This window comes from Rattus rattus, chromosome 2 (genome assembly GCF_011064425.1).
Source record: "Rattus rattus isolate New Zealand chromosome 2, Rrattus_CSIRO_v1, whole genome shotgun sequence".
Lineage (NCBI taxonomy): Eukaryota > Metazoa > Chordata > Mammalia > Rodentia > Muridae > Rattus > Rattus rattus.
Window position 1 is genome coordinate 155,954,350 of NC_046155.1, and position 62,625 is coordinate 156,016,974.

General features: G+C 49.0%; 4 protein-coding genes across 4 annotated transcripts; 3 read left to right on the forward strand and 1 right to left on the reverse strand.

Moving 5' to 3' along the window:
- The first annotated feature begins 9,529 nt into the window (after positions 1-9,529).
- Positions 9,530-15,173, forward strand: LOC116893338 (SIGLEC family-like protein 1). The gene is made up of 5 exons (XM_032895151.1): positions 9,530-9,653; positions 10,179-10,460; positions 10,812-10,917; positions 11,674-11,824; positions 15,057-15,173. The coding sequence occupies exons 1-5, from the start codon at positions 9,530-9,532 to the stop codon at positions 15,171-15,173; spliced, it is 780 nt and encodes a 259-aa protein (XP_032751042.1).
- A 3,980-nt stretch (positions 15,174-19,153) lies between these two features.
- On the forward strand, positions 19,154-29,703 carry LOC116894365 (sialic acid-binding Ig-like lectin 10). The gene is made up of 9 exons (XM_032896069.1): positions 19,154-19,692; positions 20,465-20,556; positions 22,221-22,511; positions 23,936-24,217; positions 25,029-25,310; positions 25,450-25,552; positions 28,103-28,236; positions 29,039-29,108; positions 29,654-29,703. Exons 2-7 carry the CDS (start codon positions 20,517-20,519, stop codon positions 28,212-28,214), a joined length of 1,110 nt encoding a protein of 369 aa, XP_032751960.1. The 5' UTR covers positions 19,154-19,692; positions 20,465-20,516; the 3' UTR covers positions 28,215-28,236; positions 29,039-29,108; positions 29,654-29,703.
- A 3,759-nt stretch (positions 29,704-33,462) lies between these two features.
- On the forward strand, positions 33,463-51,074 carry Iglon5 (IgLON family member 5). The gene is made up of 8 exons (XM_032893804.1): positions 33,463-33,541; positions 43,264-43,342; positions 44,129-44,361; positions 45,280-45,399; positions 46,541-46,675; positions 46,846-46,966; positions 47,467-47,621; positions 48,999-51,074. Exons 1-8 carry the CDS (start codon positions 33,463-33,465, stop codon positions 49,085-49,087), a joined length of 1,011 nt encoding a protein of 336 aa, XP_032749695.1. The 3' UTR covers positions 49,088-51,074.
- A 1,203-nt stretch (positions 51,075-52,277) lies between these two features.
- On the reverse strand, positions 52,278-60,387 carry Vsig10l (V-set and immunoglobulin domain containing 10 like). Its single transcript, XM_032893805.1, has 10 exons — positions 60,242-60,387; positions 59,306-60,154; positions 58,382-58,675; positions 57,974-58,258; positions 56,878-57,132; positions 55,781-56,059; positions 55,245-55,541; positions 54,736-54,849; positions 54,387-54,541; positions 52,278-52,905 (listed from the first exon to the last, which is right to left on the reverse strand). Exons 1-10 carry the CDS (start codon positions 60,279-60,281, stop codon positions 52,840-52,842), a joined length of 2,634 nt encoding a protein of 877 aa, XP_032749696.1. The 5' UTR covers positions 60,282-60,387; the 3' UTR covers positions 52,278-52,839.
- Between the last annotated feature and the right edge of the window lie 2,238 nt (positions 60,388-62,625).

The window sequence follows — 62,625 nt, forward strand, 5'->3', positions numbered from 1 at the left end:
AATTCTCTGTGCTTGATTTAGTGCTAGAAAACTTAACCCTCACTTTATAATTCTCTGTCTTAACTCTGTCTTAACTTATTCTGATGCCAAAACTGTAGGTCTCTGGCAAATTAGCACCTTACTGTTAAACAGCAGGGGATTGAGTAAAGGATTAATTGCCAGGGCTCCTTACTCTCTTGCCCAGAAGCCTCACCTTTCATTGGCCAGGTAAGAGGGAGATTTGGAGTAATAAAACTTTTATTGAACCAGGAGAATAGAGTCACACTAGCAACAGGAAAAACTTTTACCCAAGCAAATATGCACAAATGCACATACATTCATGAACATAAATTCATACAACATATTCATTATCTCATACTTATTTGTTGGTCCTAGCAATCTGTCTCATCAACTTACACACACACACACACACACACACACACACACACACACACACACACACACACACCACACGCACACATATACTTACATACGGATGTAAAGAATATATATACATATGCATATACATACACATACACATACATATACATGGATGGAGAGAGTAAAAGCCTCCATGAGCAGGTTTTATTGGGTTAGTGCAAAAAGAACTCATTCATTCTAGAAGAAAAATAAGCTCCAACCTTTACTGCTCAGAGAAGGGAAAAAACTTCTACCTTTTCATTGATGAATAAGTTAAATAAAGTGTCTCATTGTAAGAAAAGCCTACTGGCTGATCTTTGCTCTCCCTGCAGCTCCTTCTTCTCTTAGTCTCATCTCTTTTCTCCTCAGCCCCTGTTGTACTCTGCTATTTCTGCTGCTTCTATATTGCTTCTACTCTGCTTCTCTTCTATTTTCTCCCTATGTCTACTTAATTCTGCTCTCTCCTTCTTCTCCCCTTGTCTACTCAGTTCCTCATCCCTGTAATGCTTCTGCTTTGCTTCTACTCCCTCTCTCTCCGTTCTTCTGCCCTCTACCATCTGCCTTGGTTTCTAATTCTCTTTCTGTATTCTGTGTTCTGATTACTTAAGGTCATCCGCCCTAGTCTTGTACTTTCCCAGGACACATGACCACATGGCATTCCAGTCATCAAAATTTCACCACAAAATTAAACGTAAATTTAAATCATTTAGACCCACTTGGATCCTGTGGAAAATCCTGTGAATTGATTCATCTGTTTGTAGCTGAGACTTAGCACCCTCAGCTTTTCCTCTCCTGCCATTTTAACAGCCCATAGCTCACCGAGTCTGGCTCCTCCGAAGTCCTGGTTGACTTCAATATGCTGCAACAAAAACCAACTCGCCTGGTGCCCAAGCTCGATGACATTGAGGAGTTTGAGCGCACTCAAAAGGACCTGTGAGAAACAGAAAGAAGATGTAGGAACCACTGGTGGAGAATCTGCTGGGCTCAGCAGTGACTCCAAAAGCTTGGAACAAACCAGATTTAGAGAATTAAGTGTGTGCAACTAAGCAGAATGGTTTCTGTCTCCCGCAGGGAGAGATGACTTCTGCATGAAATTATTGGTGTCCAACCTTTCTGGTAGGCTGGAAGTCAAATTCTGGCTTCTTCCTGGAGAATTGCAGTGCAGAAAGCTCATCCGATTTTTGTTTTTAAAAATAAATATATTTTTGGAAACTATGTGAGACGTCCTTAAAGGCAGTAGTAGCCCTGCTAATCTCCAGCTCTGGCAGGTAACCACTACAAGTGACGTCATTCTCCTTGTCTGTCAAAAGGACTCAGACCCAGAACACTTGCAGTTGATCCCCTGGACTCTGACTTAACTTGTTTGTTCACTATCTGATGACTGCTGACCATCCTGCAAGCAACAGAGATCCCGGATGAGTGTGTTCAGGCTGAAATCCAGCGTTTGGAAAGCTGAAGTAGAAATTTCAAGAGTTGGAGGCTACTCTGGGCTACAGAGCGAAACCCTGTCTCAAATGTCAAAAAAGATCAAACGAGACCAAGACAAATATTCCTGCTCTCATGGAGACTGGATTCTAATGATCAAAATATCAGAATCAAATCCATTTACAGGAAGGCTTCACACAAGGAGGGAAAGCAGTGAGAGACACTCTAGTCTTCTCTTGGGACTCGGCTAAGAATGTTTGCACAGGACCCATCCGAGAGCTGCTCTGGATACTTTTGCACCATACTTTTTTTACCATAAAATTCAGAGATGGAAGCACCAGCTGAGGAAGCCAGAACATCTGGAATCGAGCTTCAAAGAGACTCCTTAGCCTGGATTTACTCAGGCTTCGGAATAGTGAATGGTGTGAATGGGAAGGCAGAGACAGAGGGTGATGTGCAGTCCCTTCTTCCTGCTCCAAGCTTTTCCAATAAAACTTTTATTCCAGTTTTATTGGAGTCCTGCTATCTTCCTGTCTTAGAAAAACAATAAAACTCCCAAGACACAGAAAAAAAAAAGGAAAAGGAAGGCACATCATTTCCAATTGATGGGACACAATGAAATCAGTGCCAAGAGGAATGTTCATAGCACTAAGTGCCTCCATAAAGAAATTAGAAAGTTCTCATACCAAGAATTTAAAGGAACACCTGAAAGCTCTAGAAAAAAGAAGCAAGCACATTGAAGAGGAGGAGAAGGCAGAAAATAGTCAAAACCAGGGCTGAAATCAATTATAAGCAAAGAAAACAGTACAAAGAATCAGCAAAACCAAGAGCTGGTTCTTTGAGAAAATCAAAACAAATAGACGGAATCTTTGCTAAACTAACCAAAAGACAAAGAGACAGTATCCAAATTAACAAAATCAGAAATGAAAATGGAGACATAACATACACTGGGGAAATTCAAAGAATCATTAGCTCTTACTTCAAAAGCCTATACTCCACAAAATTGGAAAATCTTAATAAAATGGGTATTTTTAGACATATACCACTTACCAAAGTTAAGTCAAGATCAAGTAAACTATTTAAAAGACTCTGTAACCTGTAAAGTAATAGAAGCAGTCATTTAAAGTCTCCCAACAAGCAAAAGCCCAGGGCCAGATGGATTTAGTGCAGAATTCTCCCAGACTTTCAAAGAAGAGGTAATAGCAATACTCCTCAAACTATTCCACAAAATAGAAACAGAAGGAACACAGAAAATTCATTCTATGAGGCCTCAGTCACTATGATACCTAAACAACACAAAAACTCAACAAAGAAAGAGGATTTTGGGCCAACTTCTTGTATGATCATTGATGCAAAACTACTTAATAAAATGTTCTAAAACAGAATTCAGTAACACATAGAAACATTATCCATCGTGATCAAGTAGATTTCAACCCAGGGATGCAGGGATGGTTCAATATATGAAAATCCATCAACATAATCCACCATATAAACAAACTGAAAGAAAAATCAAATTATCATCTAATTTGATGCTGAAAAAGCACTTGACAAAATCCAACACCCTTTCATGTTAAAAGTCTTAGAGAGATGAGGGATACAAAATACATACATAACCATATTAAAAGCAAGATACACCAAGCCAATAGGTGAGACCAAGTTAAATGGAGAAAAACTTGAAGCAACTGAATTAAAATCAGGGATAAGGCAAGGCTGCCCTCTGTGTCCCTATCTATTCAATATAGTGCTTGAAGTTCTAGCAGAGTAATAAGACAACCAAAGGAGATCAAGGGAATATAAATTGGAAAGGAAGAAGTCAAAGTATCACTATTTGCAGATGATATCATAGTATACATAAGCCACCCCAAATTCTACTAGGGAACTCTTACAGCTAATAAACACCCTCAGCAAAGTGGCTGGATACATTAACTCAAAGAAATCAGTAGCCTTCCTTTATACAAACGATAAATAGACAGAGAAAGAAGTTGAGGGAACAACACGCTTTATAATAGCTATGAATAATATAAAATATCTTGGTATAATTCTAACCAAGCAAGCTAAAGATCTGTATGACAAGAACTTCAAGCCACTGAGGCGAGAAATTGAGGAAATATAAGAGGATGGGAAGACCTTCCATGCTCATGGATCAGTAGCATTAACACAGTGGGCATTATACTATAATGGCCATCTTACCAAAAGCAATTTACATATTCAATGCAATTTCCATCAAAATTCCAACACAATCCTTTACAGACCTTAAAAGAGCAAATCTCGGGGTTGGGGATTTAGCTCAGCGGTAGAGCGCTTGCCTAGCATGCGCAAGGCCCTGGGTTCGGTCCCCAGCTCTGAAGGAAAAAAAAAAGAGCAAATCTCAACTTCATATGGAAAAACAAAAAACTCATGATAGCTTAAATAGTCTTGAACAATAAAAGATCTTCAGGAAGTATCACCATCCCCGACCACAAACTGTACTACAGAGCAATAGTGATTAAAAAAAATCCTGCATGGTATTGATATAGAAAGACAAGCTGATCAACAGAACTGAATTGAAGACCCTGAGATAAGCCTACATACCCAATGGATGCTTGATTTTTGAATCAAGAAGCCAAAATCATACAATGGAAAAAAGGAAGCACCTTCAACAAATGGTGCTGTTCTAACTGGATGCCTGCATGGAGAGAATGGAAATAAATACATATCTATCACCCTGCACAAAACTCAAGCCCAAGTGGAGCAAAGACCTCAGCATAAAACCAGATACACTAAATCAAATAGAACAGAATGTGGGCGATAGCCTTGAACACATTGATACCTGAGAAAACTTCCTGAACAGAACACCCGTGGTTCAGGGATCTCATGAAACTGAAAATCTTCTGTGAGCCAAAGGGATACTGTCATCAGGACAAAATGGCAACCTACAGATTGGGAGCTTAGCACGGCTGTCTTCTGAGAGGTTCACCCAGCAGCTGATTCAGACTGATGCAGAGACCCACAGCCAAATATTGGATGGAGCTTGGGGATTCTTATGGAAAACTCGGGTGATAGATTTAGGGCCCTGAGGAGGATAGGAACTCTACAAGAAGACCAACAGTCAACTAACCTGGACCCTTGAGGCCTCTCAGAGGCTGAACTACCAACCAAAGAGCATACAAGGGCTGGACTTAGGCCCCCCAGCACATATGTAGCAGATGTGCATCTGGGTCTTTATGTGGGTCACAAACAACTGGAGTTTGGGCTATCCCTAAATCTCTTGCCTGTCTGTGGAATCCATCCCCCTAATTCAGCTATCTTGTCTGGCCTCAGTGGGAGAAGAAGTCCTGCAGAGATTTGATACGTCAGGGTTGGGGGATACCTGGGGAGTGGGGGTTTCCGGTTCCACTCTCTCAGAGGAGAAGGGGTATAGGGATGGGGGTAGGTGCTGTGGGAGGAGGGAATCGGAAAGAGGGACAGTGATCTGGATGTAAAATGAGGAAAGGAAGGAAGGAAGAGGAAATAGATAGATAGATAGATAGATAGATAGATAGATAGATAGATAGATAGATAGATAGATCATCCCGAGTAAGGTAACCCAGACCCAGAAAGACAAACATAGTAGGTACTCACTTAAGTGGATATGAGCTACAACCCACAGACCTAAAGAAGTTGAGTAACAAAGGTGGTGTACGGGAACATGTGTGACTCTCACTGAGAAGGGGAAATAGAATAGACATCATGGATGAAAGGGTACTTTGTGGGGGAGGGGATGGGTGGGAACAGGGGGATCAGGTGGGATGGGGATGGAGGAAGAGAATGCTTGAAGAGACAGCTGGAATTGGAGGGGGTGCGTTTCTAAAAATGAGCTAGAAACCTTGGACAATGGAAACTCTTAGAAATGTATGAGAGTGACCCTAGATAAAACTCTTAGCAATGGGGAACATAGAGCCTGAACTGGCCATCTGTAACCAAGCAAGAGTTCCAATGGAAGGACTGGGACACTAACCCAGCCATAAAAATTTTGACTTACACTTTGCTCTGTCTGTAGGATGTGAAGGGGTAAAGGACACCGAGGTTCACCGAGGGACAGGACAACCAATGACTGGTCCAGCTTGAGACTCATCCCATGGGAGGAAGCCCACCCCTGACACTGTTAGTGATATTCTGCTATACTTGCAGACAAGAACACAGCACAACTGCCATCAGAGAGGCTTCACCCAGCAATGGAACGGAAAGGGATGCAAAGACCCATGGTCAAACATTAGGCGGAGCTCGAGGAATCCTGCAGAAGAGGAGGGAGGGAGGATTGTAGGAGCCAGAGGGGTCAAGGATACCACAAGAAAACATGCAGAATCAACTAACCTGGGCCCATAGGGGCTCACAGAGACTGAACTGACAACCCAAGAGCATGCATGGGATAGACCTGGGCCCTCTGTGCATGTGTAACAGCTGTATAGCTTGGTCTTCACGTGGGACTCCTAACAGCAGGAGCAGGGGACTTCTCCGACTTGGTTGTCTGTGTTTGAAACCCTTTCCCACTACTGGGCTGCCTCGTCTGGTCGCAATAGGAGAAGATGATCCTTGTCTTGCTTCAAGATGATGTGCCAAGGCTGGTTAATAGCCACACAAGGCTGCTCTTTTTCTAAAGAGAAAGGGGGGGGGGGATTGAGGGGAAGGGGGAGGGGGAGGGGGAAGACTGGGAGCAGAGGAGGGAGGAGAAACTGCAATTGAGATGTAAAGTAAATAATTAACTTGAAAAACAGAATTATATTGATTCTCAGACAAATGCAAATTAAAATCTCAGTGAACCACAATCTCTCTCTCTCTCTCTCTCTCTCTCACACACACACACACACACACACACACACACACACACACACACACACCACACCAGAATGGCTAAATTTATAAAATGAGTCTTATCATGTGTGGTCGATAAGGAGCAGGTTGTAAAGTGTTCGTGCATTTGACAGCATCTTAGAAAGCTAAGCATAGACTAGACACAGCCCGTGAATCCCTGATGTCCTGCTCCTTCACCTTGCTCATGATTAAAGCTAGATTCTTTGAAGAGTATGAAGCACAGTTAGTATTTCAACCCAGAGAGACGGTTGCAAAAACAACAAAATGTGACAAGAACTACAAGGTGTGTAGTCTTAGTGAGGCAGTCAATAAATACAAATTTAAGATAATGTATTAGCTAAAAAGCACTTTTGAAAATGTGAAATGGGTCGGAAAGTATATGTCATGAGTAAAGTAGAAGAAAATCAAGCAGGGCTTACCAACAGGGAAAGGAGTAAGCAGGATTGGAGGCGAAGGTGTGATTTGATGAGAGTGGTCAAGAAAGGCCTTGCTGAGGAAACTCGTGCCAAAGGTCCAGCATCTCATAGTAGCTTCTGATTGGCTCAGAGCCACAACAAAGAGGGGCGGGACATGCTCGTTCAGCTCCAGACTGTGGTGGCTGTGCATCGTTAACCTTGCTGATTGGCTGTACCGTGGGAGCGCAGTTATTCGTTGGCTGCTGAGTAAAGATGCTTATACTTCACCAGGTCACTGTCAGGCAGACAGATAGACAGACACACACGCGCATGTGCCCCCCACCCCGCCCTCGGTGCAGAGCCTGTTATGGGTCCTCTTGTGGCTAGAGTCTGGCAGACAGATGGGCTGCCTGGGCCTGTGGGAGGGTCTAGGAATTCTTGTGCATGGACATTGTTTGTCCCTGATGAGTTTCTTGGGACATGGAGTTTCTCCCTTAGTCAAACAGTCCTCAGCTAGTGGCATCCTTGGACCTCTCACGAGGCAGCCACAGAGCGGTTAGGCCGCTCAGTAACCTCAGCACCGAGGTACCGCGAGCTTCTTGGTTCATCCAAAGCCAATTCTGGATCGGCAGAGAGTGACTGCACACCGGTCGGTTCGCCGAGTGCCTCTTTCTATGCTAGCCAGCCTGTCAGTCTTCAGTACTTGGCCAGCTGTTTATCTTGCTCCCCTCAGTTACCCGGCCAACCTGTCATCCCTCTGTCACTTATTTGTCCTGTCTCTGTCACAGTCTTCTTCATCCTGTCACCCCTCAGTCACCTTCAGTGTGTCACCAAGTTAACCTGAAAAGAAGCTAGTGGATCACCATTCTACTAACAGAACAAGCCAGAAGCCTGTGAGTTAATGATCAATTTAGTGCCCATGTGAGCTAGATGTGTAAATCAGTAATCCAATAATCCATATCTGTCACAACTGCCAGGTTAATGCATTAATTAGGCTCCCACCAGTCTCTTGGTAAATTAATTCTAATTACACGCTAATTATCTTAGCTCTTGGAAGGTGGAGGCAGGAGAATGAGGATTTCAAGATCATCCTCGGCTATATAGAAAGACCAGCCTGGGCTACATCAGACTCCATGTAAAACCAAACAAAGAGAAAAAAAAATCTAACAGTTGGAGAGCACTTGGCTAGCAAGAGGGTTAAGGAGAGAGGCAGATAGAAGTGTGCCAAGGGAAAACAATTTCGTGGAGCCCTGAGAACAATGAAGTAAAATGAGGAGAAGTGATGAGCAAAGGAAAGCCAGGAAGGGATCCATGAGGAGCCATCCCAGCTGTACTCCTTCAAGTCTGGCAGAGAAGAGCAGGAAGAAGTCAGAATTATAAAGCTAGATCGATCCCTACTTCTCCAGCAACAAATCCCACCCACGTGATGTGAATCTGAAAACAAAAGTGGAGATGAGGTGATATTTGACCAGGGTGATGTGGTGATTTGCCAGCAAAGCTTGGGCCAGGATGCAAATTGGGTTTATTCCAATATCCAGAGAGGTTTTTTTTTTTTTTAAATGGTTCAATTCCTTTACTCTGTCTTCAAGTCTTTTTTAAAAAAAGATTTATTTATTATATATAAACGCACCAGAAGAGGGCATCAGATCCCATGACAGATGGTTGTGAGCCACCATGTGGTTGCTGGGAATTGAACTCAGGACCTCCGGAAGAGCAGTCAGTGCTCTCAACCACTGAGCCATCTCTCCAGCCCCCTCCAGGGAGGTTTTTTAAGTTGGAAAAAAAAAAGAAAGAGAAAAGTCGACAGAACAAAAATGAGACTCATGTTCAGTGTGAACGTAAGGAATGTTTGTAACCTGGAAACCTGGATAGCGTCCTCGTGCCATGAGGGTAGGAGCAATCACTCTTTGTAGGTTTTCCTGTAATCCTGGTACTCAGGAGCCAGACACTAGCCTGGTCTCTACAGCCAGTTATAGCGATCTTCCCGTTTCTGTCTTCCAAGTGATATGATTACAGGTGTGAGCTATGAACTTCTGATTGATGTATTCAGACTCATTTCTGGACAGTGCAAGGAACACCAAAAAGTCTAAATTCTACCCGCCCCTCTGAATCCTGTCCCCTACCCCCCACATTTCAACTCAAGTACACTATTCTTTCTCAACAACAGAGGCCTCTTCCATGGTCACCTGGCCCACAGTCATTCCCAACCTGGCCATTTCTTAAATAGCCCCAGTGGAAGAAGTCCAAAGAAACACACGTCTTGACCCCATCTCTGCGTGGTGAACCACCTTTCCATGCATCCCTACTAGCTTTTGAGAGCTTGAAACACCCCAACATGCAGTATCGGGGCTGCACAGAGGGTCTTAGTGGATGTTCCCTATCCCTAGATACACCTGAGCATCTTGTCCCATGTACTTGCTTCTCCGGGTCATCCAATGCTTGGGATGACCAAGAGGGTCTCAAGTACCTGCTTGGCAAGGATGTTTCTGCTCACCCACTTCCTCATCTTCTCCCAGTTGTCATCACCTCATTCCCCACAGGGAATAGCACTGTGTGCCTGGGAATTCTTGCTGTTGCATATGGACCTGCCACATCCACACCTCGGTGAGTCGGACAAACAGCACTTCTAGAGCTGTCTGGGGTAGCTGCAGATGGGACTGTGAAGAAAGAGGAGAGAAGAGTGTATGGGGCAGAGTAATTCTGGATTAGACATCATCTCTGTGCCTAGAATCCCCCAGGGAGGTGCTGAGAGCATAGTTCAGCAGGAGAGCCCCTTCCTAGATTCTCCTAGTGAGGGACTGGGGCCGTGGCTCAGTGGCAGAGCCTCTGCCTAGAATCCCTCAGTGAGGGGCTGGGAGTGTGGCTCAGTGGAAGAGCCTCTGCCTAGAATCTCCCAGTGAGGGGCTGGGAGTGTGACTCAGTGGTAGAGCCTCTGCCTAGAATCTCCCAGTGAGGGGCTGGGAGTGTGGCTCAGTGGTAGAGCATTATTCAGCATGTAGGAGGCTTTGAGTTTCACCCCCAGTGTGGGCAACATAAAAAAGAAGGTTGAGTCCTGAAGGAAGATGAAAAAGGAAAGTCAGGTCTCATTCCTGACCCCTGACCCCTGACCCCAACCCTCCCTCTCCACAGAACCTGCCAGACTGCTTAACTCCTTCTGCTCTGTGGAGAAGACATTGCAGTGCAGCTGTTCCTTCCATGGGATCCCCACACCCTCTGTGCAGTGGTGGGTGGATGGTACTCCTGTGGATGTGAACAGTGGACATGGTCACCTCCAGGTGACCTCTACCACACTTGGTCCCTGGGACAACAGCACCCTCAGCCTGGCCAAGGACCCAGAAATAGGCACAGTTCTTCTCTGTGAGGGAAAGAACCAACATGGAATCGATGGTTTGAGCATCCTATTGATGTCGAGTGAGTGTGGGGACCTGGAGACTGGGAGAGGGCAGTGAACAGGGAAGGACTGGCACTGAGGCAGGGAGAGGGGGCACAGCTTGGAATCCTATTCTGAGGTCTTAACGGCTTCCTGGGGGAGTGCAAGATGGCTCAACAGGGAAAGGTGCTTGCTGCCAAGGCTGACAGCCTAAGTTCAATCCCCAGGTACCACACGGTGGGAGGAGAGAACAGACTACTGTACCTCTGACCTCCACATGCACACTGTGGTGCATGTGATGCCTCTCCACCACCACATACAAATAAATATAATTTAGAGATATGTTTTTACTTATATAAAGAAAGCCTTACCAAAATGCCTTCTATTTTCAGGAAGGAGCCCTTTGGCTCCCCAGATTTTTCTTGAAGCTCTGTTACGAGGCGTTGTCTACGCGGCCTTGGCAGTCACACTACTTTTTCTCTGCCTCCTCCCCTTCATGTGAGTATGCCTTAGCTCGTTTCATGTTACTGCAACAAAACAGCTGAGATGAGCTCATTTATGAAGCACAAAGGTTTACTTATGTCAGGGCTCCAGAGGCCGAGGAAGTGCAAGAGCACAGTGCTGGCATCTAGATCCAGCAAGGGTTTCTTGCTATATCAGCAGGTGAGCTGCAGAGCAAGCACCCTGTCTCATAAAGTTACTAACGCCATCATAAGCAACCCCTCTAATCCTATCTGGCAGCAAGAAGGGTGGTAATTGGAACTGGCTGGCTGTCTATCAGGAGGAGAGGAGGAGAGGCGCGCAGTGGTACAGCATGAAGAGGAGGTGCGTTCAAAGGCAAATGCAGGCTGAGAATATTGCTCAGGTGGTAGAGTGCTTGCCTGGCATACACGGAGCCACGGGTTCGATCCCAGCACTGTATAACCTGAGTGTGACATTGTGTGCCCATATTCCCAGCATCAGGAGGTAGAGACAGGAAGACGAGAAGTGTAAGGGCATTCTTAATGTAGTGAGTTCAAGACTGGCTTGGAAGGATACATGTCTCAATAATCAATCAATCAATCAGTCAATCAAATGACAAGCAAGTGCAGACATGGCTCCGTAGTTAAGAGATGAACTTGCAGAGAAGTTGGGTGGCTTTTCCTCGATAAAACAAGCTGGCGGTACTGTCGAGACTCCAGACTTGGATGCTGATCAAAACCAGAGCCCACATGGGGAGGCAGAGAGGAACTGAGCAGAAACACATTTCCTCAGAATGAAACTTCTCAGGATGAAGCAGGCAAAGAAGTGTGCGCAGATGAGGGCACAGCAGGACTCTACGGCTGGAACAGACCAGGGATCCCATGTGAAGCCCCAAAAGCCTAGGAAATCCAGAAGTGAGCCACCCTCTGAGGATCAGCTCTTGGTGAGTGCCCCTTCCCCCCAAAAAGGAATCCGGTCAAGCGGAACAGTGTTAGTGGGAGAAGACTTGCATGCTGCTTTGGAGAGATGCTGCCCAGCCTGAGCCTGTATAAGGCATGATGAGCTTGCAGGTTATTTTACAGATACTGAAGTTGAGGCTCCAAGAGCCTCATGGGATAAATTAAGATACATAGTTTAAAGGGTAATTAGAATTATCAAAGCACAGTCTCTATACACCACACATACACACATGCAGCATATACACATAAACATAGACTCACTACACATACCACACACATACACTCTATAAACATATCATACATATACACACATAGACATACAGACACATCATAACTACCATATAAGTGTGTGTATGCACAATATACATGCATGCCACATACACCACACATACACATCCATATATACCTACATACTGACCATATGCATACAACACACATATGCAGACACATACATACATACATGCATACATATACACACACATATACATACTCCATACATATAGATACACACATACATATGCACACAACACACATACATATAATACACACACATACACCAGTCACAGACACACTCTATATACATACATACATACATACATACATACATACATACATACATACATACCATATGTATACACACACACACACACACACACACACACTGAATCCCCACAGGGAAGTGAATTAATTCCACCCACACACATTAATTCCAGCAGTTAGTAGCATCAGAGTGGAAACCGCAGGTTTGGCCTCTGGTGTTCAGCAGCCAGCAGCCACCTACAGATTCAGGCCCAAGTCAGTGCCAAGTGCTTGGAGACTAGTTAGTCCTTAAGTCTCAGCTCTGTGACCAAATACCTGACAGGAACAACTTAAAGGATTTATTTTGGCTCATGATTCAAGGGATACAGTCTGTGGTGATCAGTGTTAGCTGTCAGCTGGACAGAATGTAGAAATACTCAGGAGACAGATCTCTGGACATACCTGTGGAGCCTGTCTTGATTTCACTGATTGAGGTAGGAAGGCCTGTCCACCGTGGGTGGCATCATCCCCTGTCTGGGATCCTGAACCGTATAAGTAGAGAAACAGAGCTGAACACTAGCTGGCCTGCATAAGTTCATTTCTGTGTTTTCTGACTGTGGTGGGGATGTGATGAGCTGCTTCAAGTTCCTGCTGCCTTGAGTTCCCCACTATAAAGGACTATACCTTGAGCTATGAGCCAAAACAAACCTTTCTGGTTGGAGACACGGCTTGGTGGTTAAGAGCTCTTCCTGTTCTTTCCAGAGGACCTGAGTTCTGTTCCAAGGTTACACATCAGACAGCTCACAACTGACTGTAACTTAGTTCTAGAGGATCCCATGCCCTCTCTGGCCTCTGTAGGCATGTGCACATATGCTCACATAGTCACACAAACACACATAAATAAAAACACGTTAACTGCCCCCCTCCAGAAGCAGAGAGCTCAGGCAGGAAGCAAGCCCAGCCTCTAACTCCCAAAGGTCCACCCTCACTGATCCATCTGTTACAGACATTCATCCATCCCCAAGTGTTCTACAACTTCCCAAAGCAGTACCTCCAGCTGGAGACAAATGTTCAACACACGAGAGCCTGTGTCTAATTTCTCAACCAAACCAAATGCCAGGTTGCTCCTTCCTTCGCCCTGAACCCTACAACCCCAGGATGTCTTGGATGGAATAGTGCTTACCTCTTTCTTATTTGGCATCTCTGAGTCTGCAAGGCCATAGGCACCCTCCTGTTATTAGTTACCTTCTGTTGTTCTGATAAGACATCAAAACCAAGGAAGAGTTTGTTGGGCTTGTGGTTCCAGAGGGTGTAGGAGTCCATCGTGCTGGTGGTAGCAGGCAAGAGAAGGGAGCTCACATGTTCAAATTAAGTAAGAAGCCAGGTGTAGAGAGTAAGTGGGCCAGGCGAGACTATAAACACTCAAAGCCCATCCCCAGTGACATGCTTCCTCTAGGAAGGCTGGGCTCCACCTTACGCAGGCTCTGTGGCCTCCCTAAACAATGCCACTAACTGGGGGAATAAGTGATTGGATACAGGAGTCCATGAAGGAAATTTCTCATTCCAACCACCTCACCAGATCCTTCCCAACGCCCTGTGCACAGAGCTAGTGTCTCTTTGCGGATAAACCATATGTTGTGCTTTGAACATGAAACACACACACACACACACACACACACACACACACACACACACGACTTGTGTAATTCGAACACTTGTTTCTCAGCTGGTTGTGCTGTTGTGGGAGACTATGGAACCTTTAGGAGGTGGAGTCTGGCTGAAGGAAATGAGGGTGTGTGGTGGTGTGACTTAAGCTTCTATATCCTGGTCCCGGTTTCTGGGTTTCTGTCTGTTCTCTGCTTCCTGACTGGAGACTCAGTGTGACTAGCTGCCTCATACACTTCTTTCCATTACCACCCCACCTCAGTGGGCTGTGAACCAGAATAAACCTCCCCTCCCTATGCTCCAGGTATTTATTTGGTCAGCAATAAGAAAGGGGACCAATGCATAGGCATATCTCTCCTCTCTCTCTCTCTCTCTCTCTCTCTCTCTCTCTCTCTCTCTCTCTCTCTCTCTGTGTGTGTGTGTGTGTCTGTCTGTCTGTCTGTCTGTCTCTCTCTCTCTCTTTTCTAAAACACATTAAAAATCACCCATTCTAAATTAAGCACATTTTAAAAAAACACAATAAGCACCAAGTCACTCACATAGACTGATACAGTGACCATACAGAAAGTACTCTTTATGTCAAAGAGACCCAGTATCTCAGAATGCCTGGCATCTCTCTTATCCCACCGGTATTTCCTGCAGCGTCTCCTAATCTGCAGGCTGTGCTGCGTGAGGTCCCAGGAATGGATCAGACTCAGCCTTTGCCCTCAGAGACCAAGTCACCAAGCTGGTAGGGAAAGGTGCCCTCAGAGACAGAGAACCAAGCCAGAGGGTGAGGTGATCCAGAGCACAGTGAAAAACTTGCCCAAGGATATCATATACAATGTCTCAGGAATCTGAGGGACGTTCTGGGAGTCCCTAGTTGCACCAGGGAGCAGTCAGAGGGGAAAGAGAGGGTGAGTGGGCTCCAGCCAAGGTATTGTGAGGAAAGTTAAGCCAACATTTGATCCATGTTTAACTTCAGGTGTGGCTCCTTCCCCTGGAAATCAGTTACATCATCTCTCTCTGCCCTGCTCCTTTCTCACCTTTTAGGAAAAGGAAGATAACCTAAAGCTGAGGAAGACCATGGAGACTGCATCCTATACAAAGTTCCCATTACCCTGGGAATTACAAAATCCCATGGAGACCCCAGAAGCCCCAGGTCCATAATAAACTTGAAGTCTTGAGAATCTGAGCTCAGTAAGCCCTCTCAGCCTCGATTCATCCCGTACACGCCAAGGCATGGAGACTACTCTTGGCCTTGGTCTCAGGACTTTTGACAGTCACCTAGTTGATTTGTTACTTGGGTGAGCCAAAGGATACGGGTCTCACTGTGGGGCAGAGTTAGAGGGGAGTTTATGAGTATATGCTGCATGTGTGAATTACATGGTATTGTGAAACAAGGGATTTCATCCCTTTCTTCATGACCAGTTCCACAATCTGATCCGAAGACACAAAGACTAAGACAGAGGATACACACACATACACACAGAAAACACACACACACACACACACACACACAATTATTTTTTTATTCCAATTCTGACGTTAGTGCTTAGCAGGTGGCCCCTTTGCACAAGATTTCCCACCCCATCTCTCTGCCTTAAATTTCTGTAGGCTCACACAAAGTATACTCGAGTGGAGACTAGGCTGTGAAAAGTGGTATCCAGAGACACAGGTGGAAAAAAATATGCCATGATGAATTTGAATTCAAAGTTAAAACATTGGAAGGTTATGTCATGGGACCACATTCTGACCCTCAGAATTTCGATTCCTCGGAAGCAGGAATGTGCCTGTCAGTCACAGGAACCTCCTTGTTCCATCAGTACTGGGAATGGCGCCTAAAATATAAAATGCACGCAGAACTGTCCGTGAAGTACTTGAATAAATGAATGGATTCCTCATGAACTGTTGCAATGTTTGAAGCAAACCAGTGGGATAGGCAGATGTACTATAGAGAGAGATTGTTCTCTGCGTGAGAGATATGGTGTGTGTGGTATCTTTGGAAGGGGCAGAGGTAAGACAGAGGCAGAGAGCCTACTTAGGTGAAAACTGTAATGTCTCTTGGCGCTTTTATGGCTCTCCTGGGGAGATGTAAAGTGTTGTGTTTTATAAAAAGAAAGAGAAACCAGAGATATGTCTGGTGGAGGTTCGGTAAGGTGTAGGGGAAGGGGGTGCCTCTGTGGGCCCTTGTTGAGGTATCCCTTCCCCCTGAGGGACCAGCCACAGGATGGTATAGAATAGAATAGAGTTTATTCAGGACATGGGGAGGGGAGTTGAGGGAGAGAAAGGGAGAGAGAGAGAGAGAGAGAGAGAGAGAGGAGTAGAGGAGTAGAGGCTGGCCATGAGCACATGGAGGGGGGGTGGGAATGGGGAGAGAGAAAGTAAGGAGCAGGAGCAAGAGGAGAAGAGGTGGGCAAGAGGAGAGGAGGGGGCAAGCAGCCTCTTTTACAGTGAGTCGGGCACACCTGGCTGTTGCCAGGTAACTGTGGGGCAGAGCCTAGACTAAATGCCAACACACAAAGAAATTTGTATTCATTCCAAAGGAAACCAAAGAAAAAGATTCCGATGTGTCCAACCTGTCCAAATAAATGTTAGATTCGCTGACGGGAACATGGGCGCCGTGTGCGCAGTGAGTGGTACTATGGAAAGTTATGTTGTAGTTTGTCTGTTGCTGTGATAGAACACTGGCTGGAAGCAGCTTGGAGGAGGAAGGCTCTATTAGGCTCAACATCCAAGTGACAGTCCATCACTGCGTCAAGGCAGGAACTTACAGTGAAACTATGGAGGAACACTGCTTGCTGGTTCCGTCACAGGCTTGTGCTTAGCTCACTCTCTAATACAACCCAGGATCCCCTTGCCTAGGCACAGTGCCACTCTCATGTCTGGTCCCTTCCGTATCAACAAGACAACATCGCACAGGCGATGCTCCCCTGATGTCCAGTAGTGCACATACACCGTACAGTCATAAAGTAGACACACAAATTAATTTCATGAAATGTGGGTGAGTGGTAGGAAGAGAGTGGGCAGAATACTATGAAATAGAACAGGAGAGGTGTTGAGTCTGAATGAGAGTCAGAGAAGGCACCTTAAGAGAAAGGAACGGTGGTACTGAGACCTAACATGTGAGCGACCCAGACGGAGCAGGTGGTTGTGGGCTCAGATTGGAGAGATGTCACATGGTCAAGACCACAAAGCAGGTGCAAAGTTAGAGGGTGTAAGTGTATTTTAGAGGGGGCCAGAATTTGTGGCGTTCTAAGTACTGTTGTGAGTTTAAATTTTTTAAGAGAGAGAGAGAGAGAGAGAGAGAGAGAGAGAGCTTTAATAGGGCTATGGGTCCACTAGTCCTGCAGTTACAGGCAGTTGTGAGTCTATGCTCACACGCAGGTTCTGGGAACTGAACTTGAGTCGTCTGCCAGAGCTGTGTGCGCTGTTAACTCCTGAGTCATCTCTCCAAGCCCCATGTTTAGCTTTTATGTCCACTCTGGGAGAGCTATTTCCTCCTGTGCTTGGTAATTTGGAAAAGTGGCTTTATTTTTTATTACACCTCATTTATCGTGCCTGTGTATGCACATTGGTCACTGGACAACTTGTGGGAGTGGCCCTCTCCTTCCACCATGTGGACCCTGGGGCTCCTGTCATCAGGCTTCACAGCAAGTGCCTTTATCTGCTTAGCTATCTCTCAAGTCCTGGTGTAGCTTTATCGGAGTGAAACTGTGTGTACATCGGTGTTGAGTGACTTTTCCTAAGGAAACCTAAACATGAAACATCTATCTATTCACCCCAAGGAGAGCACCGGTAGAAAACCAAAGAAACACCCAAATCTAGCTTGGTGTACCAGTGAGGTTTCTGAGCTACCGGAGCGTAGGGTGTAGGTGAGGACCCACTAAGAGGAACCTGGATGACTCAAGGGCAGTTGTAGCCTCACAAAGTCCACTCTAGGATGAGTGATGACTCATGACTGGTGTGGCCCTGGAGCTCCCTGGACTACTAGCAGGCAATTGGGGCAGTAGTAAGTCTCCTCTGTAGAATATACACACCTATATACATATTTAAATATGTTCAGATACATATATACACACACGCGCGTGCACGTGCACGCGCACGCGCACACGCACGCACACACACACACACACACACACACACACACACACACACACGGGGAAGAGCACACACACACGGGGAAGAGCCTTGTAAATCTTGTACATTTCAGGAACTCTCTGAGCTTGTGTTTTTCTTCCTTTGCTCTAACATAACCATTCGAAGTCAAAGGAAGCAGCTATATGGGCCATTGATGAAGACAGAGTCTTCTAAACTGGCTTGGACCTGCTTCCTCCATAGAAGTCCCTCAGAGAGGGACCAGAACATGAGGTGGGAGGGGTGAGTGTTGGTAGGTTTGGCAGAGGAGAGACGGAGACGGAAGGAAAGGTGGAATAGCCACCCGTGATGGCTTATGGCTGCAACCCCAGCACTTAAGGCTTAAGGCCGTTCTGGTAAGTTCCAGTAGCAGGTCAACCTGAGTAAAATCCTATCTCAAAAGGAACAAAGAGAAAGTGATGGGGCCAGGTTAGAAAGGGAGCAGGGAGGGCTTGGGCATGGGAGGAGAGTGGTTTCCTCTTGTTCTGTTGATTATAGATGACTTATTTACAGGGTAGGAAACGAGCGGGTACACTCAATGTCTTCTGATCGACTGTGGGAGTCAAATCTGGCCAGGCATTTGTTCCTGGATCAATACCTTCCACTCATCTATCACCTTCTTGTGCGGAAGTATTGAGGTACAAATGTCCTTTAAGAAATGGCTAGGGCTGGAGAGATGGCTCAGCCGTTAAAGGCTAGGCTCACAACCAAATATATAAGAAATGGCTAGCCCAAACTCTTGCAGAGCCTAGAACTACCTGCTCAAGAAAAAGAAATCTTTTAACTGGTGGAGGCTCTGTTTTATAGAGTTGATTGATTGCTAAGGGACCAGCTCTGAGGAGGGAAATCTGCTGCTTCTCCGCGGCTCCGCCCTCCATAGACTCCCACTTGGCGCCTTTAGACTCTGATTTGTTCTGAACAGGCATGCGCCTGCTCGTTGGTACCCTGTGTGGGCGGGGCTTCTCAAGAAGTGAGTGTGTCTGAGCTGGTCAGTTAAGGTTCCTCAACCTTAGTCCCTCCCAGTCTACGCAACGTCATTCCTCCCGTGGGTTCATCGGGTGGGCATTGTGTCCTTGAATCAGCCCAGTTTGCCCCCTAGAACCTAACTTCCCCAGGCCGTGTCTATAATTGTAAGTCAGCCCCTCACTGGACGCTTTCTGCTAAGCTTCCCTGACCCAAGGGAAAGAATGCCCAGGAGCCCGGAGCCCTAGGAAACCAAGACCAAGAGGTAGAATTGGAGAAGAAATTGATCATTTAGAGGGAGGGCCAAAAGTTGCTGTTGGAATCGGAGAGACGGCATACCAGTTAAGAGTGCTTACAGCTCTTACTGAGGACTGGAGTTTCGTTCCCAAGTCAGATGACTCACGACTGCCAGTAACTTCAGCTCCAGAGGATCCAGTGATCTTTTCTGGTCTCCACTGGTGTCTAAAGAAGAACAGGAGTATCAGGAGGTCAAAGCCAGACAGGACTACAGCGGGGATTGTAGGTCAGCCTCGGCCACGGATTGAGGCTGGACAAACAAAAGAGAGCCAGGACAGTTCTGAGTTTACAGGTGAGGAAAAGGAGAGCTGGGTAGAACGGGCCTGAAGCCATTTACCCCTGAATTGCTGGAACACAGAAAATTTTCCACCCTTTGGTTTGAACTACATGAGACCCTGTGTGGAAAAGTAAAAAATGAGGGCTAGAGAAATGGCTCAGTGGTTAAGAGTTAAGTACTGCTCTTGCAGAGGATCTGAGATGGATTTCCAGTACCCATTCCAGAGGGCTCACCACCACCTTAAACTACAGCTTCAGGGATCACTCATACACACACACACACACACACACACACACACACACACACACACACACGAAAGTATTTACTTTTTCCACCTTATTTTCTTTATTTTTAATGTGGCTATGTGTCTGGAGGGTGACTGTGTATATACATGCATGTGTAGATTAGGGGACAATCTTGGATGTAGACCCAAAGCAACTTCACAACAACCATGCCTGGTCCCCCAACAGTCTTAAACCTTATCACAAACTTTGAAACCACCCTGTGGGTTACAGAGAATCCAATGCCCCAGATCTTGAAGGAGGAAGAAAACAGACAGGAAGGGTAGAGAAAAGAGAGCAGATATGTTAGGCTCTCAGGGAGTTATGGGGAAGTCATCTGTCCTCAAAGTTCCCGGCATCTATTGCCAAGAGGAACCCAGCTCACAAGATGAAGAGATCTTACGTGTGATTGAGGAGGCAAAGGGTTCCATTAAGTAGCAATGTTATTTCTTCATCCACTTCTATGGCTGCCTTTGTTCTCACCCATCCCAAACCATACCCTCCAGGGCGTTCTGTCTGTGGTCAGAGTCAGCAGCAGGAGCCATCCTTGTCTCTGAGATGCTGTGGGGGCTCAGATCCCTACTTCTGCTGCATTTGGGTAAGCAACACACATCGTGAGACCCTCGCTCGCCTGGGGCGGTGGAAAGGGAAGGGGAAGGAAAAAATGCTATAAGCTACAGCTGAGTTACAGTCCACGTTGTTATTACAGAGGACCACGTGGCTCTGTGGTTGGGTAACTTCCCCCAGGAGACTATTTCTATTCCCTTGCAGATACAGAGGGCAAACACACGAGAGAAGTAATTCATTAGTCCAGCTTGGGGACCCAATGGGTTTATTGGTATTACTTACGGGAGAAGGGTGGTTTGGAGTCAACTGCATCACCTTCCCAACCGAGCCACATCCTCAGACCCTGTTCCATTAAACTCTTTTAAAAAACCATTTTTATTCATTCTATGTGTATATTTCCTACATGCATGTAATGTAGCTTGATCATATCTACCCATGACCCTGCTCCAGAGCACCCCCAGGACATTCCTAATACCGCCTCCCAACTGCAAGTTTACCTGCATATTTCTTTTATGCCACTGAGTCTAGTTTCTGCTGTGCAGAGGTCATAGGGTGGGGGTTATCCAGTGCAACATGGGCAGCCTACCAGTAGCCACCTCCCAAAGCAAAGTGACTGCTGCCGCAGCTGTCAGTAGCTTCCCCACCCTTGTGGTGCCATGTTTCGCTGGCTTGATCTTGTGCAGGTGACTACCCCTGCGATGAGCTCATGACTGCAGGAGCCACATCATATCAAGAAGACAGCAGTCACAGCTCTCGTCTTCATCTCTATCCTCTGTCCTTTCTTGTGTGCACGCACATACACAGGTGAATGAATGCATGAATGGAGAGAGGCAATGAAAAGGTAACATTTTAATTCCGAGTTGGCCAGGGTATCAGAGAGGACTGGGTTTGCAGCTGAAGAGGCTCTCAGGGGCTGTGAGGCCACAGCGGTTGTGTATAGTTTCTGTTGCTATGGTAAAACACTAACAAGAAAAAGTGGGGAAGACGGTTTATTTAAGCTTACGGTTATAGTCTATTGTCAAGAGAAGCTGAGGGAGAAACCTGGAGGCAGAGACCATGGAGGTCTATTTGTTATCAGTTTGTTCTCCATGGCTTGCTCAGTTTCCTAGACAAACCAGACCTACCTACTTAGGGATGGCACCATGTCCACAGTGTGCTAGCTTACCTCCCATGTGAATCAGAAATCAAGAGAAGACCCCATGTGCATGCGTGCAAAGACACACACACACACACACACACACAGAGAGAGAGAGAGAGAGAGAGAGAGAGAGAGAGAGAGAGAGAGAGACCTGCACAGAGGTAGATTTGATGGAGGCAATCCCTCAATTGAGATTCCCTCTTCCCAGATGTATCTAGGCTTGTGCTGAGTTAACAAAAGTATAACGCATATCAACTGTCTGTCCAGAGGGAATTTCGGGCAAGTGTGACTTGCTTTGGGGGACTTGCTTTAGAGAGGACGTAAGTGAACAATACTACGTATGCCAAGGACTCTGTCATAAATCACATGACTCTTAGACTATCGAGTGTGGCTTAATGATGCATATTAATAAAGACCTTCTTACCAAGAAGTGACTTCCCAGAGCTGGGCAAATGTAAAACCTGTCCTGAATGACTGTGATGTGACCCTTTGATTGACAGGCAAGGCTCTGAAAGCCTGAGGTGGGACAGGTTTCCATTTTAGATCTCTCCCTACAGGGTTCCTTTCTCCAGTTTTGGTTGATATCAAGAAGACAGCAATGGAAGATGGTCTATGCAGTATAATCCCTTGTGTGATTGAATTTTCCAAGGCGCCTCTCAGAAAGCCCATGATTGTGAGCTATAGGCTTAATGAAAATATCAGCTTCCATGTTGGTACCAGCCAGCCCAGTGGCCCCATGGCTGATCTCCCCACAGAGGAGGTGGAATACTGCATCCTGCTGACCCACAACATGCTCGGAAGGAAAAACATGACCTACTCGCTCTATGTAGGTCTAGGGGCTCAGAAAGGTACTGTCGTGAGGGTGGAGGTTGGACTCACATGTCACATGATGTTCGGGCTCACTCTCTTAGTGGTTTAGGAAGTAGGAAATCTAGAGGGAATGCTGGTGATCGGGTTACTTCACCAGGTACTGGGCTTTATAAAACCTTTGGTCGGTCACACACACAAGTATGAATGAAGTAAATGTTTAAAAAACCCAGCCGGGGACTGGTAATACAGGCCAGTGGATAAAGGCACTTGCCAACAGGCTCAAAGACCTGAGTTCTATCCCTGGGACCTACGTGATGGAAAGCAATAACAGACCCCTGCAAGATGTCTTCTGACTCCCACATGCATGTGTGCCTGGCTACACATAAATTAACAAACTAATGTAAAAATTACAAAACCTTAGCTATTGTAAAATGATATAATGCTTTAAGTACAGTTGGTCTCCCCCTAAGTAGAAATTTCAGAGACAGAAGCAGTAGTGGCTTATGCTTGTAATCTCAGCACTCCAGAGCAGTGGTGGTAGAAATTCCAGGAGTTTAAGGTTAGCCTGGGCTACAGAGTGAGTTCCAGGTTTGCCCACACAGAACAAGGCGTGGTAACACACATCTGTAATCTCAGTGTTCCTGTGGTAGGATGGAAAGCAGAGGCAACAGAAGCCTGGGAAGCTGAGAGTCAACTAGCCTGGAATTCACAGCAAGAGCCCACCTTGAGCAAGGCAGAAGGCAAGGACTAACATCTGTATGCAAGTCTGTAAGGCGTCCTCTTGATTAATAACAAGATGGCCCAGCCCACTGAGGGTAGTATCACCCCAAGACGAGTGGTCCTAGGTTGTATAAAAATGCAGACTGAGAAAGCCAATGAGCAGAGTTCCTCTTCTTCAGCTCCTTTCTCCCAATCCCTGCCTTGAGTTCCTGTCATGATTTCCCTCAATGATGGAGTGTCATGTGGACGTACATGTAAGATGAAATAAACCCTTTCCTTTCCTAGTAGCTTTGGTCATGTCTTTATCACAGCAATAGAAAACAAACCAATGCCACTGTGTATGTGTGTGTGTGTGTGTGTGTGTGTGTGTGTAAGTCACAACTTATCGGCGTCTGTTCTTTCTTTCACAATATGAGTCCTGGGTATGAACTCCGGTTGTTGGAGCTGGTGACAACTACCATTATCTGACCAGCCATATTGCTAGCCCCAAATAATGTAATGTAAATCTTTCTAAAAATCTAGACTTCAGGATCAAACTCCTTCATCTTTTTCATGCGCCTGGGGTGAGGTGCAGTGGGCTTCCTGTTAGAAAGCAGAAATTGGTGGAAAATCGTGTGACCATGGCAATCCCAGGTTCTGTGGGACTGCTGGAAGGAGTTTGGGGGTTCCAATAAGAAGTACCACGCAGTGACATACCCGTAAAACACTGATCTAAGCATAACATTTCCTCTCTCTCCTCCAGACCTGACCCAAAAGCAAGAGCTTCACATCCCAGGAAGTAGTGTGGCTGGAGAGCCTGTGACTTTGACCTGTACCATCCACCGCACCTGCCAAGAGTCCAAAGCTCTTTTTCTCTCCTGGAAAGGACCCATCATGTCTTCTAGCACAACTGTCCCCATCAACCCTTCTTCAGCACTGGCCGTTGACCCCAAACCTGACGACCAGGACACCACTCTCAGATGCCACTTACAGCTATCCCTAGATAACCTGTCCAGCAGTAAAGTGGTCAAGCTACAACTGGTCTGTGAGTGCTGGGGGTACCATGTGGGCCTAGAGTCCGGGGGAAATGTTGAGCCCCAGAGAAAGACTTGGGTCCAGAAGGAGAGTGGTCACATTTTGAGCCTGAGGGGCTGAGAGATCACAGTGCAGTCTGTGTTTGGTGCAGATTTCAAACACCAAAAATGAAGGAGAACCTCTCTGGGTCTCAAAGTCTCCAAATCTTTATGGTAATCGAATAAGGTTGGGGGTTTTAGAGATGGCTTAAACAGCTGAGGGTGCTCACTACATGCATTTGTTACTTTTCTGTTGCTGTAATAAAACACCTTGATCTGGGGAACCTATGAAAGAAAGAATGTTCATTGTGGTTCCAAAGGGATAGGGTCATCATGGCAGACCTAGAAGCCGGAGCATGATGCTGAGAGCTCACATCCTATACCATAAACAGGAAGCAGAGCACACACAGGAAATGACCTAAGACTTTTAACCCTCAAAGCCCACCTCCAGTGACATACTTCCAACAAGACCACACCTTCTAAACCTCCTCAAATAGCACCACCAACTGGGCACCGAGTGTTCAACTACGGGACCCTCTGGAGCACATTCTCATTCAAACTACCTCTCTCGCAGAAGAACGGCGTTCAGTTCTCCCTAGCACCCATGTTGGGCAGCCTAGTTCTAGGGGATCTAGTGCCCTCTTCTGGCCTCAGTGGGCACTGTACTCACATGCACATACACAGACACACATACGCACATAATTATAAATAAATTTGGGCTTTGGAAGAAGCGAAGGAACATGTGGATTCTTCTCTGACCGACCTCTCCCTTCTTCCCCACAGCACCTGCCAGGCTGCTGTACTACTCCTGTCTGCTGAAGAGAACACTTACCTGTAGCTGTTCCTTCCATGGGGTCCCCACACCTTCAGTGCAGTGGTGGGTGGGAGGGACCCCTGTGAGTGTGAATAGCATAGATGCCATCCTGCACATGACCTCCACCACGCTAGAATCCTGGACCAACAGCACCATTCACCTCATGTGGGAGCCAGAAATCATTAAGAGTCTTCGCTGTGAGGGGAAGAACCAATATGGAGTCCATGCCTCCGGAATCTTCTTGATACCAGGTGAATGGAGAGAGGTCCAGTATGACTGGGGTGGAAGGCTAGCACCTGAGGGCCAGGATGAGAACAAGCACAGCGCAGAAGGAAGAGAGTGATAGTTTGAAGCCTCAGGATGACCGTGTGCTCCTCCCTTTCCTCTCAGATAAGAGTTCTGTTTCCAGTGTGTTCCTGAGAGGACTCATCCAGGGCATTGTGTATGGGGCCATGGCATCTGCTTTGTTCTTCTTCTTCCTCGTTGTGCTGGGGTGAGTATTAGAGTTCAGGTTCAACACCAAACCCTCCCTAAAGCCCACCCTATTGACAAATTTGTAAAGCTACATTTATTCTTTTGAGTGTGTGTGCACGCATGTGCATGTATGTGTATGTGTGTGTGTATATGTGTGTGTATGTGTATGTGTGTATATGTGTGTATGTGTGTGTATGTGTGTGTGTGTGTGTATGTGTGTGTGTATGTGTGTGTATGTGTGTGTGTGCATGTGTGTGTGTGTGTGTGTGTGTGTGTGTGTGTGTGTGTGTGTGTGTGTGTGTGTGTGCCAATGCATGTGTGTGTGCAATGCATGTGTGTGTGTGTGTGTGTGTGTGTATGTGTGTGTGTATGTGTGTGTGTGTGTGTGTGTGTATATGTGTGTATATGTGTGTGTATGTGTGTGTATGTGTGTGTATGTGTGTATGTGTGTGCACACATGTGTGTGTATGTGTGTGTGTATGTGTGTGTGTATGTGTGTGTATGTGTGTGTGCCAATGCATGTGCATGTACGTGTGTGTGCGAGTGTGTGTGCATGCATGTGCATGTACGTGTGTGTGTGTGTGTATGTGTGTGTGTGTGTGTCAATGCATGTGCCGTCTGTAGTATACATGTGGAGATCAGGAGAGAGCTTTCAGGAGTTGGTTTTTTTCTTCTGCCACATGGGTCAGTCTTGATTGCAGGCCTTAAATCATGGAGCCTCTCACTGGCCTTTCATTGACCCGTGACGCTCGTTTTCTTCATCCCGTTCACTTCCAGTTCAGTCTCTGTTGAGATGACTCCTTGCTAAGTTCCAGCCATTCTTTATTTGCATTTAGGGTTATACATTTCCCTCTAAGCATAAAGGTAACTGCATCTCACAGATGTGATTACGAATTATGTTACCACTTGACTGAAACATTTCCAATTTCCTTTAGGATTTTTCAACCTATTAGAAATATTAATGCTTTCTAATAAATTCCTCACACTCTTCTTCAGTACTGAAGGGTGAATGTAGATCTTTGAATGTGCTAGACAATTGTTCCATCACTGAATCATGCCCAAGCGCCTCACTGGGAGAATCTAAGCAGGGAGCCTTCCACTGAGCCATGCCCCAGCCCCTCACTGGAGGACTCTGGGCAGGGCTCTACCATTGAGCTACATCCTCAGCCCCTCACTAGGGGATTCTAGGCAGGAGCTGTACTACTGAGCCATGCTCCCAGCCCTCTTTATACTTTTATTTTAAGACAAAGCTTCAATACACTGGTCTTGGATTTTTCTCACCTTCAAAGTAGCTGGTATAATAGGCCTGTACCACAGGACCAACTGATACTCTTTTTAGCTTAAATTAAATAGGGTCGTAAAGTATGCTATATGTAATACCAATTTATTTTCCTTGCAGCAAATTTTTGTTAAAAAAAAATTTCTACACTTGCTTAAGTGAAATAGGCATTTCTCATTTGTTGAATGTAGTCATGATACACACTTCCTTCAAGTCAAATTCATTCAAGATGGGGCTGGAAAAGTAAAGTAAAAGTAAAGTAAAAGTGCTTTCTCCAACCCCGAGGGCCTGAGTTTGATTCCCCAGGGCTTACATGGTAGAAGAAATAATCAACTCCTGCAAGTTGTCCTGTGGCCTCCACCCTCATGTTTACCCAAGCCCCCCACACAGAGACACACATACAATAAGGAGAAATGTAATCTTACGAAATTCATTGTGTTTTCAAGGTCTCCTTCAACTCAGCAAATAAAAGCCAGCCCTATGTTTATGCAGAGCATGGCTTCCTTACAGCTTCCTCCTGGTCTCTGGCAATGCTTTCAAAACTATTTTCAGTCACTTTTAATAGAAGGATGGTTCTCAGACAGGAAATGAAAATTTGGATCCTACTCTCTCAATTCACACAGAAGCCAAAGAAGGCTTCTTCATTTGGAAAGGGATAGAGACTTAAGACCAGCTATAAAAAAAAAAAATCTGGCTTCATCTGTTGGGATGAGGGAAGGTGTATATGAAGTCTCCAGACTATTTCCACTGAATAGAACACCAAAAGCCTGAGAGTTCCAAAAATGTTAAAGAGAAGGAAGAAATATGTAAAATAAACTTGTACCCACACAAAAGAGATATGTGTGTATACACAAATATGTATGTGTGTGTGTATAGGTATATATATGGAGAGAGAGAGAGAGAGAGAGAGAGAGAGAGAGAGAGAGAGAGGAGAGAGAGAGATTACAGAGTTGTAAGAGAGAAAGTACCGCCACGAGGGGGTCACAAAGGGCTAGGACTTTGTTCTGTACTTAATGGGGAACCTCAGGAGGGCCGTGACCAAGAGAGAAATAGAGCAGTTTCTAGGGCTTGGAAGGTGATAACCTAGAGACCAGGAGAGAATCCATACCAGGCTAGGTTTGATTTCCTTCGGATGAGTGGGCCGTTCACAGCAGGTGGAGACAGCCTGGTGTTCTGGCAGCAGCCCAGGGCTGGTTTGGGAATGGTGATGATGGTAGGGAGTCGGGGTGTCTAGCACTGAAGTCTGGGTGGGGTTGAACACAGCATTCACCACAAAGTTCATTGCCTTAGAATGAAGATACTTAATTGGTGGGAGGAAAATCAAACTTGCAAGAACGAAGAAGCCCCAACTCTCAAGAAACCAGTTTGGGGAGGAGCCAAACCGGCTGAAGTCGGAAGCTGAAGGTGCACTAGCCTTGGCTCTGGTAAGTATGCTCTGCTGGCAGAAGGGACACAACCCCAGTCCTCTCGGCCTTCCTGGCCACAACCACCAGAAGGCGCTCACTCCTTGGGAACAGCGATTGTAGCCCTATCCTTGCGCTCAGCTCTGTCCCAGCTTGAACGGAATGGAGGGGAAGCGTCTTATCTGGAAGTGAGTCTGGGGTTGTACATTCTTCAAGCCCCGCGCGGAGGTCCCATGGAGCAGCCAAGCCCTGCAGAAACCGTGGCAAGGACCCTATGGAGCTTCAAGCCTAGCACTGTCCCACGGCGCAGACCTTTCAGACTCCAACAAGGTGTTGCCTGTTGGGAGGAAATTCTAGTGTAAATGCTTTGTAAATGCTGGAGTCGCCATGAAGAAGCCCACAGGATTAGTGCCTTCGAACCACAGATATTTTATTCCTTAATTCTGGAGGTTAGAGACCACAAGAGGAGTGTCCAGGGGGCTGGCTTCTCCTGGGGACTTTTAGCTTTACCTGGAGATACCCGTTTCCTTTCTGTGTCCTCACAGGAGCATCTCTGGGTGCATCTGTGTCATCATTCCCTGCCCCTCTTCCTCCTCTAACATCTTTTTGTTTGTTTTCTGTAGCTCCAGGTTGGGCATGCAGGGCCTTGCTCGTTCTGATACTGGAGCTCCTCAAGAGCTCCAATGCTCATCCATGCCGGGCCCTAGCAGAGGGTTCTTTGACTGAGAACTCCCTAGGTCCCAGCCCCTCACTGGGGCATTGCAAAAGAGAGCTCTACCACATTTCTATTTTCTCAATCCTCATTTACTATTTTTTTTTAAAGACAGGGTCTCACTAAGTCAATGGAGGTAACCTTGAACTCTTGAGATCCTCCTGCTTCAGCCTCCTAGTAGGTAGGAAGATAGTTGTCCCTTCCCATTTCAACTCTAATTTCTTGTCATAGTCCATATTGGAATCTAATTCACCCACATGAACTCGATTGCCTCAGTAAAGTCTTGTCTCTAAATGCAATTGTATTCTAAGGTGGTGAGGGCTTGGGTTTCAGCAAAGAAATTAGGATGAAGGCACTGAGGGTGTGGCTCCATTGGTAGACTGCTTGCCTAAGTACATGAAACTCTGGCTGGTTTGACCCCTAGCATCACACAAATGGGGTGTGGTTCATACGACATTCATCCCAGCACTGAGAAGGCAGAGGCAGAAGGATCAGGATTTCAAGCTACGTGGTGAGTTGGAGGTCAGCTCAGGCTGCATTAGACCCTGTCTCAATCAGTCAATCAGTCAATATCAATCAACGACAAAAAGTAAGGCATTTTTATGAGCAGCACCTTTTAACTATGGGTGAGGATTAAAGAAGCCAGTCCAATCCAGGAGTGGGGTACTGAGAGCAGGAGCTGGACTTTCCAACACCAAGGAAAGGCAGCCTCTGTTTCTTCGACAGCAGGGCTCTGGAGAGAGAAAGAAGAGTCCACATGGAAACTGCAGATGGATCGTGGTGCATGGCAGACTCCTCTAACCTGACAGACCTGCAGAAGAACAAGCCATCATCCTACTTCAGACTCCAGAGCCAGAGACCTACGGACCAGCTCTCTCTGCGGCTGGACGAGCCCACCCCTCTCCAGGCTTTCCCCTTCTCCCCTACCCCTTCCTCCTTTTCCTCTCCCTTTCCTTTCCATTTCTCTTCTCTCCTCTTCTTCCTTTTCTTTCCCTCTTCTTCTCTCCCCTTCTTCCTCTCCCCATCCTCCCATCTTTCTCTCCCCCTCCCACATTCCTCTCTTCTTCCCACATTTATACCCCCAACTTCTGCTCTTTTTCTCTCCATCTTTCTTTTTCTTTCTCTTCCCTCTCCTCTTTCTCCTCTTCCTCTTCCTCTTCCCCTTCCCCTTCCCCTCTTTATTTCTTCCTCTTCCTCTTTTCTCCTCTTGTCCTAACTTCCATGTAGTCTCTTCCAGAGTTGGTGGCCTGGTCCTTGCCTATGGCTCAAAGGCAGGTATCAGTGGGCCCTTGGCTTCACCCAAAAGTCATGCAGGAAAGGGTTGGCTAGAAGTTCAAGTATGGGAACTGGGCATTCAGGGAGAGACTAATTGTAGGACAGGCAGAGACAACAAGAATGAATCAACCAGCTACCTTCTCTGTATGCAGTGAGATTTCCTACAAAAGAGAAGAGTCCTGAATACAGTGACACATTGCTGGCCACAGTTATTCTGCTGTGGCTGCGCTCTCTTAGCTTTACTCACTCTTCGTATCTATCTCATGTTCCTGGCTCTCACATCCCATTCCACCCCATCACGACCATGCTTTATTCTGTCTCTGATACTTCACATTACTTTGGTTGCTTTGTAGGTTCCATGCATTTTGGGGTGGATGTGGACCTCTTTTCAGCTGCCCCTCCTCTCTTTGAGTCAGGGTTTCACATAGCCCAGGCTGTCCCCCAACTTGATATGTAGCCAAGGATGACCTTGAGCTCTTGATTTTCCTGCTTTCACCTGCCTTGCGCAGGGGTTACAAGCATGCATCTCTAGGTCTGGTTTATGTGGTGCTGGGATGGGTGCCAGCACTTCATGTGTGCCAGGCAAGCACTGTGATGACCGAGTCATATGTCTGGCCTTCTTTTGTCATTTCTCACTCTTATCTCCCTTCTTTATCTTTCTCATTTAACAACCGTTTCCCCGTGTACCCAGAACGTCACTCTGCACTGAGTACTATGGGAACACATGGTCAAAATGACTGGTGACAATCCAGACCAAGACATAGATTTATTCAGTAGGGGTAAAGCAGAAGATGCTTCGGTTCCCATCTAGGCTAGGTTACTTCTAGGATCTTCTGGACTGCTTTTTTTTTTTATATCAAATGATGACTAAGCCCCCCACTGGAATGGTTATAATTTAGTCAGCAGCAGGTGGTTGGCTCTGGAGAGGAAATGACAGAATCTACAAGGAAGAGCAGGTCAGGCAGACAGCTGTGTGACATCTCCTATTCCCACAGATAAAGGGAGCAACTGAAACTTCATTCTGAGACCTAAGTCAATACAGCAACCCCTGGGACTTGGTAGGGTCAACATAACCACCTTATAGAGAAGGATAAGAAGACATGCACGGTTCAGAAGTCTCTAGGAAGAGGGGCATTTCTCCTTGTAATGTCTCTCCAGGGTCCTTCTGCTACCCATAACAAGTCAGAACTATGTAAAGACTGTGGTTCTGTTAGTGCAAATCAGTCAATAAAGGGTGATATCTTAGTTGCTTTTCAATTGCTATTACAAAACACCATGACCAAGGCAACTCACAGAAGGACAAGTTTATTGGGGGCTTATAGTTCCTGAGGCTTGGAGTCTATAACCATCATGGCGGGGAGCATGGCAGTGAGTAGGCAGGCAGGCATGGCATTGGAGCAGTAGGGGGCTCACATCTCATTCACAAGCACAGGGTAAAGGAAGAGAGCATATACATGCTAAGTGGGAATGTGGTAGGCTTTGGAAATCTCAAACTCCACTTCCAGTGACACACCTCCTCCTACATGGCCACACCTACTAATCCTTCCCAAATAGGTTCCCAAATCAACTGGGGGCCAAGCATTCAAATATGTGACAAGTAGAAGCCATTGTTATTCAAACACCCAAAGGGGACTTCACAGAGTTAAGAGACAAATTCCAGACACTATGACAGGGTGAGCTTTTCTAAATCCAAAAATATGAAATCCAAAATACATCAGAACCTGAAACATTGTTAGAAAGGATCTGATGTAGTCCAGACTAGACTTGAACTTGATATGTAGCCCAGAATGACCTTGAACTCCTGATGCCCCTACCTCTATCTACCTCTCCAGTGCTGGGGTTACAGGTGGGCAAAACCATGCCGAAATAAATAAAATGTTACTAAACATGAAAAGCTTCAAAATTTGGTGATTTGAATTTCAGTTCTCCAGATTAGGATGTTGAACCGAAATTAAACCCTTGCTTCCTAAATTGCTTGTGCCAAAAAATGCTGTCATAATGAGAAAAGTATTTAATAAACATCAAGCCTGCAATACTTCAAGGAAGAGGAAACGGTCCTCTGTAGTGCCCAGTGGGGCAGAGTGGATAGAACTGGCCCGTGTGTTGTGTACCTGTCCTGTGCCATTCTGTCGCACACTAGTGATCGCTGCCTTTTGCTGGTCTTCCACTTGCCTACATGAAGGATTCATAAGGGCTGGGGCTACAGGTCAACAGTAGACTGCCTGTCTGGAATCCCCAAGTGAAGAGCTAGGGGTGTGACTCTGTGAGAGTCCCTGCCTAAAACCCTACATTGAGAGCCTTGGGTGTGACTCAGAGTTAGAATATCTGTCTAGAATCCCCTCCAGTGAGAGAACAGGGGCATGCTCGGTGGTACAGCATTTGAAGGAATGGGGGCTGACTAAGGGGTATATGACTTGTCTGGCAAGCCCAAGGCTTTGGGTTAAATTTAGTGATTCAGTGGATTCTACGACTTATGCCAGCTGTCTTGAACCCAAAGAGTGGGGACCCCCCCATCACAAACATGAAAAGAGAACTATTTCCCCCGTTGTTTAGCTTAGCTGACTTAGCTCTTACAAAAAAAAATTAAGTAAATTATTACATTCATTTGTTCTGTATGGAAGTTGGATTTCTGGATCTGAGGGAAGAAGCTGAGGTTGGACTCTAAGGAGGCTGGGTCCTGGACTCCCAGGGTCTGACGGAGGAGGCTGAGGTCTGTGCATCTGGATCTGAGGAAGAAGGCTGAGGCTCTTGCACCTGAGTCTGAGAGATGAAGATTGGGTCTAGACTCCTATGACTAAGGGAGGAGACGCTGGGGTCTGTGCACCTTGGGTCTGAGGGAGGAGGGACAGAGCCAGAGTCTGGAGGAGGGTTGGGCTCCTTCAGCAGGAGGCAGCTGGATGAAGTGCATCTCAGGCCGGGGTTCTGGAGATCGGGAGGACGCCGGTCGCCCGGGGGAGGGCGGAGGAGGGGCAGGGCCACAGTAACAAAGGCCTCTCCCTCCAACGAGCAACCCCCCCGGCCCCGCCTCCGCGGCCCCCCTCCTGCCCTGATTGGCCGTTCTCCCTGCCCGTCAGCGCCACCCCCCCTCCCTGGGTCTGCAGCAGCTCCGGCCACCTCGTCGCGCCCCCCCAGCCCCCTCCCCCCGCCCCCGCCGCCCCCCGGGCCGGTGCAGCCGCAGGCGGGGTTCCCCTCCCCCTCCCCCTCTCCCCCAGGCTCGCGCGCCCCGACCGCCCCCTCCCCTCCCCCTCCGCGCCGCCGCGATGCCCCCCCCTGCGCCCGGGGCCCGGCTCCGGCTCCTCGCCGCCGCCGCCCTGGCCGGCCTGGCCGTCATCAGCCGAGGTACCGCAGCGCCGGGGGCGGGGGGCTCGGCGGGGAACCCCGAGATCCTGGGAAGGGGTACAGGACCAGGGCGGGGGCAAACAGGGAGTTCCCCCCGGGGGGTTGCGGAGGTCTGGAGCCGGAGACCTGAGCGGCAGTCCTTGGCTGGGCAGGGGGTTCTTGGGTGCATGGATGCGCGCTGGGGCACCGGGATGCACGTCCTCATCTGGTCAGCTGCTCCATCACCAGCAAGGGGGTCTCAGACACCTGCTGCCGGCCTGGGGCGGCAAGAATGTACCGCTGTAGGTCAGGGAGAGGCTCAGACGTTGGTGTGACAGTCCTCACCTGGGCAGGGTCTCCAAACTGAGTTGGGGTACCAGGCCTGGAATGATGCCCTGTGTTGTGAAAGGGTCTTGTCTTTGCGTTTTGGAGAGGGTTCCCTGCGCGGTCCTTGCCTGGGGACTGGGCTCTGCGTCTTTAGGTGAAGGTAGAGGAGGGAACGTGTTCCCAGGGTTAGCAAGGAATGAGGACAGAATGTCCAGACTGGAATCCCCAGACCCAGATCAGGAAAGGAGTTGAAACTCCCTATCTGCGTTTTCCTCTCAGCATTTGGGGTGCTTGCAGTTAACTGGGAGATGGTCCTAGAAAGCCAGAAAGTTGAGGTGCTGGGAAAAGAATTCTGAAATCCAAAGCCTTTGATTGAATGAATATCTGGATGGATGAAGGGGTGGGGGGCTGGGCTGGAGAAGGCAGGGCAGGAAGAGTTAATGCAGGGTCACAAGGTTACTAGTCTCAACCAGTTCAGTGGGCCTGGAGATCCTCTGTAACAGCAGGAACGAGTCCTGCCTAAGGATGTGTCTGGACTGTGCCTCCCTGCAGGGCCTGTCAAGGAGAGTAAAGTCAAGGAAATGGCCCCAAGGCACAGGAGGAAGAGGGATGGGGCAGAAGGCTGAGCTGTGGAACCCAGGAAGCCAGGAAAGTGTTAATCTGGTGTTTCCACATCGCTTCCTCCAAGCCTTGTCCAATCAAGTATCACAGAATCAGGGTCATGCTATGCCATCAGGGACAGCAGTCCCCAACATTGTGACCCCAGCAGCCCCAAGGGAAACAGCGATCTGGTCTCCTAATCGAGTCACCCACAGCCACACAAATGTCCCAGCTTCACAGCCAAGCCACACCTGCAGACTAGAGAGTCCCATAACGAACCCCGTCCACGCAGGACGCCCACGCACAGATCCATTGGGGAGGGCATGGATTCTGCCAGGAGTGGCACAGACCAGAAAGTCCACCTCTTACCACAGTACAAGGCTGAGCCCTGCCTGCCCTGGTGACCACAGGCTGGGTACATTTCTCTCCTGTTACTTTAGGCTGCTTCTGGCTTATTAATGGGACCCTGTCTCCAGTCTCTGTTATTTGATGGTGACATTCCCTGCCTCCCGGGGCTGTTTTTCCATCCCTGCTGGTTTCAGCACAGTGACACCTCTGCCTACCTGAGCTCCATCTCCCTCATGTTTGAGTCTCTCCTCTTTCCTAACTCCCTCTCTTCTATACTGTATCCTCGTTCACTTTGGCACGTTTCTTCCGCCCTCTGTATGTCTTTGAACCCTGACTGCTACTCAGCTCCCTCCTTAGAGTACTGACTGTCCCATTTGCTAATCTGGGACGTCTCAGAAACCACTACTGTGTGCATGCCCCTGGGGTGAGAGGACCTTTGACAAAGCCATATGACCTTGATCAAGTCTCTGGCCTTGGGTACCCAGTCTGAAAACTGAAAGTGAGAGAAGGTGAGACCCAGTGGGGTGATATATTTACCTGCTGGGTAGGTGCCCCATTTGTACCCCACTATTACTTTGGAGGGGATGCATTCTGTGAAGTATGCATCCATGTTTTATCCATGTTTTTCACAAGGAACATGTATGAGCCTGACCCCAACTTGCTCACATAGAGTCATGTATTTTTTTAGTCAGTCTCACTATGCAGTTCAAGACGATCTTCTTGTCTCAGCCTCCCAAATGCTGTGATTACAGGCATATACATTACATACACATACATATACATGCACATATATGCGTGCTAAGGTCTCTATACATAGCCATAGTTGTAGACCATGCTGCTGGCCTTGGACAGAAGGAATCCTCCTTCTGGGACTATGAATGTGAGCTACCATGCCCAGTTCTAACACACATCTGAGAGAAGCCAATGGATCAGGAGCCAGGCAGCAGAGAAGCACACTCCTCCAGCATTCTCTTCCTTTCACAACGTCATTCCTCATAACTTTCAATGCAAAGCAAAGAAGGCCTGGTTGGTGCTTGCTAGTGTTTTCATCCTAAAGTAGAAATGTCAGCCCATTTCTCTGTTGCTGGCTTATTTACACTTAGCAAAACCTCCCTGCCTGTGCAACTATGAACCGTCAATTAACCCCTCCAGCCCTCCACCCTGCCTAACCTGCCGACACCATCCACACATTTACGTATTCACCCACAAAATGAAACTACACTGGGGGGAGATGTGGCTCAGTTGGTAGAATGCTTGCACACCTGTTTTCCCTGCACTTGGGAGGCAAAGGCCGGAAGACCAGAGGTTCAAGGTCAGCCTCTGCTATTAAGACAACCTGGATTATTTGAAACCTTGTCTCAAAGCTTACAGCATCGAAAAGCAGAGCGAGTGAGTTGATAGGCGGATGCCTCTTGCTCACGGGGCAGCTGGAGGGGAGAAGGCAGTGTGCACAGCAGTCAGGGATGAAGTCCAGTGCCGCCCCACTGACCATTCCCTCCACCCCACTGACCATTCCCTATACCAGGCTCTGATTGTTGATCCCCCCATTTTGCGTTTTTATAATATTATATCTTTATATTGCATTTACATATTTGTGTGTTGGAGGTCAGAGGACAGCTTGTGGGATTCAGTTCTCTTTCCACCGTGGTGGGTCCAGGGTATCGAACTCAGGCCGTCAGCCTTGGCAGCCTAAGCTGGTCTGGAACTCAGTGGGTAGTCAGGTAGTTTTCCTGTTTTGTGGCTAGCCCAGGCTGGTCTAAACTCCGAGCAGTTGTTGTGCCTTAGTGTCCTCTGCACCAGGATTACAATCGTGTCTGCCACACCTGCTTCGTTGTCTTAGCGAATATTTCGCACATTTTTGTTCTAAGCTCGGAGAAACGTGATGTGTGTGGTTCAGGGGAGGGGGCAAGCGCTCGCTCTCTCTCTCTCTCTCTCTCTCTCTCTCTCGTCTATCGTGGAAAGAAGACACATCAAGAATCAGATGGGGGAAAAAACCTAGCAAACAAGTAGATAGTTCATCTCAGAGAGTATCGCATAATGGGGAGAGACGGAAAGTGCCTTGGAGAATGTGCTGTCCATTCTAGAGGGGGGACATCCAGAAAGCCACCCCTAGGAAGGTGAGAAGAGGGTGAAAGCCTGAGGAAGAAACCAGCCTTGAACAGGTCCCAAGGAAACCTGCAGAAAAGCAGGACTTGATGTATGGCATTGCCTGGGTGGAGACCCCAAGGCTCCTGAGTTGAGCAGAGAGGTGGGTCTTGGGTGCCTGTCATGTCAGAGATTACCCCTTCCGCGGCCTTCTCTGGGCAGCCTACAGGAACTCCCACAAAGTCTCCAGACCCCGGGTTCCTCACTAGCCATACCTCCAAGGACTGTGGGGTCATTGTAGACCCAGTCCCCACCCAAGAATCTCAGCTTTGCCTGGGGTTCATCCAAATTCCCAGAGAGTCTTACCTCTAATTTCTGGACACAGAGTTTGTCAGAAATCTCTTCCTCCTTTGTCTGTGGCCTCTATTTATTGATTTATTCTGTTAGTCTAGACTGGAAATCTCACAAGAGCAGGGCCCTGACCTCACAGGATGCCTCCCAGCCTTTCCGCTCTCTTTCTCGTTTATTTATTTATTTATTTATTTATTTATTTATTTATTTAGTTAGTTAGTTAGTTAGTTAGTTTTGAGACCTGGCCTCACTATATAGTTCCAACTGGCCTGGAACTCTCTCTATAACCCAGGCTAGCTCTGGAATTCTGTGGTTAAGATGACCTCAAATTTGGGGCAGTCCTCCCGCCTCACTTTCCAACTGTTAACAGGGATGAGCCACCAAGCCGGACGTTCACAGTAGCTCTCTAATCCACCCTCGATGCAGTAAAGGAGGTAGGCTAATCACCATTTTCATCTGCCAGCGGAGAAACTGAGTCCCGGAGAGATGGAGGGACTTTTGTACCCGATGGACAGAGGTGACCCCTAATCGTGAGACTCCACCTTTTCTCCTAGGGCAAGCTAGGGCAGGGTTGCTAGAACACGTATTAACGGGATGTCTTGCAGGAATGGCAGACCTCAGAGGTGTCAGCCAACTAGACAGTCCTTCCTCTGCCCCAGCCAGGGAGAATGACACCAGGTCAGGGAAAGCAGTTTGCAATTCTTTTAGAAAAAAAAAGAAAAGAAAAAGAAAAAAGAAAAAAGAATGTGCTTTTAGGCCCGCCAGGCTACTTTGTGTGCCGGATGCAGAGTTAAGCCTGCCATTTGCTTGACTCAGCTCAAGGCACCACTCAGAAACACTTGCGTCGAATTCTTATTCTTCATTTTCTTCAGATGGGGAAACTGAGGCTCAGTCCATGGGGATGTATGGTCAAGACATGGCAGGGTGGACTCTCGGCTTCCTAGCCCAGGTTCCTCTGGAATATGTTCCATGTCTTTAGAACCTTCTCTTTCCTCTCCACAGACCCCTCCCTGATCCGAGTAAGGCACAGTCCTTACATACAAAAAAGCAAGCAAACAAAAACCAACCAACCAACCAACCAAACAAACAAACAAAACAAAAACAAAAAAAACACCACCACCACCACCAACAACAACAACAAAACCCCACAAAACCATGACAAAACCCATGTGGGAGTGAAGAGATGGCCCAGTGGGTAAGAGCATTTGTTGCTCTTACAGAAGACCTGGGTTTGGCTTCCAGTACCCATATGGCAACACTCAGCTGCCACTAACTCCACTTCTGGGAGATCCAACACCCTATTCTGGTCTCTCTGGATGCTTCTGCATGCACATGATGCACAGAAATGCACATAGGCAGACATAGGTACACGTAAAGTACAAATAACTGAATCTTGGTCTTTAATTGCATCACCCAGAAACTCCAGGTCGGTGAGGGAGGTGCTATAAACATCTAAAGCGGCCACCTAGAACAGGGCATGGAGGCTCTCCCTGAGCAGTCACAGAGCTCTTCCTAAATGGGGTATTTATGTTGGGGTCTTGAGGAATGAGAAGGAGTTCAAGAGTTGAAGAGTCACAGGTATCCATCCATTCACATTTTTCATCCAACAGTTACTTCCAAGACAACTCCAGTGGGAGTTGGGAGGTACTAGGGGCATAGATCTGAGTCACAATGAGGCTTTTCCCCTAAAACATATCTAATCTGTGGAGGAGATTGGTGTCATGTGTGGATTTAGTCATAATGGAGCGTACCCAAGTTCTGTGGGACCCTGGGAGTGGTCCTAGCAGGGTTTCCGCATTAGTACACTAAACATCTTTTGAGGCTTGCTGTAGGCCAGGCATTGCACAGGATCATGCTGCTGCCCTAGAGGAGGCCCTAGACATGGCAACTGTCTTAGTCAGGGTTTCCATTCCTGCATAAACATCATGACCAAGAAGCAAGTTAGGGAGGAAAGGGTTTATTCAGCTTACACATCCACATTGCTGTTCATCACCAAAGGAAGTCGGGACTGGAACTCAAGCAGGTCAGGAAGCAGGAGCTGATGCAGAGGCCATGGAGGGATGTTTCTTACTGGCTGCTTCCCCTGGCTTGCTCAGCTTGGCCTCTCATAGAACCCAAGACCACCAGCCCAGGGACCGCACCACCCACAATGGGTCCTCCCCACTTGATCACTAATTGAGAAAATGCCTTACAGCTGGGTCTCATGGAGGCATTTCCTTCGTTGAATCTCCTTTCTCTGTGATAACTCCGGTTTGTGCCAAATTGACACACAAAACCAGCCAGTACAGTAACAATTGGGAAAGTCGGGCAATATCAGGATTCACATTCAGTGAACTCCTAAGATTGTCTCTGGGGCCAGGCATGGCAGCCCATGCCTTTAATCTCAGCACTGGGGAGCCAGGAACAGGTGGATCTCTGTAAGTTTGAGGCTATCCTGGTCTACATGAGTTCCAGGACAGCCAGGACTAGGTAGAGAAACCCTGCCTCAAAACGAAACAAACAAAATGATTGTTTTTGTGTAAATGAATGATCTCCACCCTCTTTGAATGAAGCCCAGAGAAGGAATGGGACTCTGTCAACGTTGCCCAGCGCAGATCCCAGAGTCTGGGTTTTGTTTTGTTTTTGTTTCTGTTTGTTTTGTTTTTGATTGTTGTGGTTGGTTTGGTTTGGTTTTTCCTTTTGTCTTGATACCCATATAAAGATCTGAGGTATCCATATTCACAGACAAGGTGCTTACGGCCCATTGAGTGACAGGCTCATTTTATCACATGTCTCCTAGGACTGTCCTAAGACCACTTTGATTCAAGGTTGTATGACCTCAGCACAAAGGCCGGAGTTCACCTGAGGCACTGTAGAAGAAGGGATTTGAGGGGTCAGTGGGTTGAGGAGCAGAGAGAGGCGTATCTGGGATACAAGACAGGGAAGTGGAGGCTGGAGGGTGACACTGAGATACTGAGACTTGACAGTTGGTCCCGGGGGCCATTGGAGGTCTCAGAAGTGGCCATGGTAGTGCTGGGAAGATTCCTGCAGCCAGAGTTGCCTCCTGCTGGCCCCTCTGTCTGGAGGACCACGGCTGAGCTACTTCCTGTGACTGAGGCTTCCGCTCTTTATCCTAGGTCCCTCATTCCCCGTCCCCTGTGTGAGTGGGACTGGTCATGTCCGCTCCAAAAGTTGGCACCTTGGACAGCTCACTCGTCCTCTCTGTCCTCTCTTCAGACACTAGGATAGTGGAGAAAGGTCTGCTACCCACAGGGGACTTCGAGCAATATCTGAGGGTGTCCTGTATTGTTACAACTTGGGGTGGGGGAGCTAGGTACCCTACAGTACCCAGGAAACTCCAGCCCTCAATGGGCTGGGGTTGAGGGCCTTGTCTACAAAACTACAAGAGCTTAGTATGCTGTGGGGTGTGTCTATGTTGGCCAGCCCCTAGGAAGGGATCTTGTTACCACACATGGGCTGTGTTCCTAAACTAAATCTCACATCCCCTCACTTCCTTTAGTCTGGATGTGTATTTTGGTCTGTGACTTTCAAACTTGTTCTGTGTGTGTGTATCTGTGTGTGTGTGTGTGTGTGTGTGTGTGTGTGTGTGTGTGTGTGTGCATGTGCATGAGCTCATGCTCAGCCAAGCACAACCTGATCAGAGGTGACAGAGTGATTTACTTAACAGATTCTTAGACAGGGCAGCCCCTGTCTGTTGGAGGGGATGTGACAATGAGGTTGTCTGTCTCCTTGGACAGATGGTGCAGTGGGACCCAGAGCCTTCCAAACCGAGTACAGTGGGTATCTGCTCAGGCATGTGTCTGCAATTCTGGGTTAGTGGACTTTGCAGCTGTGTACAGGGAGCAAGGCTGTTGTCAATGGAACCATGAAGGGAAACTGAGGTGACTCTGAACCAATGCTGTTTGGCCTTTGCGGCTATCTGTTTCTGGGAGACAACTGACCTGCTGCCAGGCGTGCGTCAGGGCTGGGAGCCTGTCTGATATGGACTGTAACCACGTGCGTTACAGCGAAGCTGGCTTAGCCTGGTCTTTGTGTTCTTTCTGGTAGGGTGGGTATGTGTGTATACATCCCTTTGTTAACTGTATGTGTGTGACACAGTCTGGACTGCTCACAGAGCAGCAATGGCTATGGCCTGAATGACCCCAGTCCTAACCAGTCTGCTACATTTGTTCTGTCCTAGCTCCCTCCTGAGGGGCTGTTGATTGAGAGGCCCCCAGGGAGTCATTGGGACACCACGGGCAATTAATTCATTAGATTAATTAGCTCCTTTTCTCAGGCTGGGGACAGGGCAGCCCACTCAGGGCCCTCCCGCTCCAATCATCCAAGGTCATCCAGCCAGACCTCATCTCAGTGCAGTCTCCTCCACCTCCACTTACCCAACCCCCACTCCCTGGCTCTGGTCCAGCCTCTGGCCCCAATCCACAGAGACTTAAGTGGTGGTGGTGTGATTGGGCCTCACTGGTATACACCATGCTAAGTGGGTCTGGGAATGTACTGTGAGCAGTGGCATGCCTCATGTGTCTGGAAGGGGTGTGTGTGTGTGTGTGTGTGTGTGTGTGTGTGTGTGTGTGTGAAGGTTTGTGTTCAACTACACAGAGTACCTGAAGGTGTGCATACAAGCCCATTTGTGGATAGCTCTGTGTGTCTGCACATGAATGTGAATGTCTGAGTTAATGTGTGTTTATGTGCATGCATGTACACCTGCTCATGTGTATACATGTATAGTTGTTGTAAATACATTCGCGTGCATGTATACTACATGCTAATCAGTCTCTGTGTCAATGTGCACATATGTGCCTCTTTGTGTGCATGTGTGTATGCATGTGAGTTCTAAACACTTGAATGTATATGCATGGTATTTGTGTCTGTCTGCAGACACATGTGCTGTATCTATGCATTGTGTGGCTTTTCCTGAGGAGACTTGAATAAACGTGTATCCACGGGCTGGTGAGATGGCTAACAGTGAAGTGGACAGTCCTACTGCAGAGGACTTGAGTTCAGTGCCCAGCACCCACATCAGACAGTTTACAATTGCCTTGTAACTTCAGCTGCAGGGGACTTGACATCCTCTCCAAGGACACACACACACCACCACCACCACCACCACCACTACCACCACCACTACCAACAACAACAACGAAAAGAAATGTCTACCCACCCAGACAAGGCACAAACAACACATCAAAGAAATGATTCTGAAATGCAAGTCTAGCTTGGTGGACCAATGAGTTCAAATGGGGTTACTCACAAGAGTGTGGGTGTTAGTGACTCATAGGAGCATGGGAGAGAGTGACTCACAGGAATGTGGGCAATCTGCAGCCAGCAACACTGCCAAAGAAGAATCATGCCCCTCATACCTCCTATCAAAGTTAATGAGGCTTCTCCTGAGGGGGCTTCTATGTGCTGTCTAATGAACTGGCATGACCCATTCTTGTGCTGCCACCAATGCTTTGAGAGGGAGCACCATTTCCACAAGGGAATATTAGTCCAATTCTGCAAACACCTAATGTGGTGCTTTAATATCAAGACAGCAATCATGTCATGCCCAGAGGACAGTGTTCTGTATTATATAACTCGTAGCTGGTGCACACCAATGTGTCTCTAAACACTTTACTTTGCATGGGTGCATGGTCTTCCTACTTGTGTAGATGCCTGCTTAGACATGAATGCATGTCTGTATCACTGCATTTGATATGTGCATGCCTGTGTCTGGGTGCACAGGTATCTGGGTACACTTGTCTGGGTGGATAGGCTGTGATTGGATACCATCTCTGTAAGTGCATTGTTCCACACGAGTTCCATTCTGTTTATAAATCGGAGCAGACCTAGAGGAAGGGACATGGCATGCAGGTCTAGTCTGAGTATGTCTGCTCTGTGTGGATTTCTGAAGATGATAAATTCTTATGGCAGTGGAGGCTGATGCCTGTGTCGCCAGGGCCATATGCAGGTGTGCATGTGCCCATGAATAGAGTGTTTGCCACAGCTGGCCCTCCCCCAGTTGCCAAGGCTGAGCAATCCCCTCCCTTCTGCAGGGTTGCTGTCCCAGAGTCTGGAGTTCAGCTCACCTGCGGACAACTATACAGTTTGCGAAGGTGACAACGCCACCCTCAGGTACATCCCAGTTCGGGGACTCAAGTAGCATGGGGCTTCACAAGGCTATTCCCCTTCCCCTGACATATTCTGCCTGTGAAAGCCCTGTGACGTCACATGCATCTGGAGCCAGCTGTGAGGGTGTGGACACTAAGCTGAGCTCCACCCATAGACCTTTCTGTTCTTGTGAAAGTGAAGAGATGGGAACCATTAGGATTCAAGATCCTGACCTCAGGGATGCTAGCAGAGGGAGGGTTATCAGTCTTTGGGGGACCTGTTTCCTCAACTAGGATCTCTCCCCCAGCAGGATCATTATCCCTCATATTCTCTCCATCCACCCATTCATTCATCATCTATCTATCTATCTTATCTATCATCTATCTATCTATCTATCTATCTATCTATCTATCTATCTTATATTATATTATCTATCTATCATCTATCAATCTATCTCTAGATCTCTTTCTGTCTCTTTAGATCTCTGTCTCTCTCTATCTCTGCCTCATTTTTCTGGTTTTCTGTCTCTATCTTTACCCACTTGTCTCTGTTCTTCTCTCTTGGGATATCTGCCCCACCCTTTTTCCACTTCTGAGTCTCCCCCCTCATCCCTCCCTCTCTCCCTCCCTGTCTCTCTAACCCACAGCAGCCCTCAGACGTCTAGCTTCCAGACTTCTTCCCTCTCTGAGGTTTGGTTTACCCTCCTGTACAGTGGGCATAGCAAGCCCTGCCCTCCCGGGTTCTGCAGGTATACAGGAGATGGGCGGGGAAACTCGTGCCTTCTCTTCTCATCCTCCCCTTCCTCCCCAGCTGCTTCATTGATGAGCATGTGACCAGGGTAGCCTGGCTGAACCGTTCTAACATCCTGTATGCGGGCAATGACCGTTGGACCAGCGACCCCCGAGTGCGGCTGCTCATCAACACCCCCGAGGAATTCTCCATCCTCATCACCCAGGTGGGGCTCGGTGATGAGGGCCTCTACACCTGCTCCTTCCAGACCCGCCACCAGCCCTACACCACTCAGGTCTACCTCATCGTCCATGGTGAGCCACACTTGTGTGACAATGAGGACAGATGGGGAGGGGACAGGAAGACAGGCCTGCAGGGTGGTTGGGGCTGGGAACTGTGTGCACTTGGCCCACTGCTGCTCACTACCCTGGGATAAAAAGTGAGAGGAACATGGGCCACCTCGCCCTTGTGGATTTCAGCTGAGCATGAGGGGGAGATGCACCACAGTCGTTCTCCAGCAAGGCAGTGGAAGAGCTGCCCTTCCACAGCTCCATGACTTTGCTGAGCTGTGTGTCTGAAACTACCCATGGGTGGGGACTCTTCTAGGCCCTGAGGACACACAACAACTTGGCTATCTCTTCCTGTTTGCACTTATTCCCCAAGGAGAGGCTTGGGGCGGGGGGGGGGCGGCTCCTAGATATGAGGAGGGAGGGTTTGGGTGTGCACGCTAGGTGTGAAGGAGGAGGGTAAAGTCCAGACCCCTTCGTCTGATGAGACAGGATTGTGGTCTGGATTCCTGGGTGTGGTGTGAAGGGGGGGCTGGGGTCTGCACCCCAGGGTCTGAAGAAATAAGATTGAGTCTGAGTATCTCTCCTGGTCCTGAGGGAGGGTGGCTGACGTCTGGACTCCTGGGACTGAGGAAATAGGATTTGCATCTGGACTCCTGGGACTGAGGAAATAGGATTTGCATCTGCAGTCCTGGGTGTGAGGGTGGAGGGCTGGAGCCTGGGAGTCCTAAGTCTGAGGGTGGAGGGCTGTAGTGTGGAGTCTACACCCATGGGCCTGAGCAGGTCCCGAGCCTGGACCCCTGGGTCTAATGGAGGAGAACTGGGATCTGTAATGCTGGGTCTGAGGTGAGGAGGACCAGGCCATGATTTTGAATCTAAAGCTGGACCCAGGCTTAGGTCTGGGTGGCTGGGAATGCACCCTCATCCTGACTCTTCTGTCTCCAGTCCCTGCCCGTATTGTGAACATCTCCTCACCCGTAGCAGTGAATGAAGGGGGCAATGTGAACCTTCTCTGCCTGGCTGTGGGAAGGCCAGAGCCCACCGTCACCTGGAGACAGCTCCGAGGTGAGGATCCTCCCCATCTGTGATCTGGGCCCTGCAGGTCTCCCATTTCCCTAGCTGGAGTCCCAGATTCCCTTTTAGCCCTTCTGGTGACTCGATTCCTCCCCACCCTGACCCATTTCCTACCAGACTCTAATCCCCTCATCTGGAGACCTCCTCCCTGATGTACAGGCTGTGCTCCTGTGCTCCTGTGTTCCCCTGACACTCCCCACCCTAGCTTCCCTTCACCTGACAGTCTCCTGACTCAGGCTGCAGGTGAGGCTGCATCCAGTGTCCCCCCATTCTATCACCCGCCTTTCCATCCTCACCCCCGCAGGGATGTGGTAGCCTAGTGGTTTGAACGGTCCCCAAGCCTCAGCTTCAGCAACTCCTGTAAAATTTCCAGAAATGCCCTAGAACCAGAGGCAATCAGGGGCTCCCTTCTCTCTACTCACAGCCTGCTTAATGAGTTCTGAGATCCAGTTTCCCAGAAGGTGCCACCAAGCTGCCTGACATCTATCAGGCCAGGACACCACTTCATCTCCATCCCCAGATAGCCCAGTCTCTGGATCTTCCTGCTTCTTTACAGTCCCATTCCTTAGATGAACTGAGAGTAGGAAGCCTAGTCTAGCCTCATGATCCTTCATACTCCCCTTGGTGTCTTCTGAACCCTAAATCCTACTGGATAGAAGTTCTAGATGGTCTTTTGTGACCCCAGATTTGTTTAAAATACAAAACAAACAAACACCCCCCCCCAAAAAAACCAGGTATCTGGATTACCAATCTCAAACACCAGGTATGAATTCCCTGAACCCCAAGAGAACTCTGGACCCTCCCTCACTGGGTCGGTCTTTCCTGGATCCTTGAAAGCCAAAATCCTGGCTTCACCCCCTACTCCTAAGTGGGTTCCCTGAGCATGACATGGGAGATCGCAGATCCCTGGGTCTGCATCCCAAATCCTAGGCTACTTTTCACTGGGTTCTGAGCTCCCCAACCCAACCCTTAGTCCCATCCTGCCCGGACAGGACCTTCCCGGCTCCTACTGACCCGGGCACTCCAGGTCCTGCTGTGCCCGCCCCGCTGATGTGTGTCCGTGTTGTGCCCGTGTTGTCCCGTGTTAAGTGTTTGTGTCCGGCCCCGCCCCCCATCCCCACCTCCCCCACAGACGGCTTCACCTCAGAGGGTGAGATCCTGGAAATCTCCGACATCCAGCGGGGCCAGGCCGGGGAATATGAATGCGTTACTCACAACGGGGTGAACTCGGCGCCTGACAGCCGCCGCGTGCTGGTCACAGTGAATTGTGAGCATCAAGGGGGCACAGGGGCTGACCCTGGGTGCCTGGGGAGGAGGGGTCTGCTGCATGACGGTGAAAGCTAGGTGGGAGTTCAGATCTGAGGTGAGAGAATGCTGAAATGGGTCTCCGAAGTCCCTATGCAGTGAGAATGTGCTCTGGCCTTTGTCCCTTTTCAGATCCCCCGACCATCACGGATGTGACCAGCGCGCGCACCGCCCTGGGCAGGGCTGCCCTCCTGCGCTGCGAAGCTATGGCTGTGCCGCCGGCAGATTTCCAGTGGTACAAGGATGACAGGCTGTGAGGACTGCAGGGGGCAGGGCTGAGGGAAAAGGGAGGGGAGGGAGGTCCTATGCCTCGAATCACAAAACCAAGCAGGACAGCCTTAGCAGTGCAAAGTCGGAGAGTCCTGGGTCCTGAGAGACTAGGGTCCAATCTCTAGGTTATGGGGATCTGTGGGCTCCTGGAAGACTATTTCAGGAACCAATATGATAAATGCTGGGTTTGCGCGCTTCCATCAAAGATCTGGGGTCGAGGGTCGATGCTAAATGTCTGAAAGACAGATTTAAAGAGACTGTCGGTGCTGAATTTAAGAGACCCTGGGGATTAGGGACGCACATTGGGGATGTTCTCTAGTGGCCCTGGTGAATGAATACGGGATCCGTGGAGAAGCCAGGGGTCCCTGGGGTACATAGCAGAGCTTGAGGTCTCTTGAGGAAGAGAGCCTGAGTGTATGTGGAGGAATTGGGCACTGCACCCCAAGGGAGGCCAAGACCAACCCTTATCCGGATTTCCTGCAGGCTAAGCAGCGGCTCTGCGGAAGGCCTCAAGGTGCAGACCGAGCGCACCCGCTCTATGCTTCTCTTCGCCAATGTGAGCGCCAGGCACTATGGCAACTACACCTGTCGTGCAGCCAACCGGCTCGGAGCGTCCAGCGCCTCCATGCGGCTTCTGCGTGCGTCTGCGCCGGGCAGCGGGGTGGGACAAGGCTGAGGGGGCGGAGCACGGGTGGGGCCGGGAGGCGGAGATATAGGGACAGCTCCTGACCAGAATTTAGGAAACTCCAACAGTGCTACAGAGTAAAGAAACCATTTCTCAGATAGTAGTAGGGTGATTGCCTGGTACGGACCCCCATTACTATTTAAAGCCAGCCTGGGGGTGCTCAACTGTAATCTCAGCACCTAGAAAGAGAAGGCAGGAAGTTATACAGTGAGTTCAAGGTCTGGGGATTCCCATGACCTAGTAGAAAAAAATAATAGAAAACAAGTGGGCTGATAGACAAATCAAAGAAACAGGTATACATGGAAAAATATAGACAGAATTGGGGATGGTAAGTTCGAGACAAGGTTATCGGAAAAAGGGGAGTGCTGCGCAAATCAGTAGAAGAAAGAACAGGGGGTGCAGAGACACAGGAAGGAGGGTAATCTGATAAGGAGGGCAGCCTTAGAGATTGCCATTAGAGACCCAGCTCAGAGCCTCTCGTCAGTGATCGAAAGCTCTGGACTTACTGGACTGGAGGCCAAGGCCACTGGAGGCTGTTAAACATTAAGCACTATGTGGCTAACAAACACTTTTATTGCTGTTCGAGGGACTGCCGAACACAGAGTGGTGAGGAGGCTGCTTCAGGAATCCAGTATCAGTATCCCAAGCTGTTTGGGAGCAGAGCCCAGGGGTCTATTCTTGGCTGGGTCCAGAAGGTGCAAGCCAAGAGAAGCTGGGTCCAAAGTGGCTCTGAGCCAGGGACTTGTGTTGCAGGGGTCATCGCAAATACTCAGGAGGCTAAAGAAAGAGGACTGAAAGTTCAAGTCCAGCCTAACCAACTTAGTGAGACCTTGTTGTGAAATAGAAAGTAGAGGTCTGGGATGTAGCTTAGTTCTTGCCTAGAATCCCCCAGCGAGGGCCTGGGAGTGTGAGTCAGAAGTAGGATATTTTCTAAGCATTTGCAGATCAGTACGTTCCCTCCCCAGCAAAGCAAGAAAAGTGTTATCAAAACAAAACAAAAAAACAAAACGCCCAAACAGTCAAGCAAACATTAGCAGTCCTGAAGTTTCCGGTGTGCCGAGAAGGGGACTGCTAGAAATTGTGACAGGATTTTTAACAAGGAAAAAAAAAAAACGAATCCCAAGGATCCAGAGTAACCAACAAAATGGAAATGGGGATGATCTGGGAGATATGGAGACCCAAAACAGATAAGAGCAGCACAGGGAACCCAAGTGCCAGAGAGTTCTGATCACAGAGACCCTCAAAGGCTGAAGGGAGAGGAGGCACCTAGGAGAGAGACCTGTGGGGCCTCCCCATCCCAGCATCTCCTTGACCATTCCTCTTTCCCCAGGCCCAGGATCCCTGGAGAACTCAGCTCCAAGGCCCCCGGGGCCCCTGACCCTCCTCTCTGCCCTGAGCTGGCTGTGGTGGAGAATGTAGACGCCATCCAGTACAGCGCACCTCCCCCTGCAGGGGGCCTCAGGCCAGAAGCAAGAGAAAGGGGGTGAGCAAGCGCCATGGGTCTCCAGGGGAACAGAAGAGCTCTTAGCCACAGAGGAAGAAAGAAGAGGACGACGAAGGTCTTTTAGAGAACCCATCACTGTGAGGGATAACGCAAAATTATGCATCTTTCTACAGCCATTCTCGCCACCCGTTCACGTTTCCAATTGTGACCCACCCCCAGCCACCCCACCCCCCTCTCTTAGCTCAGGCTGTCAACTGGCTCGTGTGTGTGTGTGTGTGTGTGTGTGTGTGTGTGTGTGTGTGAGAAAGTGTGCCGGGGGAGGGAACCAGGAGGCCCCCCTCTCTGGCACTGACTCCCCCACGGCCCCTGCCCATCCCTGCAGCATCTCCTCCTTTGGCTGGAGGTAGGTATGGGGGGCTTCATGGTAGAAGCTTTGACAAGAGAATTGCCAGCTCTCTACCTTCCATATATGCATGAACACCTACCCCTCTCCTCCCTAGTGAAGGGGCAGGTAGGGTAGGCATCAGGTGTCACTCAGCCTTTGTGAATAGGTGGGGATCTCCGTGAAGGCTGTTTCTCCCTGCTCCATCACCAGTTGCCTGCAGCCAGAGGCTCCATCACTGGCTCAGTGGCCTGAAACCTCCCTTGCCCTGTCCCTCCCCTCCCCTCCCCTCCCCTGAACTTTCTGGCCCCCTTCCCGGGCCAATCGGTGCTTCCATTCAATTGATAGGCTAGTGGCACTTGTCACCTGTCTGTCTCAGTGCTTTGCCCCACCCATACCCCCGACTCTCCTTGGCCACAGTGGCACCCTCCAGCTGCCCTTGGGCCCCAGCAGCTGACCCATAAGTGTGGGCTCCCTGGCAACCTGCTCCCTAGCCTCTCAACTCATAATACCTCCAAAGGCTGCTGTGACCACACACACACACACACACACACACACAGCATGCACACATGCATGTTCATGCACACACACACATGCACGCACACATGCACACCAGCGACTGACCAGCAATAGCTCCTGGCTTCACCTGCCCCAGAGTCTGTGACTAGCAGCAGTTCCCTCAAAGTGGGTCACTGTCATCCACACAGGAAGCTGACAGGTTTTGTGTATAGGAACACCTTACCTTGATACACATCGGGCCTCACAGAGTTGGGAGAGAGGAGACACACAGACATCCTGAGCCCAGGCAGAGGCACCATGCCACCAGCCCTAAATTCAGTAACCACACACCCAAAACCACACCACTCAGAGCCTGGTGAAGACAAGGGCAGAGAGGGGCAGGGAGGCAAGGGGCAGTGACTGTACCTCAGACGGGGGCGTGGGCCCCATCCCACATTGTCTTCCATTCCCAGGGTCCGGGATGGGGTGGGGAGGGGGAGGGCTACAAGGGGAGGTGGGAGGGGGGCCCTGGGGGCCGTGTGTTCCGATTCATGGGGAGTGTTGAGACCACCACACCAATAAACGCCTTTTTCCAAAGTCCCCGCCTGTGGAAATCAATGTCATTGAGGATTTGGGCAAGTGGACAGTAAAAGAGGTGTGGTCATTTGGTAGAAAATCCTCTGCGCCTTTCCTACCTCTGCCTGTTAGGGAAGCGAACTCCAACTGGCTTAAGCCACTCAGCAGAGCCTATTCAAGTGTGGCTCGGAGATAGGCGCGTGACTCGTGACACTAATGAGAAAGTGTACGGACTCCAAGAAGGCAGGCTCTTCTGCTGTTCAAGGGGACTCAGTCTCAGCCTAAGGATTCAGGGTAGCTCTATCTATTCTGTGCAGTGGGGAGGGCTAAGCGGGTAGCAATGAGGAAGAGGCCAGCCTATGATTGAATGGCAGTAATGCAAGAAAAGGCAAGGGGCAGGGCTGGAGAATCAATCTAGAATGCATCTGTAGAGCAGCTGGATCAAAATCTACCTGAAGCCCTCTCTCCCACACACAAGCAATAAAACCTGTGTTTATATAAGCTAACTTGTGTCAGGCTTTCTGTTGGCAATGATTTAAAAAAAAAAAAGAAGACAAAATCTTGATTCCCCCCCCCTTTTAAGTATATATAGTATTAGGGATTGAACCCAGTATCATCAGTCCTTACTGGGAGATTCTAGGCAGGGGCTCTACCACTGAGCCACGCCCCCAGCCCCACACTGGGGGATTCCAGACAGGGGCTCTACCACTGAGCCACGCCCCCAGCCTCACACTGGGGGATTCTAGGCAGGGGCTCTACCACTGAACCATGCCCCCAGCCCCTCACTGGGGGATTCTAGGCAGGGGCTCTACCACTGAACCATGCCCCCAGCCCCTCACTGGGGGATTCTAGGCAGGGGCTCTACCACTGAACCATGCCCCCAGCCCCTCACTGGCTTCTACGAAGGTACTTGGAAACATATCCTTAATGTTTTGAGACAAGATCTCCCTGTGAGACACTGGCCTTAAGCATGTGATCGTCCCTCAACCTCTCAAATGCTTGCCTGTAGTATGATGCCTGGATGTCTGTTGCTTGCAGCCATCAGAATCCTCACTGTCCAAATTCCCCATGAGAACTCGTGTTGAAAAAGGAAGATGTATCTTGCCAAGGATAGGAGCAATGCCAGTAGCCCTTCACGGGCACTAGCACATTTCATCGGTCCCCGAGTATTTATTGAGTGCCAGGCTCTGTTTCTGCTGGGATAAGTGTGGTGTGTGCCTCACTGAGCCCTCAGTTCAGAGAGGGGAAGTTATCAGTCGTTATACAGGATGAGAGGGAAGCTGGGCACTGGGGGAACAGGGGAAGTCCTTCTGATGTGGTAATGACTACTTCATGCCTTGATAAATCAATGACATGTGGAAGAGAACTGTCCAGGTAGAGCAAACTCTGGGGAGAAAGCCTGGAGGGGGGTGTGGTTGACAGAAGGCTTGTGGGAGAGAAGTCACCACAAGGAGAGAGACCAAATCACAGGCCCCAACGGTTAAAATGCACAGACTGAAGGATGTCTAGACCCTATGTACAGCCACAGAAAATTTTAGAGGGCATAGAGAGTAGTCATGGTAGCCCATGGTTGTCATCTCAGCTCCCAGGAAGCTGAGGCAGGAGACTGAGAAGTGTGAGGCCAGCAAGGTCTGAGTTATGAGATCCTTTCCCCAAAACAAATAAACAAACAGACAAGCAAACAAACAGGAGGAAAGAAAAAACCAGAAAGCAATGGGTGAGGTGGTTCTTGCATGAATTCCAGCACTTAGGAGACTGAGGCAGGAGAAACACTAGTTCAGGCCCAGTCTAGGCTATCTAGCCAGAAGCCAGCCCGGGCTACATGAGATTCTGAGTCAAACAAAACAAAGCAAAAAGGAAATCAAGAGATGGGGGAGGGAGTTGGATATGGGAAACATGCAAGATCCGACGTGTTGGATGATGAATGGGAGTCTTTGGAGGCTGAGGAGATGTGGCCTGGGGGCAGAAGAAGGTAGCAGACCTTTGCAGATGCTGTGGCCAGGCTCCCCTTCCAGCTTGGAGCTAAACAGCAAGTCCTACATGAGGCTTCTGAGTTTATGCCAAACACATTCACCTGTCTGCAGGTGGCTCTCCTAGTCCCAGAGTCACACTGCTGTGCAAGAGGACAGTTTGTATCTCCTGAGACAAGAGGGAGGTAGGAAGTCCCACTCTTAGGGTCCAGTCTTCAGGCATAAGAAGTCCCATGCTGCTGGGCCAAAGCAGGAAGTTGTAGCCCAAAACGCTTCATGGAGAATGGGCCACTGGCTTTTGTCACACCTGGGTGGCTGACCGAACAGTCCATGGACTGCCACCTGGAGCTGGACTGGGGCTGATGACCTGGAAGAGAGGCAGGGGAGGTGACTTCAGGGAGTATCCTGGCTACAAAATGACATGCCCACTTAACCTTCCGTCATAGCCTGAGCCTTTCAGAACCTAACTGAGGGACTAGAGAGATGGCTTAGTGGTTAAGCGCACTTACTGCTCTTAACTGAGGACCTGGGTTCAATTCCCAGTATCTATCTGGCAGCTCACAACTGTCTGCCATTCCAGTTTGGGGGATCTGATGCCCTCTTCTGGCCTCTGAGAACACTACATGCCTGCAGTGCACAGTCATACATGCAGGCCAAACACGTTCACGCATAAAATAAAAATAAAATCTTAACAGGAAACTAGCTGAGCTCCTTCTCCTCCTCCTTCTCTACCCCTTCCTTTTCCTTCCTCTCTTTTTGTTTTTTTCTTTCTTTCTTTTTTTTTGGGGGGGTTGTTTTTTGTTTTGCTTTTCTGAGACAGAGTCCTGTTATAACACCCAGAGTGACCTTGAATTTGCTGTGATCCTCCTGCTTTAGCCTCCGGAAGCACTATGATTTCAGGTGTGGATCCTCTGTGTACCAATGAAAAACTGTTCAGTCACCCCTGGGAGCTAAGGCATCCAATAGCTCAACTTTTATGGGATAACGAGGAAATTCCATCTACCTCAGAGCTTTACAATGGAGGTCTGAACTAATTTTTATGGGAAACAGAAGTCACATCTCAGTCTCCTTGGGAAGATGAATTGGAATGGATTATTCGTTTAATATGCCTAAGAGCTGAGCAAGAAGTCTAACTACTGGTATTCAAAACAAAACAAAGCTCGAGGGGCTAGGGCTGCTGCTTGGCTGGAAGAGCATCTGCCTAGAATGTACAGGTTCCAGGTCCCATCCTCAGATGCACATGAGCCAGATGTGGTGTCTACTGAACAGAAGAAGTAGAGGTCGGAGGATTCTTAGTCATACAGAAGGCCATAGCAAGGCCCTGTGGTTAAGTAAGTTTTATTGACCTTTGCGTGCTGCCTAGTTTTATGCCAACTTGACACGGGCTACTCATCCGAGAGATGGGAAGCTCAACTGAGAACATCTTTTCATGAGCTAGGGCTGCAGGCATGCCTATAGGACAGTGTCTCAATTAGTACTTGATATGGGAGGGCCCAGTCCACTGTGGGTGGGACTACTCCTAGGCTGGTGGTCCTGGTTCTATAAGAAAGCAGGCTGAGCAAGCCAGTAGGCAGCACTCCTCCATGGCTTCAGCTCCTGCCCTGTTTGAATTCCGGTCCTGACTTCCTTGATGAAGAACCGTGATGCGAAAGTTTAAGCCAAATAGACCCTTTTCTTCCTCCAAGTTGCTTTGGTTACGGTGTTTTGTCACAGCAATAGTAATCCTAATTAGGACATTCTGTAAGTCATGAAGAAAAACTAGAAGGACATTGGAAAACATTAAAATACTCCTTTCTCCCAAGAAGCTACTTGTCCCTCATAGTGGGAGGCAACGACACCCACACTCACTTGTTGGGCCTTGGCCGGGTGAGGGTTCTGCATCTGGGTTTTGATGGGAAGGGGCCGTGAGGTTTCCACTGAGGTCAAACTCTGTATCTTTTTTGCTGGTGGGGTGAGCACGGGAGCCAAGGTCAGGGAGTGTTGCTTTTTCACAGAAGTCCTTCCTATAAGAGAAGGACAGGAAACTGCTCCAACATGCCTCTCTGGTCAGTAGGAAGAGAAGCTGGTCTCAGCTGGATGATAAGGAGGTGGGACTATTATTTAATGCACTGATTGGCATAGCTAGGCCATGGCTCCGCTCTTGCCTAGGGAAGCTCCCAGTTGGCTCCAGTTGCCTCTTCCCAGGTCCCTCACTCACCTGGGAAACGCCTCAGGCAGCAGATACACAGGAGGACAAGACCAGCAAGCAGTGCCAAGCCCAACAGGGAGCCAAGGACGATGCCAGCGATGGCCCCTGGACTCAGGGCAGAGCCTGGAAGACACACACCAAAGGGAGGCAGGGACCAGGACCCAGGGATGCACTTACATTCGTCTAAGCCCTTCCTGAGAAGACTCATTAAGTCTGAGTTCAATGTCTGGGACTCTCATGACAGAAGGGAAGAACTAATTCCCTCGAGTTTTTCTCTGAACTCCACATACACACATCATGACACATGTACATCCACACGAATAAGTTAATAATCAAATAAATAAAATTTGAAAAGAGGCATGAGGAGAATAGACACTTGTTGTTTCAAGGCAACCAGGTGCCGGGTTGCTGTCACAGAAGGCCCCACGAGACTAACAGAAGAAAAGGGTCTGATGCAAAAGACTAAGAATGGCTGGTCAGATGAGAAATGCAGGAGAAGGTACCATGGCTCAACTTACCTGCCTGGTAGACTCGGCTTTGAGATGGGGTCCCTGGCAGAGACCCCAAGATGGGCAAGATGCGAAAGGCCCAGGTCCCAGGGTTCCGAGGAGGGAGTGGCACTATGGCTGACCGTTCCTGAGGGCCCAGAATGAGCAGGGAGACCCAGTCCCTACTCATGGTGACTCTGTCCAGATGGGAGCTATCTGTCCATGCCTGGATGTGAAAGCCAGTGAGGAGGGTGCCTCGCTCTACATCCCAGGTGAGCACTACAGCTTCCTGGGCTCTCTGCAGCCTCCAGGAGGAAATGGCGGGCCCTGGGAAGGAAAGGTGGTAGATGCTGAGGACCTGATGCTGAGGACAGGGTCTGAAGGAGGAAGGTTGTGATCTGGACCCCTGAATCTAGAAAAGGATGCTTGGATACCTGGATCCAAGGGAAGGGGCCTGGGACTGAACCCCTGGACCTGAGAGAGGGTGGTTGGAGCCTGGACACCTGGGTCTGAGGGAAGAGGGCTGTTTTCTGAACATCTGTGTTCTTGGTTTGGGCAGAGCTTACCCATAAGGGTGATCTGGTTGCCCCCAGCGCCCAATGCACTGCTGCATAGCACAGAATAATTCCCCAGGTCCCAGTCCAGGTTGAAGTTACTGATGAGGAGCTTCCGGCCGTCTTGGCTAAGCTGTAGTCGACCCCCACCGCCTGGAGCCAGGGGCCGTCCTTGCCGGGCCCAGGATGCTCTTGAGGGTGGGGGACAGCCAGTGACCTCCAGTGCCACCATCACATCCCCTGGTTCTGTCTCCTCTACTATTGGCTGAAGCAGCACTTCCTGGGGGGCTTCTGTTGGTGGGAGGAGTTCAATTAAGAGAAACAAGATCTTATTGAATATGAATAGCCAAGTCCTGAGTCCTTTGTTAAAGCAAAATGCCCCCTCCTCTGTGACCAGATGAAGACTGGTCCATTCATTCATTCATTCATTCATTCGTTTTTCTTGACAGTTTTTAAAAAACATTTATTTACAGTCCATGTATCTGCCACTGAATGTATGCAGTGATCAGATGACATGGGAGTTGGTTGCTGGGAGTTAGTTCTAGCCTTTCACTACCAGGGTTCTGGGTATCAAACCCAGGCTATCAAGCTTGGCGGCAAGTACCTTTCCCCACTGAGCATCTCACTCCGCCATTCACTCATTCTCTGATTTCCTTAGTACACAGATTTTGAATACATGTCACAGGGCTCTAGGCTAGGAAACACATTATCATTAGCTATTCACGCCCCCCAGCACCTCTCTCTGGATACCTGGAAGATGACAGTCCTCTTTCTCAGACCAGGTGTTTGGAATGAAACACCTTGTTCCTGCTCTTTTCCCACCCAGAAGTGTAGGGGGGAAAAAAACCCTTGTTTCTGCTCTAGGTTCAAAGAAAGTGAAGTTTGAGGTTTGAGGAGGTATCTCAGCAGATAAAGGCATTTGCCACCAAGCCCGACACCCTGAGTTCACTGCCTGAGACTTAAGCGATAGAAGAAGAGAACCAACGCCCAAGTTTGGCTTTTCTAAAATGAGTAAACTTCTCTCTGACCTTTTCCTTAAACTTCAATGGACCAAAGTAAAAAGTCACCCACTTCCCTTACAGATAGTAAGGAGGCCCAGCCCCTCTCACCCGGGATGATTGTGCAGGTGCGCGTGGCCACCAGGTGGCGGGCCAGGCAGGTGACAGCGACGCCGACGAGCTCCGGGCGGGCGGGGACAGTCACGAGGAGAGCAGAAGGCACCGGTCCCGCACGGACGCCTTCGGGGAGACCCTGAAACTGCAGGGAGGCGGCAGGGACCCCGCCAGGCCAGGAGCAGCGAAAGCGGAGGCTGCGGTCCACGGGACCCCCTTCCACTGAGCATTGTGGGGCCCCTGGGGGCAGATCTGCCACGGACAAAAGACCATTCAGTCTTAGCCCTTCCAACTTTTCCTATCCTGCCTCTAAGTGGAATGCTCCATTCCTCCTCCAGGTTTCTCTCCGCATCTTTTCCTAGATAGCTCCACCCTCCCGCGTGGACTGCCCTCTTTGTGAGCTCCTCCCTTCCACTCTCACTGAACTGATCCTATTTACCAGCCTAGGAGGTTGGCTAGTCCTTTCTCTTTTAAAACTTGCTCTGCCATTTAACTCTGCTGCTCACTGGATAGAGAATCCTTCTTTCCCAGGACCTCCCACCCTCGCCTCCTGCTGGCTCCTCCCCTTATTCTTGAAACCTTCACCCCTTCAACAGGTAATCTGCAAACCCATAGGCCCTGCCCTAAGCACAGGACTTTGCTTGCTCTGCCCATTAGCAATTGGGGAATGTTCTACCTCAGATATCCCTCCTCCTACAGCACACATCCATCTAAATTGTCCTCCCTCCTACAGGCTAGACCCGCTCTTGTCCCGCCCCATAATTACGTTTCTGCTCCGCCCTGATAGTGTCCCACCTTACCTATGAATGTCCCTGTACCTTCCATGCTTAGCTTCACTCTTTCCCTGGTGGCCTTGCTTACACGAGGTTTGCTCAGAAACTGCTAGCTCCTCCCTTTCCTAGAAGCCATGTCCACCAGCAGCTAGTTCCCTAAACTCTGCGAGCTCGGCTTCTCCAGCAGCCACGCCCATCGGTAGCTGCCCCAGCTCCGCCTTATTGGCTCCTCCACGCCCCCTTGCTATCTCTTTCCTTTGCTGACCCTCATGGCTCCCTGTGCTTCCCCTCTTCCTGCTGGACTGCCCTACAGCTCTTACCCGCCACAGTGAGGTTGAACACTGAACGCCGGCGGTGGCCAGTGCGGGGGTTCGCCGCGATGCAGGCGTAAGCGCCCGCATGGCCTGGCCCCACGGCGGGCAGCAGGAGGCGAGGCCCCGCAGGCACTGCGGCCTCAGTGGGGTCCGCCAGACTCCACGCGATGTCCGCAGGCGGCCGCGAGGGGGCCGAGCAATACAAGGTCACATTGCTGCCGGCAGTGACGTAGAGCGCAGGACTGGCGTCACCGTCCGAAGAGACCCTAATGACAGGAGCGTCCGGGCCGTCTTGGGTGGGGATTGGGGAACGAAACAAGAGGGTTGGACTGTAAAGGACTCACAGACATCATTGAGCCCACTTCTCCCCAGGGACTCAAGACTCGAATCCTTAGGTGACAGTCCCCTACTCACAGAAAACACTGACGTCAGCTGCAGCTTCGGTGTGGCCAAAGGGGCTTCGGACATGGCAAGTGTACCGGGCGTGGTCACTGCGTACGGGACGTGAGATGAGCAGCTGGTCCCGTTCTGCGCGGATGCGAAGTGGCTCTGCGCCTTCAGAATCTGAGGTCTCCAGGGCTCGTCCGTCTCTACTCCAGCTCAGTTTCCCCCTACCTGGGTTCCACCCCATGCATCTTAGCCGCAGCTCCGCTGCCCCTTCTTCTGTCTCTGGCGCCCTGGGCTGTACTGACAGCTGAGGTAAGGGCTCTGGAGATCCAGAACAGTCTTTGATGAGTTGGAGAACCCAGACACCAGAACTCCCTCCTTGGGCCACAAGTCTCTGCCACCTCAGTCCTTCCTCTCTCCTCTCACTGCACCCAGAATGAGCTCACAGTCCTCCTCCCTCAGATCCAGGGATAGACCCCAAGCTTCCTCCCTTGGACCCAGAGGTACATACCTCAACCTTCAGCCCTCAAACGGAGGAGTCCAAATCCCAATCTTATTCTGTCAGTCCCAGGACTCCAGAATCCAGCCCTCCTTCAGACTCTGCGGTCTAAACCTCTCACCCTTCTTCCCTCAAACCCAGGGGTTCAGACTCCAATCCTATTCCTTCAGAACCCAGTCCAAACCCCAGTCTTCATTCCCTCAGTCCCATGGATTCAGACCCCAGCCCTCCTCTCTTACACCTGAGTGAGGTCCAGGCCTCTCTCTCAGAGCTGAGAGTCCAGACTTAGACCTCCTCCTTCAGACAAGGTAGGGACTAGTTCTTGTCTTTGCTTTTATCCCCAACCCCAGGCTCCGGGAAGGAAGCATATCCACACAGCACAGACTTGCCCAGAGGTCTGCGAGGAGAGCAGGCACTCGCAGCTTGCACTCTGGCCCTCGGAACCCACTTACCATACACACCCACCACGAACTCCCGAATCTGCTGGGAGACTCCTCCCCTGATGATCTCAACTGTGTACACCCCAGCATCATCCAGCCGAGCAGAGGTGAGTTCCAGACTCCCTTGAATCTGGTCAAATCTCAGGCGGGCTTGATGCATGGGATCCAGACTGATCAGTGGGGCCTGGGACCCCAGACCCCCAGCTGCCAATACCTTGGAACCCCGGCGCCAGACCACCAAAGGAGCAGGGGGGCTGGGGCTGGGGACTGGAATCAAGGGGAGCCTGATGGTGGTTCCCACTAGCACAGCCAGGGGTTCCCCCACTTGCTGAGGGAAGCCTGCAGCCTGGTGAGTCTCCGAAGAAATTTTGGATCCAGGGTACTGGACAGAAAGTTCAAGGTTGTGATGCTCCAGGGATAGCTTTGAACCTGGGGCTTTGGTGGGTACTTTGGTGTCTGGAGCTTGAACTGATATATGTGAAGCTGGAGTCTTGACAGAGAAGGAAGGCCCAGAGTCTTTGGCAGGATCTTGAGAATCTAAACCATCAAGAGACACTCCAGAAGGAGGGATTTTGGAGGAGATGACATCAAGGCTGAGATACTGTCCCCCAGCAGAGACGTTGGTCCTGGTTAATCCAGGCACATGGCTTGAATTCAGCCCCTGAGGAAACCAGTTGGGGTCAGGGATTCCAGCAGAGGCTTCCGAACCTGGAGGCTGATCTGAAAAGTTCCAGCTGGGGGGCTGGCTGGAGGAGACATTTGAAACAAAGCCCTGGGAGGAGCCCATGGAGTGTGAGGAGGAGGCTAAGGGTCGCTGAGATCCAGAAGCTGGCTGGAGGGCAAGAAGCCCACCTCTGAAGGCTGCAGAGGAGAGGAGGGAGGGGAGAACATTGAGGGAGATTACCAGGAAATGGGCTGCTGGGGAGGAGAGAGGCACAGAGAACTTACCCAGGAGTAGGAAGGACAGCAGAGCCCATGCGAGGCCCATGGTGATGGTCACACTCCAGAAAGGACACTACACAGAGATCCACAGCTTGCATTGTCCCAGGTCTGACAAGTCCAGCAGGAATGGTTGCTTAGCTTCCTGGGTGGAGAAAGGAGACAGACCTGTGGGAGGTGCCAGGGTCCCCTGGCATGATATGGTGGCTGAGTGGCCCACTCCACCCTTCTTGTCTTCATCAGAGGTTGTATGGAGAGGCCCAGGCTGAACCTCCACTCCTCACCCCCAGGGGAAGGTGAACTCCCAGCTGGAACCAAGCAGCAAGCCTGTGGGGACCATGCAGGAAGACTTCCTTCAGGCGTGTCTGTGAAATCAGAGCCCCTCCTGGGTACTCCCTACCTGGCTCAGGCATCCTGCTTCCCAGCCTTTTGGTATGCACTCTGTCTGACCTGCAGCCCCTTCTCTGACCCTGCCCTCTTCCTCAGATCCTTCTGTGACTCCTTAGTGTCCTCAGAACCAAGTTTCCACTTGCTGTCTCTATCGAAGCCATCTACCCTGATACCTAGAACTCAGTTTCCATTGTCCAATACCTGCTAAACTCAGCATCTCCCTCTGCCCCATATTTTGAGGATCACCTATGCAAAGGCTGGGGAGGCTTCCCACTATCTTTGCCCCTAGCACTGCCACCAATCTCTGAACACTACCTAGATCTCACTCCCCATTTTCTCCTCTTGGTGCCCACTGCTAAGACCTTAGCCTTTCCATCTGCACCTCTCCCCACTCACTTTCTGCAACCCCCTGCTCTGGTTAAGCTCCCTCTCTTGCCATCCAACCCTTTCCTCCATGTCCCAGCCCTGCCTGGCTTCACAGCATCCTCTGTAGATATCCTTACTGGCCTCGCCCACTTCTCTGCACTATGCCTTACCCTCCTGAACACGCTGCTTTTCTGATGCTATCTTACCTTCCGGCCTTTGCCAGCATTCTTTCCTTTACCTGGATGCATTTCCCCCCTCCAATCTGGTCACCTCCAAACTGGTCCTTCAGGTCTCACCTCATTAACAGCCATAATAATGACAACTTAAGCTCAGCCAGGAACTATGCTAAATTTTACCAGCACATTATCATCAGGCTGATTTCCTTTTCTAAGTGTCCTCTGAGTAGAATGTTTGGCCCTCACTTCATAAACCAAGAGATGAGGATGCAGAAAACCCAAATTTCCCATGAGAGGTTGCAGAGTCAGCAGGAGAGGCCGGACTTAGGTCAAGGCTGGTCAGATGCTTCAGCCCTTCAGAGAGTTTTCTTATCACCCCTTGCTAGGCTTTAAGCTTCTGCTCAGCTCTGAACCTCTGAGAACTGGTGCTTACAGTGCTGATGGAAGGCATGGTCAGAATGCACTGAGCATGCTCCATATATCATATATAGCTCAGAAGTGATGTCAGAAAACCTGTTGAGAAATTAATGTTTTGCTGTGCATGGTGGCACACACATTTGATCCCAGCACATGAGGGGGGCAGAGGCAGGAGAATATCTGAGTTCAAGGCCACCCTGGTCTACATAGGGAGTTCTGGGATGGCCAGGACAATAGGGAGACTCTTTCTTTAAAAAGATACAAATAAATTAATAATAATAATAATAATAATAATAATATTCTAATTTATTCTTTGAGAATTTAACATATTTTGATCATTTCTTTTCCTGTCCCCTAACTCCTTCCAGATCTTTCCCAACCTCCCTACTCACCCATTTTCATGTTCTTTCTCTTTCATAATATAAAGTAAAATAAAATAAAGGGCAGAGCCCATTTTGTGTTGGTTGACTACACTTGGCCATGGGGCCTGCCCTGGGGTATGGTGGATGTACCCAATGTTGCTCCATTGAAGAAAACTGACTTCTCCTCTCTGGGTAGTTATCAGTTTCAAATAGCTTCTTGACTAGGAGTGGGACTTGGCATCCATTTCCTGTTGTCCCTGCTGGGCTTGGACAGCTCTTGTGCCTACTATTGAGTCTCTCGTGAGTTCATCTGTGCATCAGTCCTGTTGTGTCTGGAAAATGCTGTTTCCTTGGAGGCGTCCACCACTTCTGGTCCTCACAGTCTTCGAATCCCCTCTTCTGAATAGATGGCTGAGCACTGAGGGGAGGGGGTGCTCTACACATTTCATTTAGATGAATGGATACTGAAAAATACACTTATGAAATGGAAAAGAAGTCGGTTGCTTGGAAAACGAAATTTTGAAATCTGAAGGTAAAGGAATGGTGCTAGAAAGAATCATCCTGAGTGAGGTAACCCAGAAAGGCAGACATTGCCAGCTTTCTGTCATAAGTGGATGTTAGCTTCTAAGCTTTAGCTACGTGCTTCCCACACGACCTTCTACAGTCCCACGGGAAGCAGGTC

What these genes read in the sequence shown, in the direction of transcription:
- LOC116894365 (XM_032896069.1), top strand. Translation starts at nt 20,517, where the DNA reads ATGCTGTGGGGGCTCAGATCCCTACTTCTGCTGCATTTGG. An exon ending in CGGAATCTTCTTGATACCAG is followed by an intron (nt 25,311 to 25,449) that starts GTGAATGGAGAG and finishes CTTTCCTCTCAG; the next exon opens with ATAAGAGTTCTGTTTCCAGT. An exon ending in TTCTTCCTCGTTGTGCTGGG is followed by an intron (nt 25,553 to 28,102) that starts GTGAGTATTAGA and finishes TCATTGCCTTAG; the next exon opens with AATGAAGATACTTAATTGGT.
- LOC116893338 (XM_032895151.1), top strand. Translation starts at nt 9,530, where the DNA reads ATGTTTCTGCTCACCCACTTCCTCATCTTCTCCCAGTTGTCATCACCT. An exon ending in CCTGCCACATCCACACCTCG is followed by an intron (nt 9,654 to 10,178) that starts GTGAGTCGGACA and finishes CCCTCTCCACAG; the next exon opens with AACCTGCCAGACTGCTTAAC. An exon ending in CCTCTGAGGATCAGCTCTTG is followed by an intron (nt 11,825 to 15,056) that starts GTGAGTGCCCCT and finishes CTCACCTTTTAG; the next exon opens with GAAAAGGAAGATAACCTAAA.
- Vsig10l (XM_032893805.1), bottom strand. Translation starts at nt 60,281, where the DNA reads ATGGGCCTCGCATGGGCTCTGCTGTCCTTCCTACTCCTGG. An exon ending in AGCTGACGTCAGTGTTTTCT is followed by an intron (nt 58,259 to 58,381) that starts GTGAGTAGGGGA and finishes TCCCCACCCAAG; the next exon opens with ACGGCCCGGACGCTCCTGTC. An exon ending in AAGCCGAGTCTACCAGGCAG is followed by an intron (nt 54,850 to 55,244) that starts GTAAGTTGAGCC and finishes TGTGTCTTCCAG; the next exon opens with GCTCTGCCCTGAGTCCAGGG.
- Iglon5 (XM_032893804.1), top strand. Translation starts at nt 33,463, where the DNA reads ATGCCCCCCCCTGCGCCCGGGGCCCGGCTCCGGCTCCTCGCCGCCGCC. An exon ending in CCTGGCCGTCATCAGCCGAG is followed by an intron (nt 33,542 to 43,263) that starts GTACCGCAGCGC and finishes TCCCTTCTGCAG; the next exon opens with GGTTGCTGTCCCAGAGTCTG. An exon ending in CACCTGGAGACAGCTCCGAG is followed by an intron (nt 45,400 to 46,540) that starts GTGAGGATCCTC and finishes CCTCCCCCACAG; the next exon opens with ACGGCTTCACCTCAGAGGGT.